At 37.3% G+C, this 72,089-nt stretch overlaps 3 protein-coding genes and 1 pseudogene across 3 annotated transcripts; 1 reads left to right on the forward strand and 3 right to left on the reverse strand.

Moving 5' to 3' along the window:
* The first annotated feature begins 13,507 nt into the window (after nt 1–13,507).
* LOC137819070 (isoleucine N-monooxygenase 2) lies at nt 13,508–15,885 on the forward strand. The gene is made up of 2 exons (XM_068622809.1): nt 13,508–14,476; nt 15,253–15,885. The coding sequence occupies exons 1-2, from the start codon at nt 13,508–13,510 to the stop codon at nt 15,883–15,885; spliced, it is 1,602 nt and encodes a 533-aa protein (XP_068478910.1).
* A 7,958-nt stretch (nt 15,886–23,843) lies between these two features.
* LOC137816095 (uncharacterized) lies at nt 23,844–24,299 on the reverse strand. The gene has a single exon (XM_068619193.1). It carries the CDS (start codon nt 24,297–24,299, stop codon nt 23,844–23,846), a length of 456 nt encoding a protein of 151 aa, XP_068475294.1.
* A 13,445-nt stretch (nt 24,300–37,744) lies between these two features.
* Nucleotides 37,745–37,851, reverse strand: LOC137819914 (small nucleolar RNA R71; annotated as a pseudogene).
* Nucleotides 37,852–54,238: 16,387 nt separating this feature from the next.
* On the reverse strand, nt 54,239–55,072 carry LOC137816086 (uncharacterized). The gene has a single exon (XM_068619184.2). The coding sequence runs from the start codon at nt 55,070–55,072 to the stop codon at nt 54,239–54,241; it is 834 nt and encodes a 277-aa protein (XP_068475285.2).
* Between the last annotated feature and the right edge of the window lie 17,017 nt (nt 55,073–72,089).

A 72,089-nucleotide genomic window follows, 5' to 3' on the forward strand; every position in this document is an offset into this window, starting at 1 on the left:
CCTTTGACAGTCATAAAGAAAATTACATCCACAATACAATTTAAAATATTAATATTTATTTTGTACCGCCCTAGTAGTCGGAAGTGATGACGTGGCATCAAGCTACGGTGTCGGCGTGTTGACAAGACGCCAGGTTGGCAGAAGGGAAAGAAGTCGGGGGACTCGTGAAGTTGCCAGTTATTAAGTTGGCGTGTTCCGATCTCCAGCATACCGGAATCGGTGATCACCGGGTTAAAGATGAAGTCGCCAGATGTAAACTCAGGCGACCTAGTGATTGGAGATCGCCAGAGCAAGCACATCGCCGAAGATGAAGGTGGTGCAGATTATGAAGGCGGCCGGCGAGACCACAGGGAAGGTGTACGAAGGCACCCTAACTCGCCAGTTCCAGTAGAGATCGCACTCCCAAGTTAGCTATGCACTGGGCAGTACCATGCATAAGTAACTTAGCCAAAAGAGAGTCAGAAGCAGCGCCCAACTCAAGGAGGCTCCAGATGATGGCACGTGTACGACTGGATGCGAGCCACGTGTCCAGGTCTGTAACTGCCAGGAGAGAGAAAGTGACCAGGTATAAAAGGGTTTCCCAACGAACTTTCGAGGTACGCACGTTCAGATTATACTCTTTACGCTTGCGAGTTCTTGAGCATACTGTGAGAGAGAACATTGCACGGTTCCTTGAGAGTTCTTTAGTGTTATTGCTCTTAGTATTTGGTGGTTCGGTCACTAACTTGGGCGTTGGAGTGCGATCGGCCGCAGCGGCGCCTTTCTGTTCTTTTGCAGGTTCTTGAAGTGGATCTTGGCGGAGGACGGAGGTTGAAGCGGTGCACACGTCGATCCAAGTTTGACGAGGCAAGTTCCAACGTTCTGGTCAACAGGCATGATCATCAGGCGCCCACCGTGGGGCCGTGTAAAACCTGTTCCCATCCACAGCGTGAGTTCTTGGAGGTTTTCGTAGTTTTCTGCGCGGTTGTGTGCTGGTGCAACCACTGTTCGCTGTTCGTTTGAGATTTGTTCGGTGATTTCGCGTTTTCCACCGTTCGTTCGGGTTTTTGTTCGGTGAAGTGAGGTTTTCTGCTGTTTACGCGAGATTTGTTTGGTGAAGTTCGAGTTCTTTGGCTCGTTGTGTTATCCGTAGGAGAAGCGGTGGTTTCTGGTGGAGTTGCAGGTTTCTTTGGAGGATTCGCGGTGTTCTTGAGTTTTTTTTTTTTTTGCGAAGTTTTGCGAGGTTCTGACCGATTGATTGCTTAATCAATCGTAGCTGAAGTAAGTGTTGTTCGCTGCATTCTGTGATTCGCCAAGTTTCATGAGAAAAATGAGAAGCAATCGTTCAAGTCCAGTTGCGCCCGTCGCTGCTGAAGGCGCTGCCGCCATGACCATGGCGCAGATGGCAGAGATGATGCGTTCGTTGCATGCAACTGTGGAAGCCTCGCGCATAGAACAGGCGAGAATGCATGAGGACCTGGCCGCCTCTTGCGCCAGGAATGATGAGCTTAGCAAGGTGACTGAGGAGCTGCGTCAAGCTCTTCAGGAGCAGCAAGGGCGTTCTATTGCTGAAGAGGTTGCGCCGTCGTCGCCACCTCGTGTTTTTCCTATGCCTTTCGCTCAGGCGATTACTGACACGCCTATCCCTGCGAGTGTGGTTCCTGTTAAGGCCGTTTTCACCGGCGTGGAGGATCCTGAGGCTCATCTCACCACATTCCATACGCAGATGATGTTGTCAGGGGGATCAGACGCCGTGTACTGCAAGATGTTCGTCAGCACACTCCAGGGAACGGCGCTGGAATGATTTGTGAGCCTGCCTAACGGTCACATTACCAATTTCCAACAGTTCTCGAAGATTTTTGTCGAGCAGTACATCGTGAATAAGGCACCGCCCAGGGTGTCTTATGATTTGTTTGATATAAGGCAATATCAGGGAGAGTCCCTCAGGGACTACCTAAATCGCTTTGGGGCGCAGATGGTCAAATCGCCGGCCAAAGATGAAGAAATGCTGGTCTACGCATTTAAGAAGGGCGTGCTGCCGGGACCATTCTGCGAGGCATTGATCAGGGCTCACCCCGCCACGTTTGCTGAGGTTAGGCGACTTGCGGTGGCCCACATCGCCGACGAGAGCGAAGTCGCCGAGAAGAGAGGAAGCGTGGCTCCCGCTAGGCCACGCGCCCAGACCAGGATCCAGCCACAGAGGGTGCTGGAGACAGCGGCGACCAGAAGGGATCAGAGGACTCGCCATCCTTATGATCCAAGGAAGAACAAGGGTAGGGGCCAAGGACGCCAGCAACCAGCACGCCGGGAATACAATCGCCCGCCTAAGCACAAGTTTGTCATGGGATTGGCGGACCTGATCGCCATCCCCAATATATCGGCTAGGTTGAAGGCGCCAGAAAAGGTGGGCAACAAGGTGCTGGGACCAAAGCCAGACGCCTGGTGTGAGTTTCACCAGGGCTTTGGCCATACAGTGGACTCGTGCTTGGCATTAGGATACCAGCTCGACGATCTGGTTAAGAGCGGGTTCCTAAACGACTATTTGCTGGATAGAAGGATGGGGGGCGCGTCGAGCTCCCAACCAGCAGGTGCTGAGGCTCAGTAGCACAAGATGCCTACGCACGGAGAGATCCACACCATTGCCGGGGGTTTCTCAGGAGGTGGATGCACCGCATCACAGAGGAAGAGGTACGCGAGGTCTGTGATGACAGTGGATATGTTTGAAGACCACTCGCCGGAAGTGGATATTACCTTCACCAAGCAAGATCTTAGGGATGTTGTGCCTCATGACAACGATCCCATAGTAATTTCGCTGATAACAGCAGGAAGAAAGGTCCACAGGGTGCTGGTGGACCAAGGAAGCTCGGCAGACGTGATGTTTTGGCCGACTTTCACGCAGCTGGAGCTGCCCCTTGACCAGCTGAGGCCCTATGGAGGGTGCTTGTATGGTTTCGCTGGTGACCAGGTGGAGGTCAGGGGGTACATAGAGTTGAGGACAACGTTTACAGATGTGGCGGGTTCAAGAACGGAAAAAATCAAATATCTTGTTGTAAACGCTCCTTCAGCATACAACATCCTGTTGGGAAGGCCCACGCTCAATAGGATAGGCGCCATACCGTCGACCCGGCACATGAAGGTGAAGTTGCCGTCTATGGAGGGGGTGGTGATCACCATCAAATCCGATCAGAAAGAAGCAAAAAAGTGCTATGAGAATAGCCTGAAAAACAAGAGATCGGTGAGTTACGTAACGACCGCCCCGCCTCTTGGTGTGAAGCCCAGATCGACGGTAACAGAAGAGACCGCCGGAAGAGACGTGGAGATGGTGGATGCCGAGCTGGGGGAGGGGAACGCTGGTCTAGAGGAGGAAGAGGCCAGGAAACGCCCTGAGGAAGCGAGAGAACTGGGAATCGCCAGGGCGGTGATCGCCAGAGAAACCAGACCAAAACCCGTCGAGCAGTGGCTCGAGAGAGAAATCGGGGGAAAGATCTTCAAGCTAGGACGATCCCTGGAGGATGAGCTCCAGGACCAGATCGCCAAGGTGATAGAACGGCATCTGGATGCGTTTGCATGGTCCGCTTCGGACATGCCCGGGATCGATCCCGACTTCTTGTGCCATCATCTGGCGATGGACAACTTGGTAAGACCAGTGCGACAAAGAAGAAGAAAGTTCAACGAGGAGAGGAGGCAGGCGATCAGGGATGAAACACAGAAACTCCTCGCTGCAGGCCACATCAGGGAAGTCCAGTACCCTGAATGGCTGGCAAATGTCGTGCTGGTGAAGAAGAGTAATGGGAAATGGCGCATGTGCGTCGATTTCACCGATCTGAATAAAGCTTGTCCGAAGGACTCATACCCTTTGCCAAGCATTGATGCCCTGGTGGACAGTGCTGCAGGGTGTAAGTTGTTGAGCTTCCTGGATGCCTTCTCGGGGTATAATCAGATCAAGATGCATCCCATGGATGAAGAGAACACCGCCTTCATGACCGAGAGATCGTGCTACTGCTATAAGGTGATGTCGTTCGGGCTGAAGAACGCGGGGGCCACGTACCAGAGGTTGATGGATCGAGTACTTGCACCGATGCTGGGAAGGAATGTGCAAGCGTACGTCGATGACATGGTCGTGACCTCGCCAGAGAAAAGCAAGCACGTTGCAGACTTGGAGGAGTTGTTCACGACGATCGCCAAGTTCAAATTGAAGCTGAATCCAGAGAAATGCATTTTTGGCGTGGAGGCTGGAAAGTTTTTGGGTTTCCTCTTAACTGAAAGAGGCTTCTTTAGTATGGATAAAAGATCTTCCTATGTTATACTATTTCATGAGTTGATTTGATAGCTCAGATTTTGTGATTCATGATATTGATCCGATTTGATAGAGGCCAACCCTGATAAGTGTGCCGCCATCTTGGCGATGAGGAGCCCAGCTACGGTGAAGGAGGTTCAACAGCTAACAGGTTGGATGGCAGCCCTGTCTCGCTTCGTGTCAGCTAGCGGAGAAAAGGGCCATCCCTATTTTCAGTGCCTAAGGAGGAATAACAAGTTCGCTTGGACGAAGGAGTGCGAGGAAGCCTTCGTCAAGCTGAAGGAATATCTGGCGAGCCCGCCGGTTCTGTGTAAACCGCTGATGGGAACCCCTCTCAGGTTGTATTTTGCTGTAACTGAGAGGGCGGTGAGTGCGGTGCTCGCCCAGGATCAAGATCAGGCTCAGAAGCCTATTTATTTTGTTAGTAAGGTGTTGCAGGGCCCCGAAACGAGATATCAGGCCCTGGAAAAGGCTGCGCTGGCTGTGGTATTTTCGGCGAGGAGGTTGCGCCACTATTTCCATAGCTTCACCATACTGGTGATGACTGACCTACCCATCCAGAAGGTCTTGAAGAAGTCTGATGTTGCGGGAAGGATGGTGAAGTGGGCGGTAGAATTGTCAGAGTTTGATATTAAGTATGAGCCCCGAGGCCCGATCAAGGGGCAAATCTTTGCAGATTTCGTGGTCGAGCTCTCATCCGAAGCGACACGAGTTGAAGGGGATGACTTCCGTTGGGTACTCTCGGTGGATGGATCGTCAAACCAGCAGGGTAGCGGTGCTGGAGTCATCTTGGAAGGACCCAACGGCGTGCTGATCGAACAATCTTTGAGGTTTGCCTTCAAAGCCAGCAACAATCAAGCAGAATATGAGGCGCTGATCGCCGGGATTTTGCTGGCCAAAGAGATGGGAGCCAGGGTGTTGATGGCTAAGAGTGACTCGCTGCTAGTCACAGGACAAGTAACAGGCGAGTTCCAGGCTAAAGATCCACAAATGGCGGCTTACTTGGAGTATGTGCTGGAATTGAAGAGTTCCTTTGCCTCTTTTGAAGTGGTGCATGTGCCCAGAGAGCAGAATGCCCGAGCTGACTTGCTGGCCAAGCTCGCCAGTTCAGGCAAGGGGGGTAGGCAGAGGACGGTGATTCAAGAAACTCTGAAGACGCCGAGGGCATTTGTAGCAGATCACCTGGTTCTTCAGATAAGCAGGTCGGCAGAAAAAGCGGCAAGAAGTCACAAGTCTTTAACGCAAGAAACGTTGAGATCGCCGAGAATTAGAGCGTGTCGGGGAGAGAGGGTGAACATGACACAGGTCTGCGCTACCCATGAGCCAGACACCTGGATAACACAGTACAAGCGGTGCCTGGCAGATGGCCTTCTCCCGCTGGATCCGGCAGAGGCTAGGAAGGTAAAGAAAAATTCTAGCAAGTACACATTGATTGATGGCGATCTGTAAGGGTTTGGGTTCACTCACCCACTCCTGGAATGTATACATGGCGAGAAGTGCACGAGGATCATGGCAGAGCTCCACGAAGGAATATGCGGAAGCCACGTCGGGGGTCGAGCTCTGGCCGCAAGGACTCTGCGTGCAGGTTACTACTGGCCATCGATGAGAGAAGACTGCAGGAAGTATGCCCAATGTTGCAAACAATGCCAACAGCACGCCGATTGGCACAAGGCGCCTCCCGAGGAGTTGAAGTCGATCTACAGCCCTTGGCCGTTTCATACTTGGGGAATCGACATCCTGGGACCTTTCCCGCTGGCGATCAGGCAGATGAAGTACTTGGTGGTGGCGATTGAGTATTTCACCAAGTGGATCGAAGCAGAACCAGTGGCCCAGATCACCGCACACAAGATCGAAGGTTTCGTGTGGAAGAACATTGTGTGCCGATTTGGAGTGCCCAAGCGCCTGGTGTCGGGCAATGGGACTCAGTTTGCAAGCCACCTGTTGAAGAAGCTATGCGAAGGGGTGGGAATTCAACAAGTGTTTTCATCCGTCGAGCACCCTCAGACGAATGGCCAGGTGGAGTCAGCTAATCGGGTGTTGCTGAGAGGTTTGAAGAGAAGGCTAGAGAAAGCCAAAGGAAGCTAGGCGGAGGAGGTACCCCGCATAGTCTGGGCGTACCACACCACCGAGCAGTCAGGAACCCATGAGACCCCGTTCAGCTTGGTCTATGGGTGTGATGCAATGATTCCAGTAGAGATCCAGGAGAGCTCGCCGAGATTCCAGAACTTCGTAGAGGAAGACTCGAATGAAGAGAGAAGGCTGAACCTGGATCTACTGGATGAGGTCAGGGAAGAGGCGAGAATGAAGGCTGAAGCGGTGAAGAGAAGGATTGAACGAAGATACAACTCGAAGGTGATGCCAAGACAGTTTAGAGAAGGCGACCTAGTGATGAGGAAAGCCCACCAGTACGAGATGGAGAATAAACTGTCGCCCAAGTGGACGGGGCCGTTCAGAATAACCGAGGCGCTCAAGAACGGCGCCTACCGCTTAGAGACATTGGAAGGAGGGGCGATTCCTCGCACTTGGAACGCCACGCACTTGAAGTTGTATTACAGTTAAGAAGCCTTGTAAGTAAAGACAAACACGAAGTTATATTACAATGTCTCTGTTAAAACAGTTTGAAGGGGGCACTCTTTTTTCCCTAAGGAGAGTTTTTAATGAGGCCACCCAATAAAGAGAAGTTTTCAAAGTACAAGTTGTTTTAGATTGTGTGCCTGTTGCTTTCAGAAAGTTTTGAAGAAAGACCTTGTCACTTATATGTGACTTAAGGCAAGTTAAAGATATATTGCATGCTTTCTAAAAAGTTTTAAGTCCTCATCGTCTTTCGGCGATCGGAGGCACCAGTTAAAAGTTTTAAGTCCTCATCGTCTTTCGGCGATCGGAGGCACCAGTTAAAAGTTTTAAGTCCTCATCGTCTTTCGGCGATCGGAGGCACCAGTTAAAAGTTTTAAGTCCTCATCGTCTTTCGGCGATCGGAGGCACCAGTTAAAGTTTTAAGTCCTCATCGCCTTTCGGCGATCGGAGGCACAAGTTAAAGTTAAAGTCCTCATCGTCTTTCGGCGATCGGAGGCACCAGCTAAAAGACCTCAACGCCCTCGCGCGTCCTGAGGCGAGTTAAAGACCTCCTCGCCATCGAGCGAGTGCAGGCGAGGAAGAGCGAAAAGTCCTCAGTGTTTCTGGGGGCGAGAAGATGTAACCCCTGGGGCAATGTAGAGGCACCAGTGAAAAGTCCTCAGTGTTTCTGAGGGCGAGAAGATGTAACCCCCGGGGCAATGTAGAGGCAAGTAAAAGACCTTCTCGCCTATGAGCGAGTTCAGGCGAGCTAAAGACCTTCTCGCCGATGAGCGAGTTCAGGCAAGATAAAATCCTTCTCGTCTCGAACGAGTTCAGGTATGGTGTTAAGGGTGGACGAAGTTTGGAAGGTGGTTAAGGTAGGTTCGAAGAGAACGCCTAGCCACCCGGTCTTTTGTTCTGAAGTTCAGGAAGGTAGAGAAGGATCCGAAAGGCGCCTCTACCCCAGATAGAGAACAATGGCCAAGGTATGAAGCCAGAAAGAAGCTGATATCGCCAAGAGTCTTTGGCGACCAGAAAAAGTTCAAACAGTGGCGAGAAAGTTAAAAACCCGTTTTGATGAAGCAGATCGGATGAAGCGATTTTTTAAGCCAATAGTTGAGTTAAAGTTCGTTGCTTGAAGAGTAATTTTGCGCTAAGGTTAATTGCCTTAAGATTACAAGTTGTTAAAGTGATTATTATTCGAAGTCGAAGTGGTTCGAAGCAGTCGAGTATAAGATCGTGCCTACGAAATTACTAAGTCATTTCTCTGAAGTAAATTGCGCAAGGGAAGTTAAAGCAGCTAGAGAAGATGTAAGAGGAAATACACAGACTTTGTCATTAAAATGAATATCCGTTCAAGAACACATATACAGAAAAAGGAAGAAGTTCATTACAATTATATACAAAGAGAAAACATAAAGGTAGTGGATGGAGGAAATTGATCAGTCTTCAGCAGGAACCACCTTTCCATCCACCACCTCATTGTTAAGGGACACCATGCTAAGATCCAGATCAGGGAACAAGCAGGCGAACTGTTCCCGTGCAGCCTTGAATCCAGCAGCCAGAATCTGGGCAGAACTCAGATTAAGTTCTTCAATTTGTTTCTTGAGTTCTTCAGTTTGTTCCTTCAGCCCCTTGTTCTGCTGCTCCAGCTCTTCAACTTGCTTCTTGAGTTTTTCGTTGGTTTCTTGAGCCTGGAGAAGGTCTTCAGCAACCTTCTTGGATTCTGCCTGCACTTGGCCCAATTCAGCAGCGATTTTCCCCTTCTCTGTGTTGGCCTCAGCAAGTTTCGCCATGGTGTCGTCCCTTTCTTTTTCCACCTTTCCCAGGAAGATCTCCCGATCAGCTGACCTCTGCTCCAGTTTCTTCACCTTGGCGGCGTCAGTTTTTATTAAGGCCTCTAGGTCAGCCACCCTAACGCGATAAGGTACAATCTTGCTCTCCAGCTCAATCTTCTCTTGAGCCAGAAGCTGCACCTTGTGGCGTAGATCGGTGGCCTCCTTGCGCGCCAACCAGAGCTCGGTGCTCATTGCGTCTTTTACTCGGGAGTGTTCAATCTCCGCGAGTGTCAGATTGAAGGATAACTTCTCCACCTCAACCCTCATAGTGCTATTCTCAGTTCGGAGGTTGAAGAGGTCATCCTGGAGCTTCCTGGTGGAGCTCTCCACAGCTCTAGAGATAATGGTGGGGAAGTCTTCTGCCATCATCTTCAGTTTAGCAGAGAAAGGCTCCCACATCCTTGTGACCTCGAGAGAGAGGCTTGCTGGTGGAGGCACCGGGTGGGCCTGTTGTTGGCTCTCGCCGCCACCTTCTTTAGTTGGTTGCTCAGCAGGTGCTTCTTGGCGCGGTGGCGACGTCGGGGATTCAGTAATCAGAATTGGAGAGGTATGGGCAACCTCATCCCCGATTGGAGCAACGTCTGCCGCTGAGGCATTTGAAGGAGGACCCCCTCCAGCTGTTGCACAAGGCGTGGAGGCGCTTGGGGGGTCCTCCATGAAGTTTGGCTCGGGGGCCTCAACCGCAGGTGGCGCAGTTGCCAGTGGAATTGCTTGGACTGGTGAGGCAGGAGCTGGCGGAGGAGGCAATGTTGGGGGTGGAGCAGGCGTGGATGGCGGTGTTGATGTTGGGAGAGGGGGTGGAGCAGGTGGTGAAGAAGGTGCCACCCTCTTCCTCTTCGTAACAAGGCCATCTTCAGTGGCCTCGTCGTCTTCCTCCTCCTCCTCGTGGACTACTTGGGGAGCTTTCCTCTTGGGTTTTCTGAGGACAAGCTTCTTGCGTTGAGTGGCGGGTTGGACATCGGGAGGTGTGGGGCCCTTGGGTGGCGATCGGCCCTGTGCGGCGGCGACCTCCACCACCGAGTTTGGTACAGTTTGTGAACCCGATGCCAGCCCGTGGGTTCGGGCGAGCGCCCTCAGTTCAGCGAGCTTGCCCTGGCCCAACATGTTATCTGCATAGAGCAAAAATGCATGGGTTAGTTCGGAGAGAAAATAAATGCATAAGGCAATATGCAGCAAAGCAGATAAAGGATGCAGAAAAATAAAACCAAAGTCTTGCGCACAACGCACAAGACGCCCAGAAACAGTTAACAGAAGTAGTATTAGAACAAGAACTTAAGCGTTCTAACCTATTCGAATTTCGAGTTGGTCCTCGAAGAACTCGAAGAAGATGAGTGTGGTGGTGAGGAAGGTGATGTTGGCGTCCGCCACACTCTTCCAGAAGAAACAGAGATCTCAGTCCAAAGCGCCCATGCTATCAGGACTTCTGGGTCTCCTGAAGCAGCTTTTGGACTCTTTGTTCCCCTTGTTTACCCAGTACAAGGGGAAACCGTCGAGCAAGGAAGTGTCCTTGTCGTTGGGGCGTATCTGGACGAACTTGCCCTTCCAGTCTTTATAGGATTGCTGGAAGATGGAGAGGATCGACCTCCCAGCAATCCCGTTCAAGCTAACCCACAGGCGATCTCCTGGGTGCTTGGCTTCAAAAAGGAACAAGAAGACATCCACAGATGCTGGCAACCCCAGGTGGTCGCACATGACTTGGAACACCCGCACAAACGCCCAACTGTTGGGATGAAGCTGGGCGGCGGCGATGTTGAGCTCGGTGAGAAGCTCCCTCTCAAAGCGAGTGAAGGGAAACCTGAGTTTCACCTTCTTGAACAAGGTTGTGTAAACGAAGCAGAAGGGTCCCCCGTTGTTTGCCTTGTCGTCAGCGCAAACTGGCAGGTCATGGGGGCAAGGTAGCACCGTCATCTTCTCGTCGTGCTCCTTGTGGAATGATTGGTGAGGCTCATCCCCCTTCGTCAATCGCAAAACTGCCCCAGCAGTGTTCACAGAAGACGTTTCCCTCAACAAGGTCGAGTTGGCCCAGGGATATAGTTTTTTGAAGTCTGGTGGGGGAACGGAGGCTCCTCCGGTGACAGGCGGAGTCGCCTGGGCCAGGTTGGGGCGGGAAGGTGCATGCCTCTCAGCCTGAGAAGGCGAAGCGCCGCGTGCTCGCGGTGGGTCGTGTGCTTGTGAGGAAGGGTTTCGTGATGAAGGAGGAGGATTTGGGGTGATCTTTGAGCGAGTCATTGTTGAAGCTGCAAAGGAAGAAGAAAAGGAAAAATGATCAGGGTTCACAGAGGCTGACTCGATCATGGAAGAAGGGTGAAAAACAAACGAACGTAGGTTCGTTGTGACGTTGACGGAGCCCTAAGTTACAAAGAAGGAGAAATAGCAAAAACAACCCACAACGTATGCACCAGACAGTTAAAGGATGATGCGAATCGGTTAAAATGCAGGAAAAACCACCAGGAGAAGGAAAGGAAGTACCTTTTTATGATCAGGAAGGCGATGAAGAATGTTGGTGATTCAGAATGTTGAAGAACGCTGAGACCTTTTTTGCATAAGAGAGTTGGAGCGTTTGAGGATACGAAGAAAAATGATGGAACAGTGGAGCGAAAATGGGTTTAAGGGTTTTTCGAAATGGGTTTGGGAAGCGCAAACGTTAACTGAAGATAACCGTTGATGAAGCCACGTGTCGAGCGATGGGTGAGGGGTTTGGTGGAGCGCCAGAGAAGCAGAAAGTACAACCGCTTGAAATTCTGCGCCAGTGCCACGTAGACCGGTATTGACGTCACTCTTTTAGTCTTTTCGCTGGACAAGTCTTCGCTTAAGACAGGGGGGCTTGTGTACCGCCCTGGTAGTCGGAAGTGATGACGTGGCATCAAGCTACGGTGTCGGCGTGTTGACAAGACGCCAGGTTGGCAGAAGGGAAAGAAGTCGGGGGACTCGTGAAGTCGCCAGTTATTAAGTTGGCGTGTTCCGATCTCCAGCATACCAGAATCGGTGATCACCGGGTTAAAGATGAAGTCGCCAGATGTAAACTCAGGCGACCTAGTGATTGGAGATCGCCAGAGCAAGCACATCGCCGGAGATGAAGGTGGTGCAGATTATGAAGGCGGCCGGCGAGACCACAGGGAAGGTGTACGAAGACACCCTAACTCGCAAGTTCCAGTAGAGATCGCACTCCCAAGTTAGCTATGCACTGGGCAGTACCATGCATAAGTAACTTAGCCAAAAGAGAGTCAGAAGCAGCGCCCAACTCAAGGAGGCTCCAGATGATGGCACGTGTACGACTGGATGCGAGCCACGTGTCCAGGTCTGTAACTGCCAGGAGAGAGAAAGTGACCAGGTATAAAAGGGTTTCCCAACGAACTTTCGAGGTACGCACGTTCAGATTATACTCTTTACGCTTGCGAGTTCTTGAGCATACTGTGAGAGAGAACATTGCACGGTTCCTTGAGAGTTCTTGAGTGTTATTGCTCTTAGTATTTGGTGGTTCGGTCACTGACTTGGGCGTTGGAGTGCGATCGGCCGCAGCAGCGCCGCTCTGTTCTTTTGCAGGTTCTTGAGGCGGATCTTGGCGGAGGACGGAGGTTGAAGCGGTGCACACGTCGATCCAAGTTTGACGAGGCAAGTTCCAACGTTCTGGTCAACAGGCAGGATCATATTTCAATTTGTTTTATATTTTGATTTAAAATACTAATATATATTATTATATTATTAAAATACTTGTTAAGTGAACGAATTTTTTTCGGTGGATGTTAAAAAGTATAGTTTTTCAAATTATATATAAGCAACAGCATATGGCTTATTGCTGTCATGTCATGTCATTACCTTAAAAAGAACTTTATTAGTGATAATAAAAGCTGATTATTTTGACAACCACTTACCCACGTTAGAATATAAGTAACACAATTTTTTGGTGGAAAAGATTATGTCATAAACCATACGAGTCAAGTTAAAATAAGTACATAAAACAAATCCTTTAAGGACATGTAATACAATTAACTTTCAATTTTAGAACATGCATTTTATCACGACTTTAAAATAAAAAATCAACAAAATAATAAAAAGCGTGTTAAGAAGTATGGTTTTAGAAAAAAAAAATATAAGATAAAAACGTAAAAAAAAATACTGATTTAGAGAAAAAAATGAGTGTTTTTTTTATCAATAAAATAAGACACTTAAGGGGTGTCTCAACCCTTATACATACCCTTACTTAGTTTAAAAAGTAAAAAAAAATACATAATTATAAGAAAATAAGTGTTAAAATACATAATTGTAAAAAATTTTAAAAAAAATCATGTCTTAAAATATAATTTTAATAAAAATAAAAGGAATAAATAATCTTAAGATTGTGCTGTAAACATGTCTTCATTGTTATGAAATTAGATGTACAAAATAGTCATTCATTTTCATAAATTCTTCAAAATATTTTTAAATATTTAAAATGTATATTATCGTAAAAAGAAACTAAATTTAACAGGAGTGTTAGAGAACACTTCAACATGCTTTTCAATATCAGCATAGACAACCCATTTTTTTATACAATCATATTATAACTCCTAATACTATTATTTTAATATTGTTATTGATAAAAAAAAATGATTATTTTAATATTTTTTTATATCATTTAATTACAAATTTACTCTTTATTACACTATATTTTTCTTTCGATATCAGATATTTCCAGCATAGTGTTTTAGGTTTTGGTGCGTTGCTTTAGCTACACTATATAAATACTAACATTCATGGTAAACCCTTTCTCCAAAACGTGGCTAAAACAAAGCATAGTGTTTATTGAAAAGGTATCCAAATATCTCTATCTTTACCATCACAAAAAGGCCTTTTCCAAGACATGGAACATGCTCCTTCTCTTATGTTGTCAAATCTTCAGAGCCTTTGGTTGTTTCTCTGTTTTACCATTATGCTAAAAGCCCTAATACCTAACTTGATTCAGAAATATTCAAAGAAACAAAAACCAAAACTTCCCCCAGGTCCCAAACCATGGCCTATAGTGGGCAACCTTCCTGAAATGCTTGCAAACAAACCTGCTCATCAATGGATACACAATCTTATGAAAGAAATGAACACTGAAATTGCCTGTATCCGCCTTGGAAATACCTATGTTATCCCAGTGATATGTCCCACCATTGCCAGAGAGTTTTTGAGTGAACAGGATGCAACATTTGCATCAAGATCACTCACCCCATGCACTGATCTCGTCAGTAGCAGATACTTAACCACCATTTTAGTGCCATTTGGGGAGCAATGGAAGAAAATGAAGAAAATCTTAAGCACTGCTTTGCTTTCATCACAGAAGCATCTATGGCTCCATGACAAAAGGACAGAAGAAGCTGACAACCTTATGTTTTACGTCTACAACAAAAGCATAACTGTTAAGGATGGTGTTGGTGGGCTTGTGAATATTAGGAGTGTTGCAAGGCTTTACTGTGCCAATGTAATCAGGAAAATTGTTTTCAATACAAGGTACTTTGGGAAGGGTATGAAGGATGGAGGGCCTAGTTTTAAGGAGATAGAACATGTTGAAGCTGTCTTCGATTTACTTAGGTATCTTTATGCTTTTTCTATTTCTGATTATATGCCATGCTTGAGGAGACTTGACTTAGATGGTCACCAGAAGAAGGTGAAGGAAGCTTTGGACGTCATAAAGAAATATCACGATCCCATCGTTCAAGAAAGAGCTAAACAATGGAATCATACACCAAAGGTTGATGAAGAAGACTGGCTTGATATCTTAATCTCCTTGAAAGATGCCAACAATAATCCATTACTGACACTGGAAGAAATTAATACACAAATTACGGTAATCTTTCACTTTTTGGAAGCCCTAGTCTTTGCATTATCATATTTCAGTTGTTAAGTTTGTTAGATAAGAAAGAACTAAATCATTATTAGACAACTTTCTACAGCAGGGCTTAGGTTATGAAAAATCATTTTCACTTAGGTTATGATAAATCATTTTCACTTAGGTTATGATAAATCATTTTTACCTATCTACTAATTTTTCTAAATAATTGATAGTTAAAACTTAGACATATATAAATTTAAAAACTATTTATTAAAACTAATTTAGATATTAATATTTTTTTTAGTTTCTAAACTAATATATAATTTAACCAATATGAAATAATTAATTATTTTTAGTTTTTAAAATTAATTTTTATTTAATAATATTTTAATATTGAAGTGTTTTATAATTCATCTAGGTCCTCCTAAAAAACTCTTTCATACCTAGTCTCTCTTCCTTAAACACTACTATATTTTATAATGATTTACACTACTATATTTTATAATGATTTGTTGGGAAAGTTGTTTAAAGATATAATATCTCTCTAAGCATAGTTTAAGTACATGTAGACTATATAAATTAACTTACAACTTGCCCATGCAAAAGACAAATCATATTTCATATTGAAATTTAACTTTCCTGTGCCCCGATTAAACTTTGACATGGTTATTTTTCCTCTCATTTAAAAATTTTATTTGCGAAGACCAGGAGGTAGCGAAACCAAATGGTAGTTGTATTTCATTGCATGATCAAAATAAAAAAATGGAAATCTATATTGAATCTGCTTGCAGGAATTAATGATTGCAACAGTGGACAATCCATCAAATGCTTTTGAGTGGGCACTAGCTGAAATGATAAACGAACCAAAGATGCTGGAACGAGCCATTGAAGAATTGGACAGTGTGGTGGGAAAAGAGAGGTTGGTCCAAGAATCAGATATACCAAAGCTCAACTATGTAAAGGCCTGTGCAAGAGAAGCTTTTCGCCTTCATCCCATTGCACCTTTTAATCCTCCCCATGTCTCTATGAGTGATACAACTGTGGGAAATTACTTCATCCCAAAGGGTAGTCATGTAATACTAAGCAGAAAAGAACTTGGAAGAAACCCAAAAGTGTGGAATGAACCCCTCAAGTTTAAACCAGAACGTCACCTTAAGATTGATAATGGGTCTAATGTAGTTTTGACAGAGCCAAATTTGAGGTTCATATCGTTTAGCACAGGAAGGCGTAGTTGTCCCGGAGTTATGCTTGGCAGCACAATGACCGTGATGTTATTTGCTAGGTTGCTCCATGGCTTCACTTGGACTGCACCATCCAATGTTTCTAAAGTAAACGTAGCTGAGTCCAATGATCATATGTTTCTTGCAGACCCACTGGTTGCAGTTGGTAAGCCAAGATTAGCACCACATTTATATCACCTTTAATTTACCTCAAGAATTTACAGAAGCATGACGAAGCAATAAATGTTTAGCTAATTAATGGGAATGACGAGTTCCAGAATAAAAGTCCTAAATGACTGTCATGTGCTATGAAGAAAGACGTGTATGCTTATCTCTTGTTGGCTTTGGGATGATGATATAATAAAAATGGTTTGGAATTTTTCTTTAGTCTGTATATGTTTTTAGTTAATATCGCCGGCAAGAAATTACTGTATGTTACCACCAACTACATAAATTAATTGACATGTTTGGTCAACTTTTTTTATGGCTTGAACGTAAAATTAAAAAGTAATACTTTTAAAGAAATTTTACAGTCTCAAAGCTTCCTTTAACTTGTAAAAATAAACTTTATTTCTTTGTCGTACACATATTTTATTAGGATCTGGAAAGAGGAAGAATAATAAAGTGTGCAAAGCTACTTGGTTCTCAGAGGAAAAGATAAAAAGAAAAAGAAAATCGTATCCAGTGAGAAGTATAGACCATCCCCACATTTCCCAGCCACCACCACACCTTGACTAAGAGCAGAAATAACCAGGGGAGTACATGAAAAATTCTATCCTGCTAACAGTTATAACTGTCTGTCTATTCGCCTTGTACATTTCAAGCTAAAGTAGGTTTGTGGAAGGAGATAACAAATATAAAAATAGCCTAATCAGTAAAAGTGTGGCGCCTAATTGGGAATTTCAATGCAGTGAGGCTAACAAATGAAAGGAAAGGCTTAAGCTAAAGAGGTAGTAAAGATATAAATAACAAGGTTTAATAATTTCATAGACAAAAAAATATTTGTATTGGATTAATAGATGCACTTTTCACCGAATAGTGTATATTTAAATTAGGGAGGTATATGATCATTGTGTAATTTTTCTAAAAATGTCATGTAACCTAAACCTTTTAGGGTTTTAGGAGTTAGTAGAAAATAGGTGGAAAAATTACCGTGTGCATGGAATATGGTTTGGTTAGATTAAAAGAAAATTGAAAGAAAAAAGATATAAAGATTTGGAATAAGGAAGTTTTTAGGTGCTTGTTATGGTGGTGATTGGTGGTCATTGCAAAGTCCAATCTAATATAATCCAATCCAATTCATTAAAATAGATTCTATTTAAAATTTATATCTTAAATTTATTTAGATTTTTTCAAATTTATTTAAAATAGATTACATCTCTCTGTCTCGATTTAGACACTGGTTGATCTGACTGAACCTGAACCTCGATCGACCCAGCTAGACCTAGACATGGCTTAATTTGGCTTGACCTGGACCCAGGCCGACTCAGTTTGACTTGGACTTGGACTGACTCGGATCTAACCTGGGCCTGGGCCGACTTGGCTTAACCTGGATCCGGCCCGACTTGAGTCCGAGTGAACTTAGCTCGACTTGGGCCAAGTGTCGACTCAGTTTGACGTGGTAGCAGGCCAAATCGACTCAACATGGACTCGCACTACAAGAAAAACGCGAATTACATACAAATTTTTTCCGTATGTAAATATTAGCACCATAAAATAAAATTAGCAGTGAATGGGATTCAAAGCCAGGTTCCTTCAGCAATCCTTCAGCAACCAAGTAAAATTTAACCATTACACCAAGCAAATTCTTTAGTTTTATTATGATTTTTATTATACTTATTATTATTAATAATACTAACAATATTAATAATACTAAAAATATTAATAATATTAATAATACTAACAATATTAATAATATTAATAATACTAACAATACTAACAATATTAATAATACTAACAATATTAATAATATTAATAATACTAACAATATTAATAATATTAATAATACTAACAATATTAATAATACTAACAATAATAATAATACTAACAATATTAATGATACTAACAATATTAACATATGAATCACATTTAATTTATCTATAATCTACTTGAATCTAAACATAATTTATTATATTATCTATTAGTATGAATCAAATTTAATATATGTCATACTCATAGTCATCATATTACCTATTACATTAAAATCAACTATCATATTAATTATTATTTTACGATCATATTGACTTAATTAAGTTCATTATAGGTAGTTGGTTTTACTTGTGTGTTATAGTAAAGAATATTGTCAACAAACAATATTATCTTTTAACATAAAATGATGACTTTTACATTAACTATTAATTAAATCTCTAATACAGATTACTAGTTAGCATATCATTATAGTTTAAACTATATTAATTATTCCATAAATCTATGTAAAAGGTTGTTACTAAATAACCTTTTCTACTAATATATAATATAAATCATAATGACAAAGTGATTAAATAATTTATAATTTAAAATATTTTAAAAATTATACATTATATCAATTTTAATCTATGTAAGTAAATATTTGAAAATAAGATTTTTTTTATCGACAAAGAATAAAAAAAATTAAACAAAACATTTTAAGGATATTTCAATCCTTATACAAGAATCTCAAATCAGAAAAGAAGTGTAAGATACAAGCACCTATATAGCCATCTAACAAAAACTTCACAACTACCTATAATAACCTATATTTGAAAATAAGATATCAAATAATTTTATATTAATATATATATATATATATAATATGAAAGTAAATTTAAATTTAACCATGAGTTTTAAAAAATTAATGATTAAATAAAGAAATATATTAATCAATATATATGTATTTATAGTATTAAAGTTATATTAATATTATATAATTTCTTTCTTTTTCTCTCTATCTATCTATATCCGGATAAAAGTAATATTACTCAAGTCAAATAAAACTACTATACACACACAATAAATATCTAAATGTATATTTATATCAAAATTAATCTATACCTATATATAAAAGGGATTCCCCTCTTAACTGCTCTTAATTTTTTTTCCTATTTTATCCTTATATTAATATTTAATTTTATTATTGTATTATGGTTTTTGTGTCATTTCTTATTCTCCTCTTAACTGCTCTTAATTTTTTTTCCTATTTTATTCTTATATTAATATTTAATTTTATTATTGTATTATGGTCATTGTGTCATTTCTTATTCTCCTTTTAACTGCTCTTAATTTGTTTTTCCATTTTATCTTTACTTAATAATTTATTGTATTAATTTATTTTGTTTGTTATTATTTAACTGGAGAGTGGAGAGTGAAGAGTGGGGAGTGGAGAGAGTGGAGAAATTGATTAGTTACTTTTCTGTTTTAAAGAACTTCTTCTCTATGGAGAGTGGAGATGATTTGGTACGTTACTTTTCTGATTTAAACTGATATTCTCCACTAGACATAATTCACGTATCCTACTTCCCACTTTCTCTTTCCTATATAGGTACCTACTTCTCACTTTCTCTCTCCACTACACATAACACATTTTTTTTTTACCATACTTCTCACTTTCTTTTCTCTTTCCTTTTCACTTTCATGGAAAATCATACTTTCATTTCTTTGATTAATCTTGCACTTTTCATTGATTCTTTGTGAGTTTTTGGGTTTTTTTTTTTTTTTGCAGTGGCTTTGGATCGGTGATTGAGAAAATCTCGACAAACTATGGTGTTCTAGGAGCATCTCTTCAAGGTTTATTTGTTTTCAAGAAACTATGCAGGTTTTGTTGTCTAATGATTATGAAGGTTTTGTTGTGTCTAATGAGGGTCTAGCCTATACTCAAGATTGAAAAAGATATTGATGTAAGTTCTTTAGAAGAAGAATTTGTCGAAGACCTTCTTGAGCAACATAATGAGATTGAGTTTGCAAATCAATGACATATGATCTTAACAACCTACTTTTGCGTTGTTCCCTATTTGTTTTCTTCCTTTTCTTCTTCTTTGGGCAATTCATTATCCACCATGAATTTGAATTATATGCATATATATTACGGTATGTAGATGTACAATACATTTCATTTATTTCTTCTGGGGAGAAGAATACTGTGCAATTTTGAGAGAAAGTTGGTTGCGAAAGAATCCTATTTCAATGGGTATCAAAAAAGTGCAACAAATCTAATACATATACCTCAAATTTTTATATCTTAATTATAAAGCATTAAAGTTAAATACATATTAATTATTGTTTTTATGATCATTTAATATTTGTTGTGATTTTCTTCTGCCTATCATAATTATGTGGTGTTGTGACCGATAACTTCTCATACTCTAATTTCACCTCCGCAATCATAGAATAATGTTTTTTCATCATTACTCTAATTCAAATTTGAACAGCAAAATTAGTATGTAAAATGTTTCAATTTTTTATTTTATGCATTATCTTATTTTGGTTTATATTTTTATTTATGAAGATATGATTTTTTTTTTATATTGTGGAACATAATTTAATGAGAGGTCTTTTAAAATTATTATGTAAACCATAATAAACATAATTTTACTAAATTTAATGAGTTTTAATAATATTCAATCAATATGCATTTAAAAAAATATTTTTATGACATAATTTTCACAATCTATGTTAAAACAAAATGACTATATATATATGATCGTCTATATATTTGATTTAAAAGGTTAAATATTACTATAATCACTAAAACAATGTATTAATTAAGACCTAAGTTTCTTTTAGTTTGAAATACTAATTAAAATCAAACTACTATCGATTTGATGCATAGTCAAATCAGTAAAAATAAAAAATATTGATACATAATAATAATAACATTAACAGCAAAAATAAAAAAATAAAAAACACAATAATTATAAAAATAAAATATTAGATATATAATAATAAAAATAAAATATAGATATACATTAAAAACAAAAATAAAAAATGCGGATACACAGGCGCTCTCGCGCCTGTGTTCCCGCTAGTATTAATAATATGAATATAATATTGATAATATGAATATAATATTAATAATATGAATATTAATACTAATAATATTAATAATAATATTAATAAATATTAATAATAATGTGAATATTAATACTAATAATATTAATAATAATATTAATAATATTAATAATAATATTAATAATAATGTTAATAATAATATTAATAATAATATTAATAATAATATTAATAAATATTAATAATATGAATATAATGTTAATAATAATATTAATTATAACATTAATAAATATTAATAATATGAATAATATTAATAAATATTAATAATATGAATAATATTAATAAATATTAATAATATTAATAATATTAATAAATATTAATAATATTAATAATATAAATATAATTTATTTTATTATTATTATTATTAATAATTATATTAATATGTATAAATTATATTAATATGTATAAATTATAATAAAAATGATAATATGACCAAAGAACTTGTCTGGTCTAGTGGTCAATGCTTCCCCTGGTAACTGGAAAGACTTGGGTTTGAATCCTGGTTGCTGCAGTTTGCTTTGTGGTAAATAATAATTAGTAATAATGAAAAAATTAAAAAATAAATCTTTTACATTACATACGGATATAGGCCACATGGGCTTGGGTCGAATTGGCTCTATATGGGTTCTAGCCAAATTGGATCGACCTAGGCCCAGACTAACTTAGCTCGACCTAGTACTAGGCTAACTCGAGTCGACTGGGGCTCGAGAGGACTAAACTCAACATGAGCCTAGGTCGACTCGTCTCGACCTTGGCCCGGGCTGACTCGACTCGACTTGGACCTTGGTTGACTCAGCTATGCTTGGACCTGGGCTAACTCGACCTGGTACCAGGCCAACTCAACTTGACCTAGCCTAGGCTGACCCGACTTGGCTCGACCAAGGCCGAGGCTGATTCGGCTCGGATCAACCTAGGCACGGGTCGACTCGTATCTACCTGGGTACACGCGAACTCAAATCTACCTAGGTCTAGGCCGACTCGGCTTGACAAAGAGGGCTTAAAATACTTCCTTGAGATCTTGGATATGTTTTAGACATGAGTCAGATTTGACTACAAAGTCATCTACATAAACCTCGATGTTTTGGTCAAGCATCCCTTTGAAGATGTAATCCATCAGCCCCTTATAAGTGGCACCAACGTTTTTAAAGTCGAACGACATGACCTCATAATAGAAGTTGTCACAGTCAGTCACGAACATTGTTTTTTCCTTGTCTCTCGGGTACATCGGGATTTGATTGTATCATGAGTATGCATCCAAAAAACTCAAAATATGGTGGGCCGGTCGTTCCATCTATTAGGTGATCAATGTTTGGTAAAGGATAGAAATCCTTCGGACAAGCTTTGTTATGGTCGGGGTAGTGAGTACATATCCTCCATTTTCCATTTGATTTTTTATCCATGACTACATTAGCTAACCGTGTGGTGTAGTGAGCTTTCTTAATAAAACCGACTTTGACTAATTTATCAGCTTCTTATCATGCGACATCACATTTTTCCTCACCCATTTTTCGTTTCTTCTGAGCGAATGATTTTGCTTCTTTGTATACTGAAAGATGATGTATAATGATGTTCGAGCTCACTCCGAGCATATTTGAAGTTGTCCAAGCAAACAAACCAGCCTTATCAATTAATGTTTGACTCACTAGTTTATCGTCGACTGACTTTAAATAACTCTTTATGTGTGTTGTATGTTCTTCATCACGTAGGGGTAACGAGTGAAGGCCTTCGCTTGGTTCAATGAGAGCTTCGTTTAGCCGAGGTTCGAGATTGACTAGAGCAACCATATGCGCTCTTCTTGGGGACTTTATCTCTTGGGAGCGATCTCTGGTCGGTCCTCTAGACCCTAGTGAACGTCCTCTTCTTTCGATTGACCCTCCGCGTGGTGATGCTCTGTAAATTCGGTTGGTTGGTTAGACTTTCAAACTTGCAACATAGCATTCGCGAGCTATCTTTTGATAAACATGGACTATAACTATATCACCTACCGTTGAGGGAAACTTCATGGCAAGGTGTGGTGTGGACACTATTGCTTTAAGGCAGTTAATGGAAGATCGATCGAGCAATATATTATTGGAGGTATTCAGGTTAACTAGAAGGTACCTGATCTTGATAGTTTTGCAAAGATATCTACCTTTCCAAATGTGGTATATAAACCGATGTACCCCCGCGTGTCCACTCGTTCTCCCGGAAAACCTACAATCTAGTCGTCATAAGGTTGGATTTCTGATTTTGGAATCCTCATCCTTTTGAAAGTTTTCTAGTATAAATTGTCGATCGAGCTGTCCTGATCTGCCAAAACATTGGTAATGGTGAATTTATCAATTTCTACAATGATGACCATAGGATCATCTTGGGCTAGATCAATAGTAGTAAAATCATCATCTGTAAAAGGAATTGGAGGTATCCTCAATTGGTCCCTCGTAGTTGCTGAGTGGGCCAATTGACTATCCCGAAGATGTTTCTTGCGGGCAAAACTAGAACATCCTCCGCATGCGAATCCTCTAGCAATTGTATTTATATGTCCAACAACATGTCTCGCACAATTTCTGAGACTTTTACCTTTTAGGGAAGGGTTTCGACGTGAACGCCCCTGTATTTGAATACCTTCACCTAGTGGAAATCCTCCGGCGATTGTATTTATGACCTCGCGAACGTTACGTCTTGAGTGATTGTCTCACTAAGGGCTTTCACTCTGAGGTTGAGCTCATCGTCTAGGGCTTTCGCTCCTTCTTTGTTGTTTTGTAGGGCGTCAGTCGTCCTCAAAGTGTCGTGATCCCTCCCAGTCACGTCAAAGGTATGACTCTCTCTACTATTTGGAAGGGTACCTCTCCCTTTGTGGGGATCGATACGAGCTTTTGTTTGTCGTTTGGGTAAATTTGCGCAAATGACCAGTTTGAACAAGTTCTCCAAAGTTGCGACGATATCGACAGTTTTTTGACATGCTCGCATTTCTTGGACTCTAACTTTTTCAATGTCGGGATCAGATCGGCATGCAGGGTTTCATCCATGATTTTACCCCTATCATCATTTAATGGGGTGTAGGTATGAAACCGAGGGCCTCGGTTCTCCTTGAATTTATCAAACCAGCCAGGTACATGTCGGTTACTTCGTTCCTTCTCCTTTCACTTGTCTCCTCCGCTTTTTGCCCGAGCATTCTTGTGAAAATCGCAAAGCTCTTCATTTTGCTTGAACTTGGTTTCTTGATTCCAGAATTCATCAAGATTCTTGGTCGATTTCTTTATCAAGCTATCGGTGAACTGGCCAGGTTGGAGTGTCGAGATTAAATTATGCATGGCTATCTCCGGCATGAGGTTTTTGATGCTTTGAGATATTTTTCTAAAACTCTCCATGAATGCTCGTAAAGGTTCTCCCTTCTTTTGTCTGATGTTGAGAAGAGCTATAGACGACATACGGTGCGGTCGACTTGTTGCGTACTGAGTGCTAAACTTTGTCGAGAAAGTTTTGAAACTCTCAACAGAGTTGGGAGAAAGTTGGGTAAACCAACTAAGCATTCCCTCTTTAAGAGAAGTGGGGAAAACCTTGCACCATATTGCTTTATCTGTGATGTATAGATTCATCTGCGTTTTATAAACGTTCATGTGCTCGTCCGGATCTATAGAACCATTGTAGAGTTTGATGTTGAGTCCCTTTCATTTGGATGGGTGTTGTGCCTCCATGATCTCATCAGTGAAAGGGTTTCCCTTTGGGTCATCATCATCGTGAGTTATGTGAGTCCGTTTGGTTTGTTGTATTCCTTGTGGAAACCATTGTTTGTTGAAATTTATCTTAGTTCCACGATGGGCGTCAATTGTACTTGTATAGACAAAGTGAACCTAGATAGTACTTGGAACTGGTTGTACAAATGTTGATGTGTTGGTTGCCTCCTGACTCCTCACTTCAAGTCTCCTCCTTTAATTACTAGTGCTCAGTCGGGGTTGACCTGAAAAAGGTACTTTGATAATCATGTAAGTACTTTGTGTTAAGAGTGTATAATGAGAACTAATTAAAGTGTATTGTAGAGGGTTTATTTATAGTGTTTAGTCATGAGCCTTTGTTGTAATGGACCGACTTAGTGTTAGCTTATTTCTAGCATGATCCCTGATTTATAGGGAGGTATGTTAATATATTTGGATAATGTTAGAATATCTCTAATAAGTGAATATCTTCCACTAAATCAGTGTTAGCTGATTTCTCGGGAGGTGTCAACCAGATTCATTGGGATATGATCATGATTCATAGGAAAATTCTATATTTGTCATTGTTGTCATTTATTGAGAGTCTTTAATGCATATCAATATGGTTGGTCGGTCACCGAGACCGAGTGATTGACTCGTTCGGTACCGAGATACATCTATAATAGTGTTTACTATTATTTTTTTTTAAATTGTGTTTTCTTCCATTATTTATCTTTTTAAATGTGATCAGATGTTTTTTTTTTTCTAAAGACACTACAAGAAAACCATTCAATAAAAAATAATTTTAGAGAGCAAAATAATTAGTTACTATATTGACTAAATTAGTGACTAAACAAATTATTGCTATATAAACTAGTTTCTATTATTAATAAAAATTTATAAAATAGTTTCTAAATTGTTATCTAATCATTAGCTATCAAGGTTTTAATTGCTAACTATTTTATAATCTAAATTAGTCTTTATTAATTTTTTGGAGATTAAATTAGAATCTTAACTATTAGCTAAAACATTGATAGCTAATTCAATACAACTTAAAAACTATTTTATAAATTTTTATTAATAATAGAAATCACTTTAGATATTAATAAATTGCTACTCTCTTAAATAGTATTTAATTTAATTAATATAGTGATTAATTATTATTTTTCTCTATATTTAGTTGTTATATTTAATGATTTTCTTGTAATAATAATGAGTTTAGAAAAATACTCTTAAGAAGCAACTATGTGATTTTAGAATAAAAGGCTGATGATAATTCACCACATAAAATACATTCAGTTAATAACTCAAAATAATATTATTTTACTTTTTAACTTAAAATTTTGATATATATTATTATATTATAATTGTGAGGTGGTGTATATTTTTTAAGAGTATCATAAAACAAAAATAATTAGCGGGGAGAGGCATACAGATGTGTGAGAAAACAAAATTATATATAAAGCAACAAATTCTATGGTTTTTGCGGTCATTACCTCAAAAGCACTTTATTAGTGATAATAACGGCTGATTATTTTGACAACCACTTAATTAGCGACGTTAGAATATAAACCCTATGAGTCCAGTCAAATAGCTACAGACAAAAAACCTTAAGCACATAAATATCATTAACTTTCAATCTATGTAGCACACATATGGTTACTGATACGACACGGACACGAATCTATATATTATATAATTTTGAATTGTATAAATTGAAAATAAATATTTATGTTCAAAAATATGTTTCAGATTCTTTTGGGAGTAGAAAGATATTCTTTATCACTGGTTCAAAAGAATTTGTTCCTTACTTTTATAATCATAATAAAAATTTATACAATACATTTGAGTTTTTAGAAAATTATTATATTTATACCTTTTAAAATTGTGTTAGAACCATACTAGAATTTTCAAAAATCCAACAAATATTTTTTGAATTGAACATTTCGCCGATAAGTGTACTACGAGTGTCCTACGAGTGTCGACACCGATACGTGTGTCCAACACGAATACGCCCATTTCAGAGAGGTGTTTGAGTCTCATAACTTTCAATTTTAGAACGTGCATTTTATCACGACTTTAAAATAAAAAATAATAAAAAGCGTGAAGTATGCTCTCAGAAAAAATATAAGATAAGAACGACTGAAACAAAAAAAAAAATACTAATTTAAAGAAAAAAAACGTGTTAAAATACATGATTATTTTTGGAATGCATATATTTCACTTCTCTATACTCCTTATTAATCGTATTATGGATTATAATCAGGATATATATAAGAAAAAATAATTATTTTTCATAGATTAAAATTAATTTAAGAATAAATTAAATTAATTTGTAAAATAATTTTAATGAAAAATTAAATAAAGACAATAAGACAAATAAAAGAACTTTCTCTAATGTGTAGCACCCATAAATACAACAAAGATGAACAATTGAATCCCAAAAATCTAATTAGATTAATCTTCCTTTGCATTTAGTAATAGTAATAAAATTCTATATTGATGCACGTCAATACCATTACATTTTCTTGGGTTGAACTATTTTGGAGGTCATCTCGTTGGAAGCAACTAATTTAGGACTTGTTGCATCAATTGCATATTTGATATAAGAGAATCATTCTAAAAGACCATAATTTTTAGGAGGCAATTAGTTGTTTTTTTTTTTTTTGTAACAAATCATCTGATTCATGAACATCCTTCAAAGAGGGCATATAAAAAAATAACATAATGTATGATTATTTAAATGGATTTTTTAACTTAATTTTATAGATATTGTAAAATTATGTAGATTTAAATAATTATTTAATGAAATTTACTACAATAATAAAGTTACTAGAGTAGTTATTTAATCTAATTTTGTGGATCTAGCAATTAGTTTTATGTTTTGTGATTTTTTCTCCATATAAATTATTATATCATATGAGTTTTATTATAAGCTTTTGATATTTTAGTTTAGATTGTATTTTTATATTTTTTTATTGGTGAAATAGAATATATAAATATGGAAATACTCTAGGTACCCAACCTTTATACAAATATGAAAGATAAAAAAATATGGTTCCATACCAAAGGTGACAAATCTTAACAAGTTACAAATATTAGAATCCCCTCCCGTCTGAAAAAAAAAAAAAAAAAAACCAACTAGTCATTCCCATATGTGAGGTATGACCTTCCCTATCATCATACTTCTATCTTGTATCTACCTTGCCTTTGTCTATATGAGATGAATATGGAATGTCTATCATCCATTAACTGAAAAATATAGGTATTACAACAAACTATTAAATCGGTTAAATTAAAATCGATGTAAAGCATCACGCGGTGATATTTTTGTAATTTTTGACATAAATACTACATCGGTTGTATAAATGAAATCGTTACACATTAAGCGATGACAATTTTGCAATTTTTGTCATAGATATTACATCGATTGTACTCACAATCAATGTAATATGTTCAAAATCACAATAAAGAAAAACACATATAACATTGGTTGCATAACCAATGTTATATGTGTTGTTTTAAACTTTTAGGTTTCGCGTTTTGATGTTCACTTTCCTCTTGCGCGCTCTTTTGATTTCTTTTCTCCCTCGTTGCAGTGTGCACTCATGATTATTTGTATTTTCGTTTTTTATTTGGTTATTTGGATCTTCGGTGACGTTGGCTATGTTGGTGGGTGGTGCAAGACATTTGCCACTTCTTCTCCCTCATTGCGTCGTGTGCAGTTCATAGTTAACGTGTTTTTCATTTTTGTATGTAAAAGTTCATTGATTGTTTGCAAATAAATTATTTGAGTTTTGTAGGAATGTCGTCCTAATCTTCCAAGAGACAGTGTAGTCGTTGACAGGGTAAGGGAAGAGACCATGCAAATGATTTATTTCCTGATGCACCAATTCCTAGTATTGAGGATGTCCTTAATCAATCTTGACTTTTTCCTGAATGGTACTAGATGGTGGAGTTTGGAAGGGGATTTTCTCACAGATTATTCGTGCCCTCTAAATTAATGTATTTCAGGTTCTATGACTCAGCAGGGTTTGAGTTTCAAAATCATTTGGGACGTTCAAGATTAAAACAATTTCTGATACTGAAATATGGATGTTTTGAGGAAATCATCAGAGTATTTTATGCAAATCATAGGATCATAGATGATGACATCCTCTCTTCTGAGGCCAACCGGAAGAAGATTATTGTACACCTTGCATATTGGAGGTCATTGGCTAAATTGAAGTACTAGAGACTTCAATTGAATGTTACAATCCCTTTTGAGCAGTTGAACTTTGACTGTGATATGACATTAGCAGACATGATGCGACCAGGGATGCAGACTCAAAATGTTAGGAATTTATGTGGTATGTTAGTGAATGACAGACTACTTCACTACACCTTTGTTCACATTTTGAGTCCTTGTCGAAGTAATTATTCTCAATTGCAGCACAAAGGTATTTTCATGTTATGAACGATAAAGAACAATATTGGGATTAATTGACTACATTACACAATGAAACACATGATCAAATGTTGGGGCAACAACATGTCTCTTCCTTATGTCATGCTCATCTCACAGATGATGATTTCATTTGAAATCATTTACCGCTGGAATCATATCTCGAGCTCGAATGGTCCCACGTTTTTTTAGGAAAAAACATTGAAAAAGTTAAATATCCATCAGGTACATAGTATCTTGCAGCATAACAGCAATCACTAGGAGGAGGATGGAGATGATGCAAATGATGCCGACCCAGCCATTCAAGAAGAGGATGTTCATGGCTATGTGCCCCTAGCCCTAGTGTAGGATCACTCTGCAATGTTACCAAAATCATTAGACTGGAATTTCGGACTTGCAGGAACCCATTAAGACTATGAACCTAAACACAAACACATGTTTTAGCAACATGATCACACGTTTCGACATGGTTCATGGTCAAATATTTTACACAATTTATATTTTTTCTGAAGTTAGCTCTAACAAAATACCGAAAATAATGTTTTAACTACCGAAAATAATATTTTAATAGAAAACAACTATAATCCACAAATACATCAATCAACTTCATTTTTCAACAATTTTTAAATACAAAAAAATATTGTAATCTTACATTTTTTCATTTAAAAAAATACAATTTTAATCACACATCCACATCACTCACAAAGTTTTTCCTACAGTATTTTTACTCTATCTATTTTAATCAAAAAATTCACAAAGTTTTCCCTACAGTATTTTTACTCTATCTATTTTAATAAAAAATTTGGTAAAAAAGATTCTGTCATAAACCCTATGAATTTAGTCAAATAGCTACAGAAAAAAAAAACTTAAGGACATGAAATATAATTAACTTTCAGTTTTAGAACGTGCATTTTATCACGATTTTAAAATATAAAATAATAAAAAGCGTGTTAAGCATAGGTTAGCACATGTTGACTATATAAATCTTAGAAACTATTTTGTAGGTACTAGTAATGAGATTGGCCTATAGTCCTTCAAGTGGGTTTTCAAACTATGCAAAAAAAAATCATATTTAAACTATTTTTTATTTTTTTCTAATGACTTATTGATAAAGTTGTTTAAAGATATAATTTCTTTCTCAAAGCATAGGTTAGTACATATATGGAGAGTATATAAATTAACTTAGTATTTGACCATCTAAAATAAAAAATATATTTCATAACTGAAATTTAACTTTCTTGTCCCCTAATTAAAAATTGAGACATGGGTAAAAGAATCACGTTGTTATTGTTAGTTTCTCTCATTTAACAATTGTATTTGCGAAGACCAGGAGATTGCCAAAACAATGGTAGTTCTATTTCATTGCATGCTCAAAATATGAAATTGGAAACATATATTCAATCTCCCTTAAGAATTGGACAGTGTAGTGGGAGAAGAGAGGTTGGTCCAAGAATAAGAGATATCAAAGCTCAACTATATCTATTCTCATCTATAATAAGTAAAAAAAACGACTTTTCACACATTAGGAAAAGTAATTAACCAACATCTTAATATTATTTCTAATATATATATATATATATATATATATATATATATATATATATATTAAAACAAGTTGCATGTGTGTAATGAAATTTGAATATTAATTGAATGTTAAGGTATTTTAAGAAAAATTACCATTAAATGAATTAGAAGTATTTTAAAAAAAAGATTTTAGGATCAAACTTGCATATTTTTCAAGTACCAAGCTCTTGATGCCAATTGTAGGAATATATGGCCTTAAACGAGAGGGGTGAATTGTTTAAGAGGGGTTTTCTAAATCTTTTTAATCTTAAACAAAATCCTTTGTATGAATCCAGAACAGAAATAAGGTTAGCCAAGAACAAGATCAATAAAATAGCAAAGCAGCAAAAAAACAATCGGTTGTTTCTGCGAAACAATCGGTTGTTTATACCAGTAAAAACTAAAAACATAATGTAAATGAGTTTAAGGGTAAGAGAAAGATACACCAACATTTTATACGAGTTCACTCTTAAACCAAGAGCTACATCCAGTCCCCAGAAAATCACTAGGTAATCCACTAAGTAATCAAACCAGATTACAACACACAATCCACCAAAGCAGTGACCTTGAACCCTTCAAGAAACACACTCACTTTGGCAATTCACACACCAGGAGTATTGATCTTGACCACCTCAAGAGCACACAACACTTTTTGGCAACACAACACCAGAAATACATAAGGTTGAGAAGAGATTACACTTGTTTACAGAACAATCTGAAATCAATACAAAATGCAATCCTATTCCACTCTCTTACAAAACCCAAAGCTTTGATGTGAATGTTCAAATCTTGAATCAACTCTTTCACAACTGAAAAACTCAAATTTGTTTCTTTCTCTTTGTTTGAAAACATAAACAAACTATTTATATTTTTCAAAGATTGATCAAAGCATTTAATGAAGGAGCGTATTCAGTTGGAAATCATTTAAAGCACATTCAACCACCAAAACAGAATTCTGTTAGGATTTTCAAAGAAACAATCGGTTGAAACCACGAAACAACCGATTGTTTGGTTTGGCAATTAAGTCAACCAAACTTAAACAGTTTTCAACCTTTTCAAAAACTCCTAAGAGTAAAACAACCGGTTGATTCGACAAAACAACAGGTTGTTTTTCACTTAGTTTGAAAAACACTTTATTTTAAAAAGGATTTAAAACACAATAGCTTTAGATTCAACAAAGGAGTGAATTACATATAAAACTACCCAGATCCCTCCCAAAACACAGCAGCAACACATCCTTGCATCAAGCACAAATGATTTGGATTCTTCAAAGCATAAATGAATTCTTCAAAGCACTTGACACTCTTGACCAACAGAAAAAATGGCATCTAAGTTGTGATGAGTTTAATCGAGCTCACGTCGAGTCGAGTCAAGTCAAATTGGTGAGAAAATGTCAATGATAACGGTTCTTTTAGCAATTAAATGGCGGTTTCGAAACCGCTGTCTATGTACACATAGTTTATTCTATTGAGGCATAAATGACAACTCTGGAACCACCGTTTATAAGTCACACATAAATGGCGGTTATGGTAATAATTATTGTTTTAGACCCTTCCCTGGCACTGCCAAACATTGTGCATGCTCGAGGTCTAAAACGGTGGTTATGATCATAATCGCTGCTTTAGACCCTTCCCTGCACAACAATACAGTGCAAGTGCTCGAAGTCTAAAATGACGGTTATGGTAATAACTGCCATTTTAAACCCTTCCCCAAGAGGTATAAACAGCAGTTATAACTATAACTGCCGTGTGTTCTGGGAATTTTTTTAGTTCATTTTTTTTTATGTATTTTTCCATCTAAATTAACTTGTTCAATTAAATCCAATCAGCCAGATACATAAATTCAGACATTCATTCAAAGAAGCAAATTATATACATTGATAAAAATGTATACAAACACTAATACATATTCCTATCTATCTATGTAATTCCTATACTATTAATTAGCTATCTTAGAGTTATAGAAATTAAGAAAATATGTGTTTCAAGCATGTCTGACATAATCTATAATGGTTGCTCATCCATAAAGAACTGCATTACAAAATAAGGTTCACATTAATTAATGTTAAGATACATATACTTTAAAGAATTATAAAGAAATTATTACCTGCTCCCAATGTTTTTTAATGCCTAGTCTTACAATGGTAACCATCCATTACATCACGTAATAGCCACACTCATAGCCTCCCGGATGTCTATTACATTATAATTCAATATAAATTAAAAGTTAATATTGATAAACAATGAAAAGAGGAAGACAAAAATTACAAACCTTTAGGTTCAACCATGTCAACCTTTGATAATTTGCATTGGGTCAACCTCTGAGTATGTTATATCCACGCCAAACCAATTAAACTATCACACACATTTTGTCTGTAGCTTAACCAAGTCGGATATTTCTTAACTCTTTACCAAACTCTGGAAAATCGTCATTAAATTTCTTCCATTGAATAGAATCAGCTAGATGTCAGTATATGCCATCACATTTACTCTCATATGCATGCCAATGACGTCTACATTGAAAGTTAGTTAGTCAAACTTGTTTAGATAAATTAGTATAGCTTATTAAAAAAATGGACTTAGACATGGATATATGGAGAAACAATGGACTTACACGTTGTTAAAATTTTGAAGATACAATATCTTTCTTCCATGTTTCAACTGCTCATACGATGTATTTTCTTCACAATTCAAACATGCTATATGACCTTTCACACTATAACCTGACAAGTTTTCTTATGCAAGAAAGTCATTTATAGTACAAAATAACATTGCATGAATTTAGAAAGATTCATTTTCAAACGCATCAAACACTTCTGTTAGAATGTATGGCCAAAACAATAAAGAGATGAATTGTTTTCACAAGATTTTCGCAAAGATTGGAAGTAGAGTGAAAAGATCTGTCAAATCAGTCAGTTAATTTTTCTGTTCAACTGGATTAATTTTCAGATTTACTGTTCTTTATGAAAAATCAACCAGTTGTTTATCTTAGGGGTGTTGGCAGAGTATTATCTCTAACTGTTTATTTTCATCGAATTTAATGTAAATATATGTGCCGAACTGATTTAGTTATTTATTCAGTTGTTTTAATATATATTTCTAGCCATTTGGGTTGACTACTTAACAAATTATTGGGCCTATTATTATTTTGAGTTGAGTTAAGTATTTACCCTCTTACTCCAGTCGGTCCAGAACAATGTACCTAAGTGCTCGGGTCGGGCTCAGAGCAAGTTCGACCAGTACAAATTTTAAAATAAACTGATTGAATTCTTTTTCTGTTAAAGATTCTACATAAAATAACCAATTCTTTTATCGAAATAATCAATTGTTTTTGCCTCACAGAAAAGACAAAATAAAACTAAGCTTTTTCAAAACCTTTTGAAAAACACTTAGTGTAATTCAATTGGTTGTCACGACAAATCAACTGGATGAAAAACTTATGGTAGTCACCAGACTTAACAGCTTTTTCAACTGATTGATAGCTCGAAACAACTAACTAAAATTAACACAGATTTTAGAAAACATTTATTTCATAATAGATTAAGAATCAAGTGAACTATGATCAATATTAGATGTGAATTGACTACTCAAAATCTACTAAATAACACATACACACACAACAACAAATGCTTCAAGTCTTCAAGGCTGATTTGGAAGCATAAAAACACCTTGTTCAACAATCTCCCCCTATTTGATGAAGACAAATACCTGGTTGTTTATGTTGTAGATTTTTAATTTATGAGTTCTTGCAAAACATAAAGATATAACACACAATGCAAGTATAGTGATAAGTGTCAAATTTTAGTAATATTTCATATTAATTGATAAAATAAACATAAAATAACCCCTAATTTATGAATTTATTCCTTTTTTAACTATTTTGTGATTTTAATTTGAATAAGAATGATTTATTCCCAAATTTGTGTTCATTTCAGGATTATAGGCAAAAATGGAGATAATTGGGTAAAAGAAGAATATACAAAGCTAAAAAGGGAAAACTATACCGCACTAACACTCATTAAAGCTAGCCCAAACTCGCCTAAGCCAGACGCCCCAAAGGATCTTGCTCAAGCGAGATTGCTACAACAACATTGGACCTTTTTTTGTTTAACTCGCCTAGGGGAGCCCAATAACACCTAAGTGAGAAGTCACTTAGCCTAAGCAAATTAGGTTAGATAAGAGGCTTGAGGCACAACCCTAGATGTGCAAGATTGAGAGGAAAATACCATTGAGTGAATTGTAATCCAATTGGGAGAATACAAGGTGTTAGAAACCCTAAAGGAGGCAGTCGTCAAGAAGAAACATAAGAAATCTTCTTTTCTCTCTCTCCTTGTTTGTAACAACCACCATGTGTGGCTAATTGAACCCTTTGGGATTTGGAATAATATGTTCTAACTCTTATGTATTGAGGTGATATCTAAACATAATATTTTGTTCTTGATTGATTATTGGTATTATTATTTTGTTTGTAATGCTTGGTTTACCATGATCTCAAAATTTAGATTTGAATGGAAAGTACTTCAAAGTGTCTGACTCAAAAGATAATGCTTAACATATTTGAATTATAGGAATAGATTTGAGATGTTAATTGCTATAAACGTCTGATCTTAATGATAAGAAATTTTTATAAATATGCGTGGAATCGATATTTAGGAAGCATCTTAATAATTTTATATGCGAGCATCTCATTCCCATTGGGGCATCTCATCCAAGCATCTGGGGCCTTGGAATCTTGATTTCTCATTCCAATACAAGGGTAACCCATCGAGAAGAGTTGGATCCTTCTTGTTGCAGCGGATTTTTAAGATTTTACATTTGAAGTTTTTGTAAGATTCTTGGAAGTATAAGAAAACCTCCATTGATGGCAGATGGCCGAAGTGAGTGCAGAGGATAGAAAACCCCCGAACAAATGCCCAACTATTTGGATGTAGCTGGGCTGGGGAGACATTTATTTCAGTGAGGAGTTCCTTCTCGAAGTTGTATAGGGGGAGGCGAAGAAGAACTTTTTTAAAGACCGTGCTATAGAAGTAACAAAAAGGACCAAATAGGTCTGAGGATTCATCACAGCAGACTGGCTCATCCTCCCTACATGGCACAAATTTGAGGCCCCATCTTAGGACGCTTGCTCTTCATATAACGCACTATCTCCTCGTGGGAGGTATATATAAAGGTTTCTCCTAAGAGGGTATCAGAAGCCCAGGGGTACATGATTCGATAGTCCATCACTCAGAATATCTAAAACAAAGGAAAGCAATCAAGCGAGACACAGGCACACAATCAAGCAATGAAAAACAAATGCGCATTCAAGATTCAAGAAAGCAATGAAGCTAACAGAATTAGCAATCAGAATCGAATGAATGCAAAAACTATCCCAGAATTGTTGATACAATCATAATGAAAGCATTAAATGGTATTAGTGCATGATCATGAATCAGAGGGGGTACCTTGTTTCGATGAACGAGTCAAGGCGAGGAGGTTACCCAGGATGAGGAAGGAGGTTCAAAGAGTTTGAGTAAAGGCGTGAAGGTTTCGTAGAAGGAAATAAACAGTGAGAAAACAATGAAGTTTCGAACGTTATAAAACCCAGTGTTGGGAAGGGTAAGCGATAGTAAGTCCTGGCCGTTGATGAAAGGCCACGTGTGTGCCTGTGAGGAGTGTGGTGAAAAGTACACTTAGAAACGCTTCGTGCGTCGCGTGCACCACTACCTATAAGACACATAAGGCACCAAAGGAGAGCAGATAGCCTCTTTAGAGAAGCAAGCTCAGCTCAAGCCTGGGGGGCTTGTGTACTGGATCAGAGCACTCAAAGCTCAGTGCTCACTGGTCGAAGCTCAACATCTGCCTCGGATAGATCAGCTTGGCTTTTGAGCCAAGTTGACGGGCCATATGATTGGGCTCAACACATGTGTTAACTCTTTTCTATATACTTAATGTAACCCCTTGTGTGCAAGGCCCAGGCGGTCAGCAAGGGGTAGCAATGGACCTAGGGGTGTGCCTAGTGCGTATGGGTCTAGTACGAGCAAAATGTTTCCTCTAAACCTAAGCCCATGTGTGCTAGGGCACAATGAGTAGGTTGCATGTGTGATATGTAGCGCCTCGCCGAGCATGCCTACGTGAAACAAATTGGACCCCTGATGCTGGTACATGAGTTGATACCCTGGTGGTTATTCTGTTAAGATTTGATGCACTCCCTTGAGGGAAGGATTTTGTTCAGCTGCGACACTAAGAGAGTGTGCCCTAAACCGAATATCTTCTTAACGCATAGGCTTTTAGTTGAGATAAGACTCTCGTGATGGAAAGCTGTTACAAGAGGTAGGCTATAAAAGGGACTTGAGATCCCAGTTAAAGGTATGTTGTTTCTAAGACTGAAACTAGTTCCTTTTGGTTTCTATAAGCCTTGTACTGACTTGATCGTCAGAGTGCAATCAATAGATAGGGTCCCTTCTTTCTCAACGGAGTCGCGTTCCAGTATTCCAAAGGGAAGAGCGAATTCCACCAGTGATAGATGGAGTCAGAGCTTGGGATTGGAGTCAACCGGCGAGAATATATTTAATTACAAATTTGTTTTTATTTTATTTTTGTTTATTTTAATTTGCATATATGCTTTAATTTGTTTTAATTTATTTTTAGATTTATTTTGAATTTATTGTTTTTATTTTATTTTTTAGATTTAATTGGAATTCATTTTATTCTGTTTATTTTTAATTTTTTTTATATATATATATATATATTTTGTTACTGCTAGTGGATCCTTGTGCTAGCCCTTGAATTAGCTGTCTTATATGATATTGAGAGGTCAAATTCCGAAAGACCAATTATTATTTGAAGCAAAGATTGAAAGGGAAGTTAAGAGAAACAGAAAGACAAAGACAAATGAGAAACAAAGAGACACTAGAAAGGAATCCTCAACCACTTCTTCTTTTGTCACTAAACCTTTTCAGGAGGAAAGCAACATGGCAGAAGGACAAGTACCACCTCCTAGGAAGACAATTGGATATTATGCCATGCGCCAAGGGCGAAGGCATTTTTCTAGTACTCAAATACTTGCTACCGCCAAGGCCTTGGAAATGAAACCCGATTTTCTCACTCTCATCCGTACCCGTCAATTTACAACAATGGATCATGAGGATCCATATTCACATTTTTCTGCATTTTATGAATTGGTGGGAACAATAAGCTGTCGTTTGGATGATCTTGAAAATGTCTATATGCATTTATTTTCTTTTTCATTGGCAGGAAAGGCTAAAGAGTGGTTCAAAACACATCCAAATCAGAGCCTCACTAGCTGGAAGGATGTAAAGGAAAAATTTATGCAAAGATTTTTTCCAATCTCTTGCTACTTCAAAGAAAAGTATGGAATCTCTATGTTTAGACAAGGAGCAGATGAAGCTTTTTGTGAGACATGAGAGAGGTTCAAAATGAAGGTGAGAGAATGCCCAAATCATGGGTTTGAAGACATTGCTCAATTGAGCATTTTTCATAATGGTCTCAGATATGATACCAAGATGCTTCTAGATGTTGTAGCTGGTGGTACAATGATGTCATTTGACATAGAAAAAGAAACAAAGATTATTGAGGCAATGACATCCACAAATTATCAAGCCCAAAATGATAGTGAAAATGAGCCAAAGAAGGGGATGATGAATCATAATATTTCAAACACACCTTTGACCCAAAATAAAATTCTGACACAATAGTTGGAAGCATTAACTGCACAAATGGCTAAATTGCCACAATAATTACAAGTTATGCAGGCTTCTCAGAGTCAGATTCAAACAATAAGGTGTGATTTGTGTGGAGGTGATCATTCCAATGAGCACTGTGCTTATCAGATATCATTTGAAGAAGAAACTCATTATACGGGGAATCAAGGAAGGAAATGTTGGAAAAGCAATAAAAATCAAAGTTTTAAACAAGGCCCCTTTCAACAACGACAACCAGTATATCCTTCGTCCCAAGAGAGAATAAGAAAATTAGAGGATACTTTAGAGAAATTTATGCAAACAACATTGTCGAATCAAAAGAACTTTGATATTATTGATTAAAGTTTGGAGACACAAATGGGACAAATTGCACAATAGTTGAAGAAATCTAGGGATCAATGTAAGTCAGTCACTACTCAAAGTAGAATAGTTGTAGGAAAAAGGGTTTGGTAATAATTATATTGTTGAGAAAGACAAAAAATTGAGGAAAGAGAATTTGAGAGTGAAGAAGAGAGAAAAAATGAGGAAAGAAAAATGGAGAGTGAAAAGGAAAAAAAAAGTGAAGAGAAAAAAATGAGAGTGTAGATGAAGAAAAGAAAAAAAATGAGGATAGAAAAAAGGACTGGAGATAAAAGGACAGTTTATCTTACCCGCATTGATGGAAGAGGGCCAAGCACACCCTTCCATGAAAGGCAAGAGCCAAGTCAAGAACGTCTAGACCCCAAGGCAAGAGCATCTAGACCATCCAAGACCAAGCTAGGAGCGTCCAAGACCAAGCTAGGAGCGTCTAAAGATCAAGCTAGGAGCGTCTAAGACCAAGCTAGGAGCGTCTAAGACCAAACTAGGAGCATCTAAGACCAAGCTAGGAGCATCTAAGATCAAGCTAGGAGCGTCTAAGACCAAACCAAGAGCGTCTAGAACAAGAAGACTTGGATCAAGCTATGAATGGAAAAAGGCCTAATAGCACATATTCCGTGAAGGCCTATCAAGTGTAGTTTAGCTTTAAATGAGGTGTAAATAGCATAACCATGTTTTCAATTGTTTAATTTTCTGCACATTAGAATTAAGGAAGCATTAACCTTGATTAGCTAAAGGTTTCTAGAAGCCTTTGCTAATAAAGGACCATGTGCACCCATGTGCCATGTGCACCCATGTGCTTCACATTTACATTTCATTTGGCTTAAATTTGTGTATCATTTAGGTCATCAAATCTGGTCCTCCTTAGCTTATAAAAGGAGGAGCCAACCTCATGTATTGCAAGATTATTGTGAGTAAAGTTATGCTGCCCATATTGTGCCAAGCTTTGCTTCTACCTAGATTCTAGGCTCTAATCTTCACATCCTTCACCTCTCATTGGGCTGGCCGAACCTCCCAACTTCCATACACAGCATGCACCTTCAAGATCACCATAACTCTTAAGAGGATCTTGCACATACACATCCATGGCTTCCGCACCATCTTTCACATGATTCTAAGAAGAGCTTCATGAATTTGCCATCATTTGGTATCAGAGCATAGGTTCTTCAAAGATGAGTTGTTCTTGGTCTTTTCCTTTTTAGTTCTTCTTTATTTCATGTTGTTCATCTTATTCCCATAATTGTCTTGCTGTTTTTTACATTTTAATTTGTTTTGGTGTGCTATTTGGAAGATCCAACCGATGCACTTTGTTCAATTGATCTTGAACAATTCTTGTGCAATTTGTGATAGGATTCCATACACCTTTGAGTTGCTGTTTTCTTTTAGGTTTTTGAGTCTTTATTGCACTTTTAATTTGGTTCATATTATGCTCTTTGAGTTTTTAATTTATGAATCCATATATGTTTTGTCAAGTCATGTTCATCCACAATGTCATCAATTCATAGTAGTCCTTTGTTTGGCTTGATTGTTTCTTTATTTTGGGTATCTATATTTGCTTTGAATCTGCTGTTCTTTTGATCTTTTGGTGACTTTTAATTTTAGTTTGAGTTCATATTTGTGTTTAGATCTTACACAAATTCCTTTTCTTAATTCCATTGTGTTTAAATTTTGGTATCTTGCTGTTTTTTCCAGTTTTTCTAGAATCCCCTGTTTCACATTCTCTGTGCTGGCTGTTTTGTTCCAGAAAAATATTTTCACTCATAGGAAAATTTTGATTCTCTGGAATATGCAAGATTAGAGTGTTATAGAGAAGACAAAAAAATTAGCTCAAAAGAGTCAACAGAAAAAAATGATAAATATTTTAAAATCAGTGTGCAAATCTGAGGCGCTACAGCTGGCGTAACTGAACAATGAAATTGAAAATTTATTAAAAAAAATGGCTCATGCGTTTGGAGTGATTCCAAAGCCAGATTTTAGTTAAGATCTTGAATATCTTGCATATCAATTTTCAGAGGCAAATTCCAAAAGGGCAGCTTAGCATAAATTGGGGAAAAACACGTTCTCTGGCCCACACAATTTTCTAGTGGTGCTGTTTTTTATTTTTGAAATCTAATCTAGTGCTTTTCCTAGGATCAATTTTGTGTGCCTACCTTTATTTGAGTACCTTTATTTGCTTGTCAATATTTCTTGGAATTCTTTCTAGTTGTCACAATCTAACTCCATTTGTGTGGTACTGTTTTCCAATTAAATTGTTTCTTGCTTTTATTCTTTGGGCTCTAAATTTGGTGCTGGAATTTATTCTCTTTTGGTGCTTAATTGAGTAGAAATTTGACTTGGGTAAGGTCTAGTCTTCTTGATAGGTGCTGGAATTGGAGAATTAAGTCCTTAATCCTAAGGAGAACAAAGGCAAAGGTAGAATCAAAACACTTCTCAAAACACCACAAACACTTGGAGGGCCCAACAAGGAAAGACAACCAAGGAAGTGCCAATAGAAAAAACAAAAAAAGATCAACAAAGGGAGTTTTCTTAATTTTTGTCTTTGCTACTTAACTTGTGTTAATTACTTCTTTAATTACGTGATTAGACGGTGAGTGTGTCTTCAAGGGCTCCAAGTGTCCAAGAAGCCTCACCTAGGGCCGACTAGTGTAGAGTTTTCTAATTCGCAATTGTAAATTGTTTTTGATTGCTTTTCTATTGCTTAATTAGTTTCGTTTTTGCAAATAGTGTTGCTTTGTTAAGTTTTGTTAATTCTTTTTGCTTGGTTAATTAGTTAGCTTGCATTGTTTTTCCTTGCATTAAAATCTGATTTCTTCAACTTGACTGTGTTTAAGTGGTTTACTAAGAGAAAGTTTTGTGTGAAGCATTAAGGGATAGTCTTTGGCTAAGGCAAGGCTTGGTACTTAAGAAGTCCACTGTGATTCACCTCCCTTACCTGGAAGACTACCTTCTTTGACTTCCCTAAATTTTCTCAAGGTAAAATACTTGTATACACAAAGTTTTAGTCATGTCTTCTTCTTCTCATCCTACAAAGTCTATTGGAAGTGAATTAAAATCTTTAAAAACTCTTTTGAAAGAAGTTTCACAAACTGTGCAATCAATTGCATATAGACAATTGGAGAGTGAGACTAAACTTAATGTTTTGACTAAAGCAAAGGATGAGAAGTCTCACATTCTAAAAAAGTTACCTTCTCATGCATATATCTCTAAAGATCATGATTCTTTTGGGGAGGGAAGCAATAGAGTAAATGATTATTATCAAGCACCCCTAGAAGACATAGAAGAGATAGAAAAGAACAAGAAAACCCAAGAGAGGTTAGGGTAGACCAACCCCATTTCCATGGAAAAGAAAATATAGAAGCTTGCCTAGATTGGGAAATGTGGGTAGAAAAATTGTTTGCTTCCCATAAAGAAAGAAAGGAAAGAAAAACACAAAAGAAGAGAGGGGAAGTCGAAAGGGAAGCTAAAGAAAAAGAAGAAAAAGAAAAGCATGAGAAGACCCTTGAAGAACAAAAGGCGTGGGAGAAGAGTGTTCCTTCCCACAAGGTCATTCAACAAGACCAAAGATTTAAAAATACCTTTGAAAATATGTGTCTTGTTGAACAACCTCAAAGCCTTACCTTTTGTAAAGGAACACTTGCAAGCCTAAGTGAAAAAGAAAAGTCTTTAAAAGAAGCTTGCATAGATAAAAATGAAATAGATTATTTCTCATATGTGCTAGGATATCACCAAGTGAATGTCAAGTTTTTTATAAGCATCTACAAAAACAATTTTTTATGTGAAGTAGTGCCTAAAGAAACTTGTCATGTCTTATTGAGACAACCATTGCAAAGTGTGCAAATCCTTATAAACAATGGTTGTCACAACGAGACTATCCTTACACATAAGAGAAAAAGTCTTCATGAAGGAGAACTCATGGGACAAATTAGAGTTGATAAAACTCTAGAGCTTTTAAAAGGAAAACTTTTGTCCCCCATGAGAAAAGAAGTTCAAAGACATTACCTTAGGTACAATTCTTGTTTTCAAACTACGCCCAAGGCAATATAAACTCTATACTCCTTCACCTTTTGCAAATGATCCTTGGGAAGATATAAATTTCATATTAAAACTCCCTAGGACAACAAAAGGTTGTGATTCAATCTTCATGGTTATGGATAAACTCTTCTCTAGAGAAGTGATACATCTTCATGGTTTATCTTCAAGCATAGTGTTGAATAGAGTTCCAAATTTCGCAAACCATGATTTGAGGATTTCCTTTGGAAAACTTGCAACTAAATTGCACACTTTAAATTCTTATCATCCTCAAACACATGGTCAAAATATATTTGAAAATCTAGCTCTTTCTACTATGCCTAGAATAATCATGAAGTGCACACACAACTCTAGAGGTGAGCAAACATACCATAAAGTAGTTCACAAAACTACTTATATTTCTACTTTTAAAGTTATGTGTGGGTTCAATCATCTTTCTCCTTTTAAGTTGTTACCATCTTCTATAGGATTTATGCCTAAAGAGAACGTAACCACAAATGAACATTTTAAAATAAATAAGATGATTAGAGACCACACACAACCATTAAAAGAGAAACTTTGTCCAAGGTTGCCAAAACCAAAAGAAAAACAAAAATGGCAACCTAGTAAAATTAATTTGCAAACTAACACCTATGCCTTATTTGATTATTTCTATAGGTGGACGTTTGATCGAGGAGGACAAGCTTTAGCGAAGCAAAAGGTTGCTATCCGAGATCAAGTCTGTAGATCTGAGGATAGATCTTCTCAAGAAGGAGGAGATGATGGACACCATCCAGCCACAATCATTCCCCTAGGAAGCAAAAGCATTGGATTTGAGGACAAATCCTTTTCAAGAGGGAGGGTGATGTGATTCCACTAGCACAATTAGAATGATTCTTAGGAAAACTATATGTAAGACAAACTCAAAGAGTAAGGAATGGAAGACAATCAAGAAAATAAAGAACTCAATGAGAAAGTAGGCACACAAAAGAATACTTAAGGAAAAGCACTAGAGTAGATGAAGAAAACAAAAATTAGCTATTGGAAATTTTTTTTAAATGCAAACTGTGCTTGATATTCACTGATTTAACTGGAATGATGTAGAGCGAACTGGATTATGAAATTTAAACCACAGAAACTTCAAGATGTTAACTCAATAATGGCACTGGAATCAATTAAAAACAGTAAGCCAATTAATTGAGATAAAATTTTTAAAATCGCTGCCAGATTACCGTATTCTTTTCGGAAGAATTGTACACTTTTTTTTATTTTATTTATCATTTTTTGTGTACTTTGAGTTTTTGAATGATTCTTTTTTCTACTCTTTTCTAACACTTTGAATATCACAAATCCAGAATTTCAGAAATTTCCAGTGAGTAAATCAATTGCAATAAGGAAAACAGTAAGCACTTTTTTTTTTTCAGAAACAGAGGAATCCTAATAGGAATAAAAAACAGAATTATGAACTAGCAAAGACATAATGGAAAATGATGTATTTGAACTTGTATAGGTCTAGAATACAAGTATGAACTCAATTCTAAAAAGAAAATGCACAAAGGATCAATATCAATTCAGAAAAATTATATGACACTAAAGAAAGAAACAATCAAAAACAATAAAAGTACTACTAGAAGTAATGACAATTATGGAATATCATGACTAAGACAAAACTTGACATGATTCAAAAAGGAAAATACTCAAACATATGATAGGCAAAAGAATTAAAACAGCAAGTAAACTCAAAATAAGTCTAAAACAGAAACTTAAATTGCAAGAAATTAAAAGAGCTCTTGAAATAAAGTGCTACACAACTCAACAATTAAACAAGAACACACCTAAACTCATGATACCACATGATGTGATTCCACTAGCACAATTAGAATGATTCTTGACATTCTTAGGAATCATCTTGAGTTGGTTAAGAGCTAGGCACTTTATCATAGAAATGGATCAAGGTTCTATGAACAAGAACTCACCAAAACTAGTGCCAAAACACAAACTCATATAGAAGTTCAAATTATTGTCAAATTGAACCAACAAAAAGAGGTAAAAACCATAGGCACCGAATAGAATTGAATGAAAACAACTTTGAACCGAACAAAATGAAATTAAAGACAAGAAAACTGAAAAGGAAAGTTGAAAACAGAAATGTACCGAACCTAACACAAAGAAGAATAAGAACAGCTGCTGGAAAACTTAAAGCCGAACCAAAAATCTCAAGAACACCAACTCAAAACAAGAACAACAAAAGAGAAGAAAGGAAGGAGAAGAGAGTGCTCATGAAGATGGAAGAATGGTTGGATGATCACGCCACTAGAAGGATGGTTGCTCCTAGATGAGTGTGCTGCCGCCACTTGAGGACACCATGGATCCTTCAAGATGAGACTAGAGAAGAAGGCTCAAAAGCTCTCCAATGATCACTCAAAATTTGAGTATAGTTTCTTTTCTTAAAATTCAAATCTGAAATTTACAAAGAGAGCACCTCTATTTATAGCCTAAGGTGCTGAAATGTAAGCTACACAAATTCAAAAATTCCCTCCTAAAAAGCTTCTAGAATTGGCGCCTAAAACAAAGCATGAGGAAGGTGTGACCTCTTCCTTCACTTTGGCACCTCCTTTTCTACTCCTACACCTATCTACTAACACACCCCCCCTAAGACTCCTAACTAAAGACTAAAAGATGCTTTAACAATAGAGGTTTCTAATGTTTCCCTCTAAGCACCTTCAAACAATATTATTTATTATTTAAAACTTGCCCTTGCCCTTCATAGGATGGACTTGGGCTTGGGCTTGGGCCTCTCTTTTATTTTATGTCTTCTTTTAATTTTGAGAAGACTAGAAGGAAGAACTTCAAGTGTGATGGTGAATTGCCTCTTCCTTCATTGATAAAAACCTCCTTTACTTGACTCTCATCAGAGGGGATGATGGAAGAGGGTCAAGCACACCCTTCCATGAAAGGCAAGAGCCAAGTCAAGAACGTCTAGACCCCAAGGCAAGAGCATCTAGACCATCCAAGACCAAGCTAGGAGCATCCAAGACCAAGCTAGGAGCGTCTAAAGATCAAGCTAGGAGCGTCTAAGACCAAGCTAGGAGCGTCTAAGACCAAGCTAGGAGCATCTAAGACCAAGCTAGGAGCATCTAAGATCAAGCTAGGAGCGTCTAAGACCAAGCCAAGAGCGTCTAGAACAAGAAGACTTGGATCAAGCTATAAATGGAAAAAGGCCTAATAGCACATATTCCGTGAAGGCCCATCAAGTGTAGTTTAGCTTTAAATGAGGTGTAAATAGCATAACCATGTGGACAATTGTTTAATTTTCTGCACATTAGAATTAAGGAAGCATTAACCTTGATTATCTAAAGGTTTCTTGAAGCCTTTGCTAATAAAGGACCATGTGCACCCATGTGCACCCATGTGCTTCACATTTGCATTTCATTTGGCTTACATTTGTGTAGCATTTAGGTCATCAAATCTGGTCCTCCTTAGCCTATAAAAGGAGGAGCCAACCTCATGTATTGCAAGATTATTGTGAGTAAAGTTATGCTGCCCATATTGTGCCAAGCTTTGCTTCTACCTAGATTCTAGGCTCTAATCTTCACATCCTTCACCTCTCATTGGGCTGGCCGAACCTCCCAATTTGCCATCACGCATCCTCCCTCAAGGAAGAACATAAAAGGACAGTTTATCAAATTTTATGATATTTTGAAAAGACTGGAGATAAATATTCCCTTCACTGAAGCTTTGGAACAGATGGCTAGTTGTTCCATATTTATGAAGGATCTGTTGACCAAAAGGAGAAGATGAAAGGAGTAAGGAACAGTGAAATTAGAAGCAGAATGTAGTGCCATCATTCAAAAATCATTGCCACAGAAATCTAGAGATCCTGGGAGTTTTACTTTTCCAGTCACAATAGGAAATTTTACAGTGGGTAAGGCATTGCTAGATCTTGGGGCAAGCATTAATCTCATGCCTCTATCTATGTTGAAGAAAATTATAGATGTTGAAATTTTTCCTACAAGGATGACATTGCAATTAGCTGGTCGATTAATAAAATATCGACATGGAATAGTTGAAGATCTTTTGGGGAAGGTAGACAAATTTCATTTCCTAGTTGACTTTGTAATCATGGACATAGAGGAAGATGTTGAAGTACCTCTCATTCTTCGATATCTATTTATGAAAACTGCAAAAATTATGATTGATGTGGACGAAGCAAAGCTAAAAGTTCGGGTACAGGATGCAAAAGTTAGCTTTGATGTATTTGAAGTAATGAAACATCCGATTGACCAAAGAGATTTTTTTTAGAATTGATGCATTTGATGAACTATATTTGGAAAATCAAAGGCAAATATCTGCAAATGATCCTTTGATGAAAGAATTCCTAAATAATAATGATGATCTAGAAAATTGGGAGGATAAGGAAGTTAATGAATGTTTGCAAGATCTAGGGAAGGCAAAAGAAGTACATCAAGGGGTTTTTGATGAAGTAGAGTTAAATAAAGCCAACACTCCTTAGAAAATAGAATTGAAATAGTTGCAATCTCATCTGAAGTATGTTTTTCTTGAACAAAATGGAGAAAAGACATTTATCATAAGCAATCTTTTATTAGAAAAAGAAGAGCAACAAGTAATAGAAGTGCTAAAGGTAAATAAAGAAGCTATAGGATTGACATTTGTTGACTTCAAATGCATAAGCCTATAATATTGTATGCATAAAATTCACATGGAGCAAGATTTCAAACCCGTAGCTTAACCTCCAAGGCGTTCAAAACCCTTCTATGAAGGAAGTTGTTAGAAAGGAGGTTCAAAAGATTTTAAAAGCAGGAATCATTTATCCCATTTCAGACAGGGCTTAGGTTAGTCCTGTACAGGTGGTGCCTAAGAAAAAAGGTATGACAATTACTCATAATGAAAAAATGAATTAATTCCTACAAGAACTATTACAGGATGGAGAATGTGCATTGACTATAGGAAAGTAAACCAAGCTACGCATAAGGATCATTATCCATGACCTTTTATGGATCAAATGTTGCAAAGGTTGGCAGGCAAATCATACTATTATTTTATGGATGGTTATTCAGATTATAATCAAATTTTGGTGAATCCAGAAGATCAAGAGAAGACAACATTTACTTGCCCATTTGAAGTTTTTGCTTATCGAAAAATGCCATTTGGGTTATGTAATGCTCCAACAGCTTTACAAAGGTGTATGTTTTCTATTCTTGCATATATGATCGAGAAATGCTTTGAAGTATTCATAAATGATTTTTCTGTGTTTGGGTCTTCTTTTGATGATTGCCTAGAAAATCTTGACATCATACTGAAGCGATGTGTGGAAACAAATCTTGTGCTAAATTGGGAGAAATGTCATTTCATGGTCACGAAAGGAATTGTCTTAGGCCATAAAATTTCTCATAGAGAGATCGAGGTAGATAAAGCAAAAGTTGAAGTCATTGAGAAGTTACCTCCACCAGTCAACGTTAAAGGAATAAGAAGTTTTCTAGGGCATGCTGGATTTTATAAAAGATTTATTAAGGACTTCACCAAGATTGCAAAGCCCTTGTGAAACCTTGTCAATAAGGATACTCCCGTTAAATTTGATGATAATTGTTTAACTTATTTTAACATTTTGAAAGAAAAAACTCATCTCTGCACCTATCATAACTGCTCCTAATTGGAAATTTAATTTTGAGATAATGTGTGATGCTAGTGATTATGTAGCAGGAGCAGTTTTAGGACAAAGGAAAGAATGATTTTTTCAAGTTATACACTATGCAAGTAAAGTTTTAAATGAAACTCAAAGTAATTACACTACAATAGAAAAAAAATTACTTGTTATAGTGTATGCATTTGAAAAATTTTGATCTTATTTTATAGGCTCTAAAGTTATTGTTTTTACTGATCATGCTGCAATTAAATATTTATTGAATAAATCAGATTCTAAGCCAAAGCTTATACGATGGATACTTTTTGTTACAGAAATTTAATTTGGAAATCAAAGATAAGAAGGAGTGTGAGAACAATGTAGATGATCAGTTATCAAGATTAGAAAATGATGAGGTACCACATTGGAACCTGAAGTTCTTGCTGAATTTCCAGATGAGAAGTTATCGGTAATCAAGGAGAGGCCATGAATTGCAGACATAACCAATTTTAAAGCTACTGGAGAAATCCTAGCGAATTTGGACTGACATTAAAGAAGATTTTTTTTTTAAAGATGCCAATCATTATGTTTGGGATGACCCTCATTTGTTTAAAATTTGTGCAGATAATTTGTTGAGAAGATGTGTCTCACTAGATGAAGCCAAGAGAATTATATGGTAATGCCATAATTCAGCATATGGAGGACACCTTAATGGGGAAAAGACAACTGCAAAAATTCTTCAATCAGGATTTTTCTAGCATTCGTTGTTTAAAGATACACATGCTTTAGTGCAAAGATGTGACAGGTGCCAAAGATCAGGAAGCATTTATGGAAGACATGATATGCCATTACAAAACATTCAAGAAATTGAAGTTTTTAACAGTTGGGGAATTGATTTCTTTAGGTCCTTTGCCATCTTCTATTTCAAATGAATATATATTATTGGTAGTTGAGTATGTTTCTAGATGGGTGGAAGCAAATCCAACACAAAATGCAAATTTCAAGACAGTCATTAAATTTCTTGAAAAGAATATTTTCTGCAGGTGTGGTACTCTTAAAGTATTGATAAGTGATGGTGGTTCTCATTTTTGTAATACCCAGTTCAAGAAAGTCTTCGAGCATTATGGGGTTAGTCATAAGGTGGCTCCAACCTATCATCCACCAACAAATGGGCAAGCAAGTTTCTCTTAGAGAAATAAAGAAAATATTAGAGAAAATAGTGGCTTCATCTAGGAAAGTTTGGTCAATTAAGCTTGATGAAGCTCTATGGGCTTATAGGACTGCATATAAAACTTCTACTGCTCTTTCTCCACTTCGGTTGATTTATGGGAAAACATGTCATCTTCCAGTGGAATTGGAGTACAAAACATATTGGGCATTAAAGACGCTAAATTTATATGCTAAATTTGTTAAGGAAAGGTGACAACTTCAAATACAGGAACTTGAAGAGATGAGATTAGATGCATATATTTATTCAAAGCTCTATAAAGAACGCACAAAGAAATATAATGACAAGAAGATTGTGGAATGAAATTTTCATATTTGTCAATCTATGCTTTTATTCAACTCTAGATTGAGACTTTTCCTGGAAAGTTAAAATCTAAATGGTCAGGCCCTAATATTGTGAAATAGATAAAGCCTTATGGAGCAATAGAGTTAGAAGACCGAATATCACATAGAAGTTGGGTAGTAAATGGTCAAACGGTAAAACCCTACTTAGGTAATGAACAGGAAAACCTCACTACAGTGATCCTTTTAAATGACCCTTAGAAAAAGAGGCATCAAGCTATATGACGTTAAACGAGCGCAACCTAGTACAAATTTTAGTTTTATGATTTTTATTTTAATTTTTACTTTCAAAAATCATGTTTTTATATAGAGGAACTTGGTAAGGCGTCATATGTGTTGCCTAGGCGAAATTGACAACGTCAACTCAGTATTTCTTGTAGGGATCCTTGCCTAGGCGAGTCCAATCTCGCTTAGGCAAGTTTGGCGACGTAAAATTGAGTTTTCTTCCAGGGAATCTTGCTCAAGTGAGATAAATCTTGTCCGACTAAGTTTCACGACGTAAAATTAAGTTTTCTTGCAAGGAATCTCGCTCAGGTGAAATTTTCAAAAATATCTCAAAGGAAACCCAATCCCTACACCCCTTGTAATTAGTTGAAGTTATGTATGTTGGCTTGAGAACAAGTTCTATTTTTCAAGGGGCGCAGATCCATCAAATGAAGTTGGACCCTCTACTGCTATAGATGAAGATTTTAAAACAGAGCTAGATGACTTCTTAGGAATAGAGGATTGAACAAAAATATGGTTTCGTCTTTCTAATTTTCTTTTATTTTCAGTTATTTGAATTTTTTTATATTTTTCTGGTTTTTTATTTTTATTTTATTTTTTGGTTGTTTTGTTTTCTATTTGTTTCCTGTTTGTTTACTTATTTTATTTTTTATTTTTTTAATGGTTTGAATTGCTACTTTAGAATTATATGCTTGACTATTTTCAGTTTCGGTTTAATTTGTTTTTAGTTTTATTTTTTTAAATAAAAAAATAACTGCAATATTAAAATTGAATTTGGGTATAAATATTAAATAGTGAAATAAATTAGACATAGGTTAGAAAAGAAAATATGATTGAATCCCTATTTAAGTGTAGTTGAAATTATGACACATGAAAATTTATTAGGATGATTAATTAGAACAAAGAATGACAAAACAATAAGGAAATGAGACCAATTAAACCAAGTGAGTGTGTGAACCTTAAACTGTTTTGAGAGTTTTGCTGATGAATTGACATTTGTGATTGCTTAATTTTTATTTTTTTTGTTACCTCATAAAAGAACACGAAGATGATTGAGGCATTTGTGTTAATTAGGAACCTAGGGCCAAATAGCCAACCTTTATCTTATTAGAATTCATATTTTTTATATATCCCTTTTGAGGCAAGAATTTTTGTTATTATTGCACCCTAAACCATTAATGATATATTTTCCTACCCTTTGGCATGTTTAAGGAAGGATAACATAGATGTAATATACATAAAAAAAGAGAATTTTTGGTTCTAATTGTTGAAAGCTCAAAAAGTTTAAAATAGGAAGAATTTATTCCTATTGATGAAAAAAAAATTGAAAAAAAAGAGAAAGAGAAAAAAAGAAAAATTCATGTTGAAAATCATGAATAGTTTAAAAAAAATGAGGAAAAGTGTGAAGTAAAAAGAAAATGGTGATTAGATAACACATATGTTATATTTGGATTGTAGGTATGTCTTCTTCTTTAAAATTTGCATTTTGTTATCTGAAACCTAATACTTTTTGGAAGCCCAACCTCATTATAACCTTGGAAAAGACTTAAAGATTTATGTTTCTAATATGTTTTGTGATAGGAAGATGATATGAAAAACGACTGTAATTTGTTATGATTTAGTAAAAATAATGAGAAACACTTACCCGTGAGTATATAAGAAGAATTAACTTGATGAATTGCCAATTTATTGTTTTGATTTGATCATGGAAGTTGATTGTATCTATATTTTTCTATATTCGAATTTGGAAGCATCATAAGTTTTTAATTTAATCTGTTGTTTAGTAAATTAAGCTATTTTGATGTTTAAATTTAAATATATTCATTTACTTTGCTTGAGGTCAAGCATGATTCTAAGTTAGGGAAGAGTTGATAAGTGTCAAATTTCAGTAATATTTGATATTAAAATAGAGACACTTATGAATATTAATTGATAAAATAAACATAAAATAACCCCTAATTTATGATTTTATACATTTTTACGTATTTTTATTTGAATAAGAACAATTTATTCTCAAATTTGTATTAATTTTAGGATTCTAGTGAAGAATGGAGATGATTGGGCAAAAGGAGAATATACAAAGCTAAAAAGGGAAAAATGGATGCACCAACATTCATCAAAGCTCGCCTAAACTCGCCAAAGTCAGACGACCCCACAGGATATCACTGAAGCGATATTGCTCCAACAACATTGGGCATTTTTTTTGTTTAACTAGCATAGGGGGGAGCCCAATAACGCCCAGGCGAGAAGTCACTTAGCCTAAGCCAATTAGGTTAAATGTGAAGCTTGAGGCACAACCCTAAACGTGCAAGATTGAGAGGAAAACACCATTGAGTGAATTGTAATCCAATTGGGAGAATAAAAGGTGTTAGAAACCCTAGAGAAGGCAGTCGTCAAGGAGAAACATCCAGAATCTTCTTTTCTCACTCTCCCAGTTTGTAATAGGCAATGTTCTCGCCGGTTGGCCTAAATGTCTCCGTGCACTCACAACAGCCTTCGCATCCAAGAATCCCTCCACTCTCACGGTGCTTCCTTCCATGCATGCAGATCACCCCTGGGACGTGACCCTTACAAGTCGTCTCTTTCCTAGGAGCTCTTTGATTGTGGCGCACCCTACCGAGTCGTCCACACCCCATGCATGGACCCTCCATGACCTAGGTTTCTCCCTTACTGAGTGTTGGAATGTGGCTTGGAAACCATCTTTTTCGGCTCATCTTTACTGTTTTGGGTTACCGAGGTCCGAGGCCTCCACGCCCTGCGCCTTGATGCCGCCCCCTCCTCAGCTACCCTCACTCACGAGCTCCCCGACACACTGGCCCGTCCTTCCAGCATCCCAGTGGACCCAGCCTTCGGGGGCCCACCATGACTGTGGTCAACGCCAAAGTCCGAGGACTGGTCGGTACACAAGCCCCCCATTCTGAAGCTGTTAACTTGTTCAGCGAAGAGACTAAGGCCTTGCCCTACCAACCTACGTGGCATCATGTGACAGGACGTGCACAATGCACCGAAATGACGCTTTCCTATACCTGCCTTAATCTCTGCACAGGTGTCTCGATCCAATGGCTGGGACTTAACGTTGCTTGCGCTTTCCAAGTTTACGTTAAGTGTTTCAAAAATGCTTGCTTCAGGTACTGTTCCATCACTTGGATCTTCTCTTGCACCCTTCATCTTCTTCTTCGAATGTTCCCACTTCCTCTTTTGCAAAAATCAGAACTTTAGCTCATCAATCAATCAAAGGTATGATTTTTCTCAATTGATTGCTCTTTATTTCTGATTTCATGCATTGATAACTGCCTGGGTCTGTTTAAACATCCGCGCTTTAGGTTTCCTCTGCATTTGTTCTTCGTTCCTCTGTTTTCTGGTTTTCCTGCGATCATAGGGTTTCTGGGTTTGTTCCTCCTTAAGTTTTACACCATAGCCCCCTTTGTTGAACTTTTGCTTTCTTCTTTTCCTTGCTTTTTCCTAGCTTCCTTCGTCATGGCACGAACGAAAATCACTTCCAACCCTGCCCCCAGCGTCAACTACAAGAGCAAGTACCCCTACGTGTCCGCTGAACTCCTTGCTGAAACCTCCTCCCTCACCTCTATTGCGGACTGGAGGGCACATCTAGACAACGAGCTCGAGTTCCTGGGTAGGGCGTTTGGGAGAGAGAGCGACGCTTACATCTCGGTTCGTCCCTGTGCAGAGGGCGAACCTGTGTGCATAGACAACCGTGCCAACGAGGGAGAACCCTTCTTCTTCTTTTACCAAATGGTCTTTAAGCGCATTAGGCAGTGCCTCCCCTTTACCAACTTCAAGAGGGAGCTGCTAATCGAAGTGAACGTTGCCCCTGCCTAGCTGCATCCCAACAACTGGGCCTTTGTGAGGGCCTTCTCTATTCTTTGCAACTATTTCGGCCATCCACCCTCTGTAGACGTCTTCCTTCACTTTTTCGAAGCTAAGAACTCTGGAAAGAACCTCTGGGTAAGCTTCAGCGGGGTGGCAGGAAGAGTCATACTCACCCTATTTCAACAATCTTATAAGGGCTTCAAGGGGAAGTTCTTCAGGGTGTGTTGTTCTGAGGATGACCGCACCTCCTTGGATGGATTCCCCTTGTACTGGGTGGGGAAGTTGGCCCTCAAAAAACCCAAGACTCTTGATGAGCTATCCTTTGCTGATCGCGAGGTGTGCCAAATGCTGGCTAGCCTTGGGGCGGTCTTCAACACCGTCGAGCTCATCAAGAATGATTACAACCATCCGGAATTGCTGGCTACATCGGTATAGAGACCTGCCTTTAACCTTTCTCTTAGCTCTAATCTGCTTTGCTCTTATTTATGCATTTGTTGATTTCTTACTTAACTGAATTTTGCCAAACACTCGTCTCTTCTTGTTCTGGGTGCAGTCATGGTGCTGAACAAAGAGAAGCGAGCAAGGATGGTTGAGGTCTCAACTCTTTGTGGCTCCGCCAGGTAGTCATTTAAGAACCCGCTCTTTACTAGCTCGTCCAACTGGTGTCCCAACGGCAAGCAGTTGCATATGGGATGACCAAACGCTTGGTGAAACTCACACCAAGCCTCCTTGTGAGGTCCCAGCTTCTTGTCAGTTTTGGGCGGCATCTTCAACCTCTCCGTTATGTTGGGTACAACTGTCAAATCTTTCAACTTTACCACGAAATTATGCCTCACAGGCTTACCTTCTCTTCCACGCCCCCAAGCCTGAGGCTTCTTAGGCTCGTAGGGCTGCTTCTTCGCGGGAGCCCTCTTTTCTGTTGTAGCCTCATGCACTCTCACGGTCTGCGCACGCGCCGGCACTCGTGGCAGCGTGGGAACAACGCATGCGCGCTTCTCATTCATCTCCCCTTCTGTTGCGATGTGAACCACCGCTCGACGCCTTATCTCAGCGAAGGTTTTGGGGCGATTTCTAATGAGTGATTCACTGAAAGGCCCTGGACAAATCCCCTTCCTGGACGCGTGAACCATCATTGTTTCATCCTTGGTGTTAAGCCTTACCACCTGCGCGCCAAAACGGTTAACAGACTCCTTCAGCGCCTCACCCTGGTGTCTTACGTCGAAAAGATCGTAAGGGTTGGGTGGGGGAGCGCGATTCGCAATGTATTGCTCCCTGAACAGCTTTGACAACTGGGCAAACGACATCACGTGGCCATCCGGGAGGCTGATGAACCAATCCATCGTCGTCCCTACCAGCGTGCTCATGAATAACTTGCACCTTACTGCATCAAAACCACCCACCAACATCATCTGCGTATGAAAGGCTGTGAGATGGGCCTCTGGATCCTCCATCCCTGTGAACGTGGCTTTCTGTCCTACGAACATAGCTGGTATCACACCATCCATAATTGCCTGCGAAAAAGGCATGGGGAACTCTCTGGGAGGTGTAGCACATTCTTGTTCCTCCCCCTTACGATCACCTGCCTGATTCCGCAAACCACGGCACAATTCTTCATTGGTTCGATGTAGTTCTTCATTTCTCGCTTGCGATGCAGCTAGATCAATCTGGATGCGTTCTTGATCATATGTGATTCCAATAGAACAATATGAATGATTCTTGACATTCTTAGGAATCATCTTGAATTGGATATGAGATAGGCACTTTAAGATAGAATTGGATCAAGGTTCTATAATCAAGAACTCACCAAAACTAGTACCAAAACCCAAACTCATATGGAAGTTCCTTGTATTGTCAAATTGAATCGAACAAAATGCATAAGAACATGATTGCACCGAACAAACAAGCTAGAAAATGAAGAAGAAGCAAAGATGAACGGTAGGAATTGAAATGACCGAAGCAAAACAACAAGGAATTAAAAATACCGAACTGAAAAAGCAAAGAAGCAAGCTAAGACATGAATATAACAAGAGAAGGAAGGAAGGAGAAGAGAAAGCTCATGAAGATGGAGGAATGGTTGGATGATCACGCCATTTAGAGGATGGTGACTCCAAGATGAGTGTGCAAGCCGCCACTTGAGGTAACCATAGAACTCTCAAGATAAGACTAAGTGAGGAAGGCACAAAGCTCTCCAATGCTCTCTCAAAAATTGAGTATAGTTTCTCTAATTAAAATTCAAATCTGAAAAATACAAAGGAAGCACCTTAATTTATAGGCGAAGAGGTGCTGAAAAATAGGTGGGAAATTTCAAATAAAACTCATTTGAAATTCCCACAAAAAACAAGTCACATGGGAGGTGTGACCTTTTCTACTATGACACCTCCTAAAAACTACACCTACACCACTCTCCTAAGTCTCATGGATAATGTGACTTTATTTTACATTTTCACACTCCTTTATTTAATAACCACACCTCCTAAAACTATACAAGAGTATTTCAAAGCTTGGCCTTGCCCCTCATGGGATGGACTTGGGCTCTTTGGGCTTTAGCCTTCTTGGGCTTGGGCTTGGGCTTTGGGCTTGGGCCTCATCTTTATTTTATGTCTTCTTTTAATTTTGAGAAGACTAGAAGGAAGAACTTTAAATGTGAGGGTGGATGTCCTCTTCCTCCATTAATAAAAGCCTCCTTTATTTGATTCTCATCACTACCATTGTTTCTTGAAGGCCCTACATCATCTCCATAACTTGTTGCAGGGCAAGACCTTCGCCCCTGATTGGCGCAGCAGATCCTTGCCTCGTATTCCTCCTCTTCATCGATGTTGAATCTTGATGGATCTTTCTTAGTTCTTGCGGTTGGGACAATCGTTTTAGATCGAGCCCCACGGTGTGCGCCAAATGTTCCCGCCATTTGGCCTAAACGTCTTCGTGCACTCAGAACAGCCTTCACATCCAAGAATCCCTCCACTCTCACGGTGCTTCCTTCCAATGGATCATCTAAAAAACAAGAGACAAAGGGCGCCCTTGCGACCGTTTGCACTCCGACGCTCAAGTCAAACTCCGGGCAATGAAACACCAAAATACTCTAAATTTGAGAGCTCTCTGTGTGTACTCTCACTGTGTGTTTTTGCATTAGAATTGCGTACCTTATTTTGTTGGTTGCTACCCTTTATATACTCTTTAGTGTTTATGCCCATTTAGCTAACTGTGACTTTGGCTTACTGTAGGTGTGCCTTAGCGTCACTATCACCCGCTCTCAGGGCCATCTAGTGTGTAAGACTCCCCTTTACGGGGTACAAACTCCCCGAGATGACCACTTGGGTGCCAACTCATGCACCCAATCTCTGGGTCATCTGCCCCTAGGAGTGCCCTATCTATTCACGTTCCATGCATGCAGATCACCCCTGAGACGTGACCCTTACAAGTCATCTCTTTCCCAGGGGCTCTTTGATTGTGCCGCACCTTACCGCGTCGTCCACACCCCATGCATGGACCCTCCGTGACCTAGGCTTCTCCCTTACTTAGTGCTGGAATGTGGCTTGGAAACCACCCTTTTCGGCTCATCTTTACTGTTTTGGGTTACCGAGGTCCGAGGCCTCCACGCCCTGCGCCTTGATGCCACCCCCTCCTCGGCTACCCTCACTCGTGAGCTCCATAAGACACTGGCTCGTCCTCCCAGCCTCTCAGTGGACCCAGCCTTCGGGGCCCCACCATGACTGTGGTCAACGCCAAAGTTCGAGGACTGGTCGGTACAGGCAACATGTGTGGCTAATTCTACCCTTTGGTATTGGGAGTAATCTGTTCAAACTCTTATGTATTGAGGTGATATCTAAACATAATATTTTGTTCTTGATTGATGATTGGTATTATTGTTTTGTTTGTAATGTTTGGTTTACCATGATCTCGAAATTTAGATTTGAATGGAAACTAATTCTAAGTTTTTGACCCAAATGATAATGCTTAACATATTTGAATGCTAGGAATAGATTTGAAATGTTAATTGCTATCAACTTCTAATCTTATTGATAAGAAGTTTCCAATAATTAGGAATCAATATTTAGGAAACATCTTAATAATTTTATATGCCAGGAATCAATATAAATGATTTTTATACGGGCATCAATATCAATCAAAGGACACAATATTTTCATGCTAATCAAAATACAAAAGAGTGAGAAAGATGAACTTCAATCCCTATTTTTCAACTTAAAACGACAAAATCTTTGATTTGTTTTCTTTTTAATCATTGCAATCATAAAAAAATTCCAACAAACTTTTATTATTCTGTTTTCTATTTAGTGAATCTTTATTTGATTATTCAATTGTTCCTTATGGGTTTAGGGTTTTCCGTCCTTAGGGACAAATTATTACTTATGACAACATGGTGAACTTGTCGTAGAAAAGTCATCATATAGCATGAGAACTCATACAAATTTTATAAAGCACCACGGTTTTTCATAACCATACACTTAGCAAATATTGAATAACTAGATTCAAAGTGCCTTAAAATAGTTCAAAGTGAAGAATAACAAATTTAAGGCTATTACAACCAAAGCAAACCAGATAAATTCTAACCCTTTTGTCTTCAAAAATAGACAAAGAGAAGGGATTTAGAGAATATAAACATAATGATAAAGGAAAGAATCCAACGTTATAGATAACATAAAAGCATTTCAAAAATAGAAAATGATTTTGAGCTTTCAAAGGTCCTTGCCATACTGGGATTCAAACAACTTTACAAAGAGAACCCCAATAAAATCAACCAATTGGATTCTTTTAGATGTCCATTTGGTAATATGAGACACTTACATTCAGTTGAGAAATGGAGACACACATAATCTCTTTATTCTTGATGTTTCTCCTTTGAGTAGCCCCTAAGTGCCAAGGATGTCTCTTGACTGTCAAAGAACCTTGCAAGAAATAGATCAAGAAGCAAGATTTGGGCCCCTTATAAGTTTGGGTCCAGTGGGTTTAGTTGGAACTTTAAGAATGCATGTTAAAAGGCCTTTAGGAACAACAAACCTTCTTGCTCTGTAGAATTTAACAGTATGGCCCTATTCCATGCTGTAAAAGCAGGTTTTAGTCGGTTGTTTCGATTTAACAACTGGTTGTTTTTCAAAGAAACTAGAAAAAGAATTGTTCTTTTTGTTTGGGTTAAAGCCCATACCAGCTTTGCCAAATACATAACTTTGTGGAGTAAGTACAGTTTCAAAATTGGAATGTCCTTTGGAAAACTTGTCCACTCTTTTTAAAAAGATAGTGAATCTTCCTTTGAAGGGAATCATAGTTTTCACAAAAGCTTGAATCAACACATTGGTAAGAAGAGTTTTTGTAAATCATTTCCATGTTTTCAAAATCAGTTTTTGAATGACTTAACTCTTCTTCTAAGGCCTTGACTCTATTTTCTAACTAGCTGTTTAATCCTTTCAACCAGTTGTTTATTAGGACCAAGCTTGATTCTAATTCTTCATTTTCCATTAAACAAAGGTTGATTTCTTCTTCATCCTTTGATGAAGAACTTGAAGATGAATCATCATTGTATTCTCTTCTTGATTTTCCTTTCTTCTCATACTTCCTATCAATTCTTTTCTCCTTGCTCACAGTGATTGGACATTCAGCCTTTATGTGTCCCTGTTTACCACATCCAAAACAAGTATAGTTTGCAAAATTAAATTCAATTATTTTCTTGCTATTGTACTTGTTTGATGGTTGAGCTTTTGATGTGAGTTGATTTTAAGAGTTTTCATTTAGGTCACACTTTAGAATTGATATTTTTAGGAAATTATTGTTGAACCAAGTGGTGTTCAATGTTTTGAAGAATCCAAATCCTTTGAAGGATGATGAAGCCTCTGCTTTGCTTGATGCTGCTGTGCCGGTTTTAGCCTTGTTCTGGGGTAGTTCAATGTTGTAATCAACACTTAGATTAAATCTCAAAGCAATTAGCATCTCAATTTTATCAAAGCAAAATGATTTTCAAACTAAGTTGAAACAACCAATTGTTTTGTCGAAACAACCGATTGTTTACACTTAGGTGTTTTGAGAAAAATTTGAAAACTGTTTTTGAATGGTGTATTTTGTTAAGTAACAAAAAAACCGATTGATTCGAGGAAACAATCGATTGTTTGTTTTAAAACCATAACAGAAAAATTGTTTTCTTTGACTGAGCTTTAAATGCTTTAACTGAATACGCTCCAGTCATTAAATGCTTTGACCAATCACTTTTAAATGCAATTAAGAGTTTGTTAAGATTTGATAACAAACTATATTCTTAGATATATTATGAAAAACAGTTTTGATATATTAAGAATCTTGAAACAAAGTTTTTCATCAAAGAGTTTTTCAAAGAGTTCTGAGATTGCTAAAGAGTTGAGAGATTGATCAAGGTGTTGAATAGGGATTCGACTTGTATTGATTTCAGATTTCCATCTGTAACAAGTGTAATCTTTTGTAAACTGTTGAACAATTCGTGTGTGTGTTTTGCTGAGATTGGCTGTGTGTTCTTGAGGTGTTCAAGATCAACAATCTTAGTGTTGGCCAAGGAGAGTGTGTTTCTTGAGGTGTTCAAGGTCATTCTCTTGGTTGTGGTGTAAGTGATCAAGGTGTGATTGCTTAGTGGATATCCTCAGGGTTTCTGAGAAGACTGAATGTAGCTCTGGATTGGAGTGAACCAGTATAAACAACTATGTACATTTTCTCTATCCCTATCTCTTTAATTCAGTTTTGTTATTTTGGAACTGGTATAAACAACCGATTGTTTCGCTAAAACAACCGCTTGTTTTTCCAGCTTTGTGCTTTTGCTGTTTATTTTGGAAAAACTGAATCATTAATCAAAGTTCTTTCAAAGTATTTTCATTCTAAGGTTAAAAGTCTGCGAAAATCTTCTTAAACAATTCAGCCCCCCCCCCCCCCTCCCCCCATCCTCTCGTTTAAGGCCATATATTCTAACAATTAGGAGTAAGAACTTAAGGAAAATCTCCACTGGATATTAACTTAACCAAGTGGTTAAGTAGATGTGAAGGTTCATTTCACAAAAGGAGAAGGCAATGATAAGATGGACATGATGGCAAGATAATGTGCGGAATTAAGCATGGAAAACAATAATAGAAGCAATGGCCGAGTACACAAAAGGAAATCAAAAGAAGAACATATTTATGAATTAAATGGAATTATAATGGAAGGAAAAGATGAAGGAATAAGGATCACAATGGGGGAGGCCAATGAGGGAGTAACTTTTCTTCTATTATTTTCAACTTGGAAATACAATGAGGGAGACGTTTTATTTATAAGAAAAGGAGCCTTGGAGAATAGGAAGGGAGAGGGGTAGGAATGTCCATGAAAGGAGGCGGCCTAGGGTTGGACTTTTGTTCAATGTCGCCCCTTCCATAGCCTTCTAGAATCTAGGGTTTCCTTCCTACCCTAATGGATCATAGGCCCAATTTTATAACTTCACCCCCTATTTATGCTATATGGACCTACTCTTGCTTATTCTACTATTTGGACCCCTCAAGTGAGCCCAAATTATTTACAACATATTCTAATTATTAAGAAGAACAGTAGGAAGAACTTTAGATGCTCTGGTCTTTGTCCAATTTGTTAGAATGTATGGCTTTAAACTAGAGGGGGGGGGGGGGGGTGAATGGTTTAAAGAGGGTTTTCACAAAAATTTTCGTCTAGAATGAAATTCCTTTTAGAAAACTTGATTAAGAACTCAGTTTGCCAAAAACACAAAGCAATTTAGCACAGCACCAGAAAAACAATCGGTTGTTTATACTAGTTAAACAATACAAACTGGAATTAAAGAGTTTAAGGATAGAGAGATTGCACACACAGTTTATACTAGTTCACTCTTAAACCAAGAGCTACATCCAGTATTCCCAGAAACCACTGGGGGAATCCACTAAGCAATCAAACCTAGATCACTTACGAACACCACCAAAGAAGTGACCTTGATCCCCTCAAGACACACACTTCCTTTGGCTCAACACAAACACCACCAAGAATGCTGATCTTGACAACCTCAAGAGCACACAACACTTCTTGGCCTATCACACCAGAGTTTACACAAGGTATTGAAGGATTACACTTGTTACAAAAAGATCTAAAATCAATACAAGATGAAAATCCTATTCAACTCTCTCTTTGACCAAAAACAATCTCAAAGCAATCTCAAACTCTTGAAAAAACTAAATCAGTGAAAAACTCAAATTTGTTTTTCTATGATTAAATATTTATTGTTGTTTATTGCAAAAGCTTAACAAACTATTTATTGCTTTCAAAGACTGGTCAAAGCATTTAAAACATGAGCACATTCAGTTATGAAATCATTTAAAGCTCAGTCAAAGAACAAAACAGTTTTCTGTTATGGTTTCAAAACAAAAAATCGGTTGGATGCTCGAATCAATCGGTTGTTTGGGTTTGACTACAAGTCAACCATCAAAAACAGTTTTCAACCTTTCTGAAAAACACCTAAGTATAAAACAATCGGTTGTTTCGACAAAACAACAGGTTGTTTTTCACTTAGTTTGAAAAACACTTTTAATTAAAAGGTTTGAGAATACTTGAGCTTTGGATTCAATCAAGAGTTGATTTACATAGATAATCTACCCCAGATCTTATTCTAAAACACCTCAGCAACAGCAAGCACATCAAGCCTTCCATCAAACTCAAAGGATTTGTATTCTTCAAAGCTTGAACACACTTGATTCAACACAATTCTCCCTCTAGTGAGGTCTCTACTTTGAGATGACTTCTCATTGTGTAAATTAGCATCCTTGGTCATCTCCTTGTTGGCTTGGTTTGCATCATGCCCCCAGGTTTGAGAGAATTCGACCTCGAATTTAGAACTCCTGCAGATAACATATTCAGCTTGCTCACATATAAAATAGTGCAAGGAGTGAGAAGTGAACTTGACTTATATGCCTTAAGCTCGGGGAGTTCAAAAGATGGGATTCTATATACTGACCATGGTTGGAAAGATTGTTTGGGAATGACAAATCGTTTTGAATAAAATCCTCTTAGAAGGTGGAAACCTTTAGGATGTGTTTGAAAATCATTCCTAACATTCTTTAACAAGGATGGTGTGTAGGTAGAAACCTTTGGTAATGAAAAATACAAGGAAGAAGAACACCTTGGAGGTGCAATTTGTAGGATGGCACAAGTCAACATGATTGATTTAGTTGTTAAAGATGATACTTTGTGACTCGGTTTGTCATTTATTTCTTTCTCTTTTTCATTTTCTCCTTTTGTTTTCATTTTTAATTGGTCCTCATGAACCGCTTTGGGAGAGAGGGGTTTTAAGGTAACCTTGTACCTTTGGAAGGTAAAAGTCATTTTGTTGGTTAGGCCATCATGTAGAACTTGTCTATCATATTGCCAAGGCCTTCCCAATAGAATATGGGTTTCTTCCATTGGCACAACATCGCATAAAGCCTCATCTTTATACTTTCCTATAGCAAAATTTATAAGGACTTGTTTATTAACCATGATTTCTCCTTCGACACTAAGACATTGTAATTTATAGGGCTTTGTATGAGAGATAGTGGGTAAACCAAGCTTTTCCACTACTTTTGTACTTGCCACATTAGCACAACTATCCCTCATCTATTATCATGGAACATAACTTGTTGGTGATAAGGCAGCGGGTGTGGAAAATATTTTCTCTTTGGGTGTCATCCAAAGGTTTTGGAATGCTCCCAAGCATTCGCCTTATTACCAATAAGTCACATTCAAAAGGTATCTCATAGTCATTATCACTAGGGGTGTGGGAAGGGGAAGGGGAGTTAGACCTAGAAGTTTGATCACTATGCTCACTTACTACTTGCCCCCCCTTAACCATCATGGTTCGTTTTGTTGGACAATCGGCGACTATGTGTCCAAAACCTAAACATTTAAAACACTTTTTACTTGAGGTTTTGGTGCGAGATTTAGGGGTTGAAGTGGAGGGTGTAGAATCCCTTGGTTTGTAAGTGGACTCCGTTAGAAAATTGGAGGGAAAAGTTGAAGAAGACTTGTTTTTGTTTTTCCAAGATGAGTGATAGAAGTCATCATTATGAGAATTTTTGAAAGAGTTTTTCTTTGAAATTTGTGATTCTACCTTGATGGCAAGGTGAACCAACTTTTCTAAAGAGGAGTACTCATAGAATTCTACCACATCTTGTATGTCCCTTCTTAAGCCACTTACAAAGCGAGCCATTTTGGACTCTTCACTTTCATGCATGTCAATTTTAGTTAATATGGTTTCCAGTTCTTTAAAATAAACATCCACACTTTGTGTTCCTTGTTGAGGCCATTGGAGCTTCAACAAGAGCTCGTTCCTATAGTGTGGAGGCACAAATCTAGCGTGCATGGATAACATCAAATCCTCCCAAGAGACCACGACTGGCCTCTTGTTAAGTCCAATGTCCATTACAATTTTGTGCCACCATTACATGGAATAATCCAAAAATTCTAAGGAGGCTAACTTAACTCTTTGGTCATCTTCGACTTCATGTACATTAAATTTTTTTTCTAATTGAGCCTCCCATCCTAGGTAAATATTGGGATCACCTTCCCCACTAAAACTAGGAATTTTTTACAAATGGTAAAGAAGGCTTTGCCACATGTTGGCGCCTATCATCAAAATGATGCATTCTCCATTCGTCCTCTTCTTCTTGGCTACCATAGTGTTGATAACTTCTTGATTCATGCCTTGGATTCCATCTTCTTCCTCTTTGGGGTTTATCATAGGTCGATTCTAGCCTTTGGAGTCTTTCCTCCATTTGTCTCATCTCTTCCTCCTTTTGTGCTAATGATCTTTTGGCTGTCGCCAATTCACCCATAAGGAATGCCTTTTGGGGAGATTGGGGTTTAGAAGGTTCCCCTGAAGACAAATGAGCCATAAAAACACAAGCGACAAACAATTAGATAAAAAAAGTTAGTAAGAAATTCACTAGCAAGGTTGCGCCACTTGTATTCAAGATCACTCCAAACATTCAAAGAAAGAAATTTCTTCCCTTAGCCAAGTTCTTTCTAGTGGATGAAAAACTCTCAGATGAAAAAGGTTAAAGCCTTCAACACTTGATCAAAGTAAAATCACCACAAAACTCAAGGAAAAGAAATAAAAGACAAACAAGAAAAGCTTAAACAAGAAAAGCTAAACCAAATTGGAAAAAGAGAATATGACAAAACTTGAAAAGGAAGACAAGCAAGAAAAGGCACAAAAAAAAATCTAAAATACTTACTAAACTTTTAACTATGAAACTTTTTCTTTAGAAATTGTTGACACAAAAGGATAAAAAATTCCACAATGGTTCAAAACAATTTGCCAATCAAGTTGAATTCATATTTGGAAAATTATTTTATTTGGTAAATGATACCCAAAGTTGCTTTTTCAAATTTCTTTTTGCTATTTTTTTTTTATACTAGTCTTGACTTATGGAAAGAAATTACCATAGTTTGCATCATGCATAATTTCCTAAAACTTTCAATTTTCCCAAAATTTTGGGATTCAATATAATTGAACACTTGAAATCATTTGGTTGGAACTTTAAATCAAAACAAGGACTCCTAGAACACTAATGAACAGAGGACTCAAAGTAAAAGGAAAGATCAATAAAAAACATAAAGAGAAACATATCCAAAAGCGAAAAATGCTATGAATATAAAATGGTTGGAAAATTTTTTTTGCAAGAAAGAAAGGGTTGGAAAATAAAATGCAGGAAAATAAAGACAATAATGTAAAGGTACTTGAATTTAAAGACAAGAAAGTAAAGGTACTTGAAGTTAAAGACAAGAATAAAAGGTGCTTGAATGAAAAGAAATTGTAAAGTGCCAAATCAACTGAAGCAAATTAAGCATAAGAACCTAAGCTCTAATAACCACGTGATGTAAGTTGATTTTAAGAGTTTTCATTTAGGTGACACTTTACTTTTAGAATTGAGATTTTTAGGCAATTAGGAATAAGAACCTAAGGAAAATCCCCACTAGACATTAACTTAACCAAGTGGTTAAGTAGATTTGAAGGTTCATTTCACAAAGGCAAAAGGAAAAAGCAATGATAAGATGAACATGATGCCAAGATAATGTGCGGAATTAAGCATGGAAAGCAATAATAGAAGAAATGGCCGAATAGACAAAAGGAAATCAAAATAAGAACATATTTATGAATTAAATGGAATGACAATGGAAAGAAAAGATGAAGGAATAAGGAAGCTTATGAGAATGGAGTTTGAGAATGGAGCACACAACTTGAAGGATGAAATTACTCTCAAATTCTCACAAGATAAGACCGAAAACTAAGAGGAACAAGCCTCACTAGCATCACACACAAATTGTGCAGAGTAACTTTTCTTCTATTAATTTCAACTTAGAAATACAATGAGGGAGGCCTCCTATTTATAAGAAGAGGAGCCTTGGAGAACAAGAAGGGAGAGGGGTAGGAATGTCCATGAAAGGGGGCGACCTAGGGTTGGACTTTTGGTCAATGTCACCCCTTCCATAGTGATATGATTCCAATAGCAAGATATAGGTGATTCTTTGACATTTTATGGAATCAACTTGAGCTGGAATATGATTAGGCACTTTTCTAGAATTGGATCAATGTTCTTTCATTCAAGAACTCACCAAAACTTAAATAACCATGCCAAAACTCATATGGAACTCCATTTCTTGTCAATTGAACCGATAAAAAGGCATAAAAACTCAAATGAACCGTTTAAATTACCTAACAAATGAATTTCATCGAACAAAAGCAAGAAGAAAGAAGATGAACCAATTAAACTCAGCAAAGAGGAAGATGAACCGAACAAAACAAGAAATAATGCTAAAGTACCGAATAGAAATGCAAGAAAGGACCTAAGACATGTTTTAAGAGTTCATAAGGACATGGAGATGGAAGAAATAGATGGAAAAGAGAGAAGACTTATGTGGTTGTAGTTCTTGGTTGATGAACACGCCACTTGAAGTGTGAATGCTCCAAGATAAGTGTGAATTGCCGCCACTTGAGGAACCAAGGCACTCAAGATGAGACTAGGAAGAGGAGAAGACAATTCTCACTCACTCAATCACCAATTTGGGAGAGTTTCATTACTTCAAAAATCAATTCTATTATTTGAAGGACCTAAGCCCTCCTTTTATAGGGGCAAGGACCGGTCATGAAGCTTTACAAAGCTTGCACCACAAGCTAACCAAAAGTCCCTTTCATGCTACTCACTTCTAACGCCTATAGTGAGGCATGAAGAGTCATCTTCTAGAAAATTCTAAACTCTAATGCCTAAAGATGCTTTACAAAAGAGGTATCTAATGTTTCCCTCTAAGCACCTTCCTAAAAACTATATATTTAAACATTCTATTTTTTATACAAAAGATACTATAAAAAGAGAAAACATTCTACCACTACTTCCTAATTCTTTAAACTTGCTCCTTGTAAGCCTTTGAGGTAAGCTAATGTCTTCTTGAGCCTCTTCAACTTCGGCCTCTACCTCTTCTTGATCTTGATCTCCATCACATAGCCTTCTAGAATCTAAGGTTTCCTTCCTACCCTAATGGACTTTTTGATGAAAATCAAGTCAACAAGGAGATGCCCAAGGATGCTAATTTACATAGTGAGAAGTCATCTCAAAGTGGACAGCTCACCAGAGGGAGAATTAGACATAAACCAAAGCATCTAAAGTTCTTCCTGTTGGTTTTCTTAATGATTAGAACATGTTGTAAATAATTTAGGCTCACTTTATGGGTCCAAATAGCAAATATAGGCTGGAGTAAGGTACCTTTAGCATAATAAGGGGTGTGGGTAGTATTTTAGCTTTTTCCTAGCCCATTTGAAGGCATTTTGACCTAGTTTCTAGAAGAACAAGCCTAGGATGCGGGATTGACTTAGTCAAACCCTAAGGCTGCCCATTTTTTCCCTTTTCCCATCCTACCCCTTTAGATTGTTCTCCAAGGCTTCTTCACCTATAAATAGGAGGCCTACCTAGTGTATTTTACAAGTTGAATGAAATAGAGAAAACTTACTCTGCACATTTTTGTGTGTGAATGATTAGTGAGGCTTGTCCTCTTAGTCTTATCTTGCGAATGTGAGAGCTCTGAAGTGGCGATATCTTCACTTATCTTGGAGTCATTTCACCATCCAAGTTGCGTGCTCATCATCTCAAAACCATTCCTCGTAAGCTTCCTTTTCCTTCATCTTTTTCTTCCATTATGATTCCATTTTATTCATAAACATGTCCTTATTTTGCTTCCTTGAATTACATTTGGTCATTTCTTTTGTTCTTATGTTACTTGTTTAATTCCTCACCTTATTTGTCATCATCTTCACCATATAATTGTGTTTTCCTTTTGCCTTTGTTAAATGAACCTTCACATCTACTTAACCACTTGGTTAAGTTAATGTCCAGTGGGAATTTTCCTTAGGTTTTCACTCTTATTTGTTTAACAATCTCAATTCTAATTCTAAAAGTGTCACCTAAATGAACAATCCTAAAATCAACTCACATCAATTCTCATAGGCCCAATTTTATAACTTCACCTCTTATTTATGCTATATGGACCTACTCTTGCTTATTCTACTATTTGGACCCCTAAAGTGAGCCCAAATTATTTACAACATATTCTAATTATTAAGAAGACCAGCAGGAAGAACTTTAGATGCTTTGGTCTTTATCCAATTCTCCCTCTAGTGAGGTCTCTACTTTTAGATGACTTCTCATTGTGTAAATTAGCATCCTTGGTCATCTCCTCATTGGCTTGGTTTGCATCAGCTTTGTCCCTGCTATTTTTTTCCTAGAACCTCCCAAATTTCCTTGTGAGCAGATTATGAGTTTCACTACCCAAATATTTTGTGCTGCAACTTTTAAAGCAGTGCTTTTCAAATGATTTTCTTCATTCTCTTGGTCATTCAATCGATTTATTTCAAGCTCATGCTACCTTAGCTTTCGAAACAAAGATGTAGTGGTCAATGTAGTCATATCCTTTGATTCTGAATAGCAATGACCTTTGGCTGCCGAGATTTATCCAAGCATTTGAGGATCTTGATGCTTAGATTCTCTCTTTCAAAGACTTTGCCAAGACCAATGAGATGATTTACTATGTGAGTAAGTATCTTATGCACATTAGAGATGGTTTCCCCTTTCAGCATGCTAAACATTTCGTACTCTTGGATCAAGGCATGCTTCATTTCCCTCTTTATATATGTTGTGCCTTAATGGGTCACTCTAAGGGTGTCCCGCATCTCTTTTGATGATCCACATTGAGAAACCCAAAAAAATCATTTGAATTCAAAGTAGAAGTTATAATGTTTTTGGCAATGCAATCATATTGAGCATTTTTAACTTCATTCTCAATCAATTGGTACCAAGGTTTTTCAAAATAAAAAACATTATCTTTTTCAAGCATAGGTATAAAAGGACCATTTGATAACATTCTAGATTCTTCTATTAACTAACTCAACAAATATTTTCATTCTTACCTTCCAGAATTAATAGTTCAACCCAAAAACAATGGTGGTCTATTTATAGAAGCACCCTTCTCAAAGGGTAGTTTTATTGAACTTAAAGCTTTGAAGGATGGGTTGCTGCTTATGGGCATGGGTTCTGGGTAGATTAGAATTTGTCAATCCACTCTTAGCTTAATCCAAAACTAGATCAATCAAGTTCTTTCAAAAGAAAAAGTGTTTTTCAAAGTAGTGAAAAACAACCTGTTGATTTATCGTTTCAATCGATTGTTTTACATTTAGTAGTTTTGAAAAGGATTTGAAAAAGATGAAATTGGCTGATCTAACAATCAAGGAAAATTCAATCGGTTAAATCGAGTTTTCAATTGATTGTTTTTTGAAAAATCTTAACAAAATTTGTTAAGTCTGGTAAATCTATTTTCCATGATTCTAAACTGTTTTGGCCTTTGATTAAAGTCTTAAACGGATATTTTTTAGTATATATAACTGGTGTTTACATCTGTGAAGAAGAGATATATCAAATTACCAAAAAGATTAAAGTTTTTCAAGATTGCAAGATTGGTTGAGGCTTTACTTTGGTTAAGAGTGGAATAGGGAACTATTGTAATCCTTTTGTATTAGGTGTGATCCTTCCTGTTTTTACTTGTATACGTTTCATATTTGTAAAACTTGTAAAGTGCTGATGTCTACAGTCAGAGGGTGTTCTGACTTGTAGTGAATTGTGTATTAAAGAGGGTGAGTGTTCTTGAAGGGCTTAAGATCACCTCTTTCGTTTTTTGTTTTGTAATCTAAGTTTGATTAAATAATGGAATATCCAATGGTTTCTTGGGACTGGATGTAGCTCTTGGTGTAAGAGTGAACCAGTATAAATTTGGTTGTGTGATTCTCTCTTTCCCTAATCTCTGTTATATCTGTTTTAAAGTTGTTTTTATTAACTGCTGATAAAAACAATTGGTTGAATCACAAAAGCAACTAGTTGATTTTCTGAAAATCAACTAAAAGACTTTTGTAACTTGGGCATTTTCATTCCTTTGGCTTTGATTTTTCATTGGCTTTCTCCACACCTTCAAAGTTTGCGAAAAACGTTTTAAGATCAAAACTTGAGTAACTTTCAAGAAATCAACTTCTGATGTCAATTGTTAGAATGTATGGCCAAAACAAGATGGGGTGAATTGTTTTCACAAGATTTTTGTAAAGATTGGAAGTAGAGGGAAAAAATTTGTAAAATCAATCAATTAATATTTGTGTTCAACTGGATTAATTTTCAGATTAACAGTTTTTTATGAAAAATCAGTCAGTTGTTTTATCGAAACAACTAACTATTTGCAGTAAAAAAAACAAAGAACAAAATTTAAAGCAGTATATCAAAGTAGGGAGAGAGATATTCACACAGAGGGATTATACTGGTTCACTCTTAATTAAGAGCTACATCCAGTCCTCAGCTAACCATTGAGAATTCACTATGCAATAAAAACTAGATTACAAACCAAATCAAGAACACACAACACTCTTAGCCAAACCCACAATTTCCAAAACCTCTTTCTGAAAATGTCCTACACATAATTATAGTATTCAAAGAAGGAAATAGAATACACCTGGGATTTACAAAGCAATAGAACAATTGAATAGAAAACCCATATCCTACATCAAACACAAACAATGATAAAATAAACTGATTGATTTTTTTGTTGTTAAAGATTCCACATAAAACAACTAGTTCTTTTATCGAATGAACTTACTATTTTTGCCTCACAAAAAAGACAAGAAAACCAAACTCTTTCAAAACCTTTTGAAAAACACTAAGTGCAATTCAATTGGTTGTCACAACAAATCATCTGGATGAAAAACTTGTTGTAGTCACCAGACTTTGAACAATAGCTTTTTCAACTGATTGAAAATTCGAAACAACTAACTAAATTAATACTTCTTTCAAAAGAGACTAAGAATCAAGTGAACTTTAATCATTACTAGATGTGAATTGACAACTCAAAATCTACTAAATAACACACAGACAACAACAAATTCTTCTAGTCTCCAAGGCAGATTTGGAAGCATCAAAGCACCTTGTTCAACAACTTCAACTTCTTCATCCCACAATACTTTCAAATATTTAATCAATGGACTAAGATAAACATCTATGTCATTTGTTGGTTGTTTTGGACCAGATATCAAAGATAACATCATGTATTTCTGCTTCATACACAAACTTGGATGTAAGTTATTAATCACTACCAAAATAGGTCATGAACTATTATTTCTACATGAATTTCAAAGAGGATTCATTCCATTATTAGCCAGTCCAAGTCTTAAATTTCTTGTATTTCTGCTTCATACACAAACTTGGATGTAAGTTATTAATCACTACCAAAATAGGTCATGAACTATTATTTCTACTTGAATTTCAAAGAGGATTCATTCCATTATTAGCCAGTCCAAGTCTTAAATTTCTTGAATCATTTCCAAATTAAGGAAATTATTTATCAATCTTATTCAACTGCAAAGAATTAGCTGGATGACGAAGTAATCCATCACATTTCCTATAATCTACATGTCACCTAAGGCTTTTAGAATATTTTTATTTGCAAACTTATGCTTTAGCCTTTGTTGAAATGTATATAAAATACAATTATAAAGACATTAATGTATCTTTTTATATTTCATACCCATCGGACAAAGTATTTTTTTTTTGCCTAATAATTTCCATTTGGTTGTGTATTTCCTTTCGGAAGCATTTTCTTCAACAATTGAAGCAATTATATTAAACTTTTATTGGTCCTTCGATTCATTGCCTTCAAATTTATCAACCTTAACACTGTTCCTAATCGTGTGAACTTCGTTGAATCAAGATACAAAGGAGTCTCTGTATCATTAAATGTATTTTTGTACACTGCTTCAACAAATGATTATGCTCCAACATCACGAATAATGTCCTCTAA

The sequence above is a fragment of the Phaseolus vulgaris genome, chromosome 10, assembly GCF_051622355.1.
Source record: "Phaseolus vulgaris cultivar YP4 chromosome 10, ASM5162235v1, whole genome shotgun sequence".
NCBI lineage: Eukaryota > Viridiplantae > Streptophyta > Magnoliopsida > Fabales > Fabaceae > Phaseolus > Phaseolus vulgaris.

What these genes read in the sequence shown, in the direction of transcription:
- LOC137819070 (XM_068622809.1), top strand. Translation starts at nt 13,508, where the DNA reads ATGGAACATGCTCCTTCTCTTATGTTGTCAAATCTTCAGAGCCTTTGG. An exon ending in AAATTAATACACAAATTACG is followed by an intron (nt 14,477 to 15,252) that starts GTAATCTTTCAC and finishes ATCTGCTTGCAG; the next exon opens with GAATTAATGATTGCAACAGT.
- LOC137816095 (XM_068619193.1), bottom strand. Translation starts at nt 24,299, where the DNA reads ATGAATCTATACATCACAGATAAAGCAATATGGTGCAAGGTTTTCCCC.
- LOC137816086 (XM_068619184.2), bottom strand. Translation starts at nt 55,072, where the DNA reads ATGGATTGGTTCATCAGCCTCCCGGATGGCCACGTGATGTCGTTTGCC.